At 35.6% G+C, this 69,084-nt stretch overlaps 2 protein-coding genes across 5 annotated transcripts; both read right to left on the reverse strand.

Annotated features, from left to right (window-relative positions):
* Positions 1-11,551: 11,551 nt before the first annotated feature.
* On the reverse strand, positions 11,552-42,507 carry LOC127801608 (acetyl-coenzyme A carboxylase carboxyl transferase subunit alpha, chloroplastic-like). 4 transcript variants are annotated; one of them, XM_052336878.1, is made up of 11 exons: positions 42,362-42,507; positions 41,494-41,941; positions 40,971-41,045; positions 20,001-20,108; positions 19,748-19,908; positions 19,327-19,441; positions 19,095-19,249; positions 18,717-18,768; positions 18,558-18,626; positions 13,305-13,382; positions 11,552-12,838 (listed from the first exon to the last, which is right to left on the reverse strand). In XM_052336878.1, exons 2-11 carry the CDS (start codon positions 41,872-41,874, stop codon positions 11,816-11,818), a joined length of 2,217 nt encoding a protein of 738 aa, XP_052192838.1. In that variant the 5' UTR covers positions 41,875-41,941; positions 42,362-42,507; the 3' UTR covers positions 11,552-11,815. The 4 variants fall into 4 exon arrangements, with proteins under 4 accessions (XP_052192838.1, XP_052192837.1, XP_052192835.1 ...); XM_052336877.1 differs by having other exon boundaries at positions 42,294-42,479; XM_052336875.1 differs by having other exon boundaries at positions 42,268-42,479.
* Positions 42,508-48,465: 5,958 nt separating this feature from the next.
* Positions 48,466-60,165, reverse strand: LOC127802028 (pre-mRNA cleavage factor Im 25 kDa subunit 2). The gene is made up of 7 exons (XM_052337657.1): positions 59,951-60,165; positions 59,224-59,269; positions 58,416-58,509; positions 58,250-58,323; positions 52,012-52,098; positions 51,803-51,913; positions 48,466-49,028 (listed from the first exon to the last, which is right to left on the reverse strand). Exons 1-7 carry the CDS (start codon positions 60,067-60,069, stop codon positions 48,957-48,959), a joined length of 603 nt encoding a protein of 200 aa, XP_052193617.1. The 5' UTR covers positions 60,070-60,165; the 3' UTR covers positions 48,466-48,956.
* Between the last annotated feature and the right edge of the window lie 8,919 nt (positions 60,166-69,084).

Below are 69,084 nucleotides of genomic sequence, written 5' to 3' on the forward strand. Positions count from 1 at the left end.
AGCGCATGCCCATTAAATTGAAGGCCCAACACATGTTTAAGACCCAACTTGAGCAGCCCATGAAAGACATCATTTGGAGAAGACCCAAACATTTTTAATCTTAATGAAGGCCCAAGCATTTTTTCCTAATGAAGACCAAAAACCCAATTGTAGAAATCTATTTTTATTTTTAAATATTTATTTTATGAGTACTTTATTATGTATGTATTTTTAGCTAAAATCCATTTAACTTTAAGTGTGTATTTTAGCTAAAATCCATTTTAACTTTAGGTGTGTGAGTGCCCATTAGATATAATTATGTCTAGTTGAATAAATGAAATTGTGTGATTTGTATTGTATCTTGTGGGCTATAAATAACTCACTTGATTGCACTTATAAGGTGTGATTATTATTCTTGAATCAAAATTTAGTTGTTTTCTTAGATTTTCTCTTTGAGAATTGCTCTTGTTCTCTATTGTTTTCTCTTGTGATCTTACTTTCTTTCTTTCTTCTTTTGAATTCTTATGTCATTTAGTGTTATTTTATTATCCATCGCCTAAATTGCCAGTTAATTTCTGCATTTTTAATTCCTATCATTTTATTATCCACCTGCTAAATGGCCGGTTAATTTCTACTATTTTAATTCCTGGCATTTAAATTTTGTTATTTAAATTATGTCATTTAAATTACGGTCAATTAACTTTTAAATGGAGATGAGTAACTAAATCCAATCTTGGGTTAAGGCAAGGACATTGTCCAACGCCAATGATTCTCAAAGAAAGCTGCGCTTTAAATGAGTGATATTAATTTAAATTTCAGTATAAGTGTGTATTAATTATTAAGAAATCACTAGGTTTGGATTGGAGCGTAAGCCTAACTTAGAGCTTTCATGCCACGCATGGGAATTACTAGAACTGGAAATGCTATCATACCCAAACTCGGATGATTAATTTAGTTATTTTGTGTATTAATTGCAATTGGATTTATACTAGTTGCTTACATTATAATCTCGCATATCATGTATGGGGATTGCTTAAACTAGAACTATCATCATCTCCAATTGCATTTAATAACAAACCCCCATATCTGAAATTAAATTAATGTTGCTAATCTTTTTTTGCTAAAAATTGAGAATCAACGAATTGGTGCTGAAATTATCTTAACTCAAATGCTATCCAATCTCATATTCTCACATTCAGTGTTTATTTCAATTTCTACTTTACTTTATTTCCTAGTATCCGTTATCTGAAAATTCATAAAAAATCTTGTTGTCAATTCATTTAAATGCGCGCGCGTGTGTGTGTGACATTCCTTTTCTTTTGCTATAAATAAATCTCTCAATAGACAACCTTGACCCATCCAGAAAATAAAAATTTAAATTTGGACTACAATTGTACTCGTACACTGACGAGTATAAACCTCTCACCAAAATAAAGAAAAAAAATATAAAAATTTTATTGTGTTTTAATTACAGGGTGAGAGTGCAGCCACTTCCACTCCAAGCTTCCTCAGGTGTGTGATTTTTTACAGCCAATGTAGGACTTCGATTTAGAATATATGTTGTCCAGTTTACTGCCTCTGGCCAGAAAGTCTTGGGAATCCTTTTTTCAGACAGCATGCATCAAACGATGTTCATCTTGTTTGATTTTTTTTCTTTCAGCTACTCCATTCTGTTGTGGAGTATAAGCTACAGTCAATTGCCTCTTGATGCCATGCTCTGTGCAAAACTCATTGAATTCGAATGATGTGAACTCTCCTGCTTGGTCTGTTCTCAAACATTTTATATACCTTTATACTTTTTTCTCAACATAACTCTTAAAATGTTTGAACATGCTTAATGCTTCAGATTTTTCTACTAAAAAATAAGTCCATGCCTTTCTAGTAAAGTCATAAATAAAGTGTAGAGATTAACACCTCGCAAAACAACCACAAGAACTGATCGTTAGGGCAACGAAAACAGCAAAATAGTAAATAAAATTACATGAACAGTAAGCTAAAAAATAAGAACAACAAACCCCCCTTTGACGCTCGGCAATGGAGAAGAAAAATGTGGATTTGCAAGGCTCAACTTTGATTGGTCCGACACCCACAAAAGGTACCCTAGAATCGGTTCCAAGAACCACATTCAATCGACACCCAAAACAGCCTCAATCACAAAACCCACAACCGAGAATTGCACACCTATACAAGGACGAAGAAACCCCACCAAGGAGAACCCTTTCCTCATTCTCGGCTCTCACTCTCTTCTTGCATTCTCCTTTGTTCGGCGCCCCCTATTTCCCCAATATATCGATACAAATAACCTCTCAAGAACTAGATAGAGATCTCTAAGGATGAGGATAACCATCGGGTTATCCGATAGTTTGAGATAAGGTAGGAGGAACAAACGTGCATGGAATCGGTTAAAGGAAGAAATCCAAGCCTCCGTTGGAATCGAGAGAACAAACGCCTTCAACAGAAATGAAGAAGCTAGGTCAACATAGGATATATATATGTGGGCTTTGTGATAAGGTATTGTGGGTTGTGGACAAATGGGCTTGGTCTTTGGGTTTGAGCAGCTGAGCCAAGCCCAGCTTTCCTCAAACCCAAAGTAAATGTGCTTGGGCCACCTATTTGTGGGATTGGACCTCTCAACAAAAAACTATCAATCCTGGATCGATGCCTATGATAGACAACTTACCCAACCAAATACATCATCGCCTTAGACTTGTTGGGTATTACACCTCAACATAAAACATATAATATACCTCTTCTTACTATTAGAGATGGGAGAAATTAGTTCACAAAGATTTGCATGAATAAGCTAGAGCTTCTTTGTGCCCCTCCAATTGTTTTTCCTTGGGATTGAATCCTTGTGTTGCTTCCCAATCATACAATTAGCACACACTATCGATGGATTCTTGAACTGAGGTATCCCATGCACCATCTTCTTGAACTGGAGTGTCCTCAATCCTTTGTAACTCAAATGCCCATAGCGACAGTGTCATAAATGTGCCAAATCTTGCATGGAAGTGTAGAAACAAGTTGGCTTTGGAGACAATAAATTTTCTAGCAACACAAACATCCGATTTGTTGTCATATTGATCTGTATTATGAGCCCTTTCTCTAAAAGATAAATTTTGAGCTTTCCACGTTGAATGAGAATCGCCAACCCTCTTTCTTGTAGTTGACTAATGCTCAGAGGATTGTTCGTTAGTTCAGGCACAAAAAATACTTCACAAACAACATGTGTAAAGCCACTTACTGTTAATCTCACATTACCTTTTCCTAACATGGCCATCCTTGTGTTATTTCCCAGCTTTACCTTCTGTCTGAAGTCCTCATTTAGATCACAGAATAGGCTATTGTCACCACACATGTGGTTGCTACATCCAGAATCTAGGAACCAAACATCTTTCCTTTGAGCACTGTTCATCTCCACATATGACATGAGCAATATCTCTTCTTATTCTTCTCCTAATTGGCTTCTTTATCCAAGCTTGGACACTCAGATTGAAAGTGTCCAAGCTTGTGACACTTATAGCATTCCACTGTTGCTTTGTTGTAGGACTGACGACCTCTCTCCCTTACTCTACCTCTGTATGCACCTCGATCTCATCCTCTTGCACTAAACCTGTCTTCAGAGGTTATCTTGAGTGCCTGTTCTTCTCTTGTATGTCACTTGGAATTTTTGCTCATGAACAACCAGAGAACTCTGTAATTCATCAATGGAGAGTTGATCAATGTCTTTGGATTCTTCGATCGAGCAAACAACATAATTAAATTTCTCACTCAATGATTTGAGAATCTTCTCCACCACTGTGACGTCTTGCATCTACTTTCCATGTGTTCTCATCTTGTTGGCCACTGACAACACTCTTAAAAAATAATTGAAGACTTATTATCTAGCCTTCATCTCTAGGATTTCAAATTCTCTACAGAAAGCTTGTAGATGTGACCTCTTAACCATAGCACTCCCTTCAAACTTCTTCTTCATAGACTCCTAAATTTGTTTGGAAGTATCCTTCACGAGAATGGTTTCCAATATAGTCCAATCTATGGCCTGAAATAGATAATTTTTGACTTTTAGGTCCTTCAGCTTCAATTCATCTAGCTCATTTCGCCGTGCTTCTGTCTATACCGCTCAACTCTTTGGCTCCATATAACCAGTCTCTACCAGCCCCTAATATTCCTTAGATCGTAGAAAATTCTCCATCAATATGTTTCAATGGTTATAGTGACCATCAAAGCAAGGGATGATTGGCTGCATAAAATTCCCTTCGATTGTCATTTTCTTTGTTGTTGAAAGAACCTCAAAGATTGCTGCATTGATTTTGTCAGGCCCAGTAGGCTCTGATACCAAAATGTTAAGAATCAAAACACAAAATGAAAGAGCACACAACAATTCTACGAATGACACACTCTTATTGAACAATCTAGGCTTATAAATAGCCTTTTACAATCTTAACAGAATGAAGAAAAACTAGCTCACATTTACAACTAATCAACGTGATAAGTGCAACTAGAAGAAGTCAAACACTAAATAAGTACCCAAAAGACTAAGGCTTATTCAAACTAAATGCAACAACTTATTTGAATCCTTAACGAAAACTTTTTCTTCAAGTTTTTCCTATTAAGTTTTGGATTTGCACTAGTAAAGTTGAACTCTATGAATCTAATATGTTTAGAAGTTTATTAGCAGAAATGTCTAGCAATCTTTCTGCTTATTTATTGAAAAGCATATAATTATCATATGTAAAATATATGAAATGGAGATTTCAGTCATTGCTTTGACCTGCGACACTTCTACATTGATATAAATTTTTGTTGCACCCATCAAGGAGAATATAAGGTCCCCCTGTTGATAGGAAAAAGTTAATAATGTTCTTTGTGTAAGTAAATTTTAAAAGTATTTAAATGTAAGGCATCAAATTTTTAAAAATTTAATAGAATATATAATATTTTTTTATTTATAATATTATTTACCTTGAAATTTTTTAATTGTTGTAAAAGTGACAATGATGATGAAAGAAACCTGTTTATCATTATAGAAACTGGAATCAAAAGTTTCTACTAGTTCCCCCCCCCCCCCCCCCCCACAATATCACTTTCATTGTAGTTATCTTGATGCCATAAAATTTACACAATATTAAATTAGTTATAGGCAAATATCTTTATAGAAAAATAAATATAGTATAGTAACGTGTTTGCAATATTCTAAAACTTGATTTTTTAAAAGTTTGGAAAATGAAAATCTTACTCATATGCAAGTACGTAGAGTTCAGTTTTTGCAATGTTTCTTGTTATGCCAACGTGGTCAATGTTACCAACTCTCACCTAATAGCCAATGATATCTATAATGTGTGCATGAAATTAAAATTAGTAGTTATTTTTAAATTATCAATAATTATAAAATATTTTTTAATTTTTGATTAATTTCTCATACCTGTTAGTGTTGTGTTACCATTCACCCTTGCATACATGCTTTATTAAGTCAGGAATTGAAATACATGTCTTGGGATTCAAATAGCTTCATTATGTAATTTTCTCACAGATGTTATAACCATAAAATAAATCATGTATTCATTAAAAAGTGGTTGATATTGTCACAACTTTGAAGTTTTATATTGTAAATATAGGGCTTTCAATCAGTAAATGCCTGTATTTGTTGATTTGATTTTTACGAATTGTTGCGCACATTCTATTATCCTACAATTCAAAAAAAAAACGTTAGTTTTTGTTTGTATACAATTTAGAATTCTTACAACAAATTCAAAATTATATGATTGATAATTGCTAACTTGTATTTTCATCGATGAAAATAATGTTCAAACTAAATAAATCATTATTATTTTTAGAATTGATTGATTCTCATATTCTTGATATTCTAATTCTTATTATCCAATCATCTCTTTATGATTTCATATCTTTAAGTAGTGTATACGACATATTCACTTGTACGAAATTTAGATTAATATAGTTGGCAATATATAATCATGAATATGGTAATTGTTTTATATAGATAGTATGTATATTAGTCATGTAAGGGTGTGTTGGATGGATATATAGAATTGAGAGTTAAAATTTATGAAGATAAAACTTGGAATGAAGTAATTTATCCAAATTTTGTTCTATAATAAATAAGTATAGATTTAGTTAATTATGTTTAACTCATGAGTATTTGAAACAAATAATAAAATAGAAAATTACTGGATGATGGAGTGTATGGCTTTAATAGTAATAAGTATTTATGAATACAAAATGTTATTTGGATGTGTAAAGTTCAAGTAGAATACAAAATTATTAGGCTTAATAATATTATTAGATTATATTAGATAGATTCAATGTATGTACCTTACTACATTCAAAGAATGTACATATAGTTAATTAATAAAATAATAATGATTAAATTAAAAATAATTTAAAATTTTAAAAATCATGAAATCACCACAAAATTAGAAAAATATAATACTCATCATAGAAGATTTACTTGGACAACTCTTCATTTTTTTCCTGTATGCAAATTGTAACTAATTAAGCGGATGGTATACTTAATATCAATATTTCAAATGGTTATATAGGTGCAACTTACTTTAATAGTAATAAATAAATATTTATGAATACGAATTGTTACTTGGATATGTAGGATCAAGTAAAATAAAAAATTATTAAGCTTAATAATATTATTAGATTTGTGACGTCTCGCTCTCGAGACTCGAAAGAAATTTGGATGAAGGTATAAATAAATCAATATACATATCCCTTTGCTTATATATATATATATATTATAACCATAAATAAGTCAAACCATACACTCAATACCCCTTACTAGATATGACTAAATCCACCAATAAATATCCCAAAATGGCGTTTATCACTCAACTTTATTACAACTACAAAATTTGAAGTTTTAAAAATGATTCGTGAATAAAAGACTCTTCGTGACTCTTTGATCGTATTCGAGGGTGATGCTTCCACTAACATTGTCTTTTCTTTATTAGGGTCCCAGCTATCTATATGGTTAGTTAGGGGGGTGAGTATTAAGACTTAACAGAGGCAATATATATAAAATAGCAAATCACAGTTCATAACAAGCATGAAAAATAAATATGGAATGATTTATGCATGTAAGCCTGTCCATCTCATCCAATCCTGGACTCTTGGTGGTCCCCACATGATTTCCCATGGACCCCACCACGAACTTTATTTTGTTCCCAAAATTTATAGTCTCGTGCCTAGACACTTCTTTGTCATCACATGCAAATTATGATCACAAAATTTGTATATAAAATATATATTGACCCTTATTGTTTGCTTTTGATGCATTGATAAATCTCTTTGAGTAGATTCCTAAACACCATTACCACGTGTTATAATTATTCTAATAAAAATTTAACATAATAGGTTAAAAGAATTATTTTAACTAAATATTATTAAATCATTTTTAAATATGATATTGGACCTCATATCTTAAATTATGATTACAACGATCTGACTTGCTCTACTACTAATTCTTAATCTTTCCTTTAAGTTTATGTCCTGCAAACACTTAACTTTCATGGAAGTGCTCTATTTATAGAGCTCTTCTTCCATTTTTATTTCAAAATTTCAATCAATTTTTACTCTCGTTCTTCTCTCTTTCACATTCTCTTGACGTGCTATCATTATATAACTTGTAGAACTATCAAATCAATTTAATCTTATGCTCACTTCACATTCTAATTGCGTGCTACATGCCTTCTAATTCCCAAGCTACTTGGCAGCCCAATTAGATTTTTTAATTCCCATGCATGCTCTTTCAATTTATAAATCACATCCCAATCAATTCCCTTTCACATCCTCATTTAATGTGTTCATGCTCTCAATTAATGCTTCTTTATCCACATGACTTCCATTTCTTGTGGCTAAAATTGCTTACATTTGGAAGCAATCAAAAAGCTAAGAATTTAAGCAATGTTCGAGTGTCATAGCAAGCAGTGCCTAAGGCCTCCATGTAGCGTCGACGCCCAAAACAACGTTGTTTTGGCACCCCCATTGGCTGAAAAAATTCTAACAAAATTCCACTCAACACGTACTCGCCATGCTCAAACTCGTGACCACAACTAGCCCCTCGCTTACGCGCACTAGTCAATATACCAACCTCCTCACTTATTAATGTGTAATCATTAAATTTATACTAATCTTAATTTTGAATTTTTGAAATTTCACAAAAACCTCATAATTTTTCAGAAACTCTTAATCATCTCCTTATTTCAAAATATAAAAATTTTAATTTCTTCCATTAAATTTCTCTAATCCAAAAATCACCAATAAATCATAAATAATTCATCTCAATTACAGAAATTATTTTTTCTAAAATACCAGGATATTACAAGATTAAATTATATAGATTCAATGTATGCACCTACCTACATTCAAATAATGTACATATAGTTAATTAATAAAATAAATAATTTTAAATTTTAAAAATCTATAAATCACCACAAAATTAGAAAAAAGAAATACTCATCAAATAAGATATTAGATTCAACAAATAAATAATAAAATGAGAAATTACTGAATGATAAGAGTGTGTGTCTTAAAGGAACTTATGTTTTGTTAAAGTTTATTTGCACCATTGTAAATGATAGAATAAATATTAGCATAAAATTTGATGTGTTAGACAAAAATTATATAACACGTATGCTTGAAAAAACTTAAATGAAATTCAAAGAAAAAAAAAGAAAAAGTAAAAAAAAAATTATAACCCTTACCTGTTTCAATATTTCAAATGATCATTGGTAACACCTAACTAATATTCATATATAAGGAACATCTAACTTTAGTTGCAATAAGTAAATATGAATATGAAGTGTTACTTAAATGTGTAAAATTTAAGGTACATCATCCCTATTTTGTTGTTAGGTTAATTGTATTAGACTAATAGATAATTAAATGTATGATGATAAGATACATACAATGATTTTTTAAATAAATGATAAAACTTAAATCTAATATATTTTATTAGTTATATAAGTACAACTTATTTTAATAATAATAAATATTTATGATAAAGTTCAAATGGAATAAAAAATTATTAAACTTAATAATATTATTAGATTATATTAGATAGATTCAATGTATTCACCTACCTACACTTAAAAAATATACATATAATTAATTAATAAAATAATAATAATTAAATTACAAATAATTTAAAATTTTAAAAATCTATAAATCATCACAAAATTACAAAATGAAATACTCATACAACTCTTCATTTTTTTCCTACATGCAAATTGTAACTAATTAAGCAGGTGGTATACCTTGTATTAATATTTTAAATGGTTATATAATTTTAATAGTGATAAATAAATGATTATGAATACTAAATATTACTTGGATGTGTAAAGTTCAAGTAAAATAAAAAATTATTAAGCTTAATAATATTATTAGATTAGATTAAATAGATTCAATATACGGACCTACCTACATTCAAAGAATGTACATATAATTAATTAATAAAATAAAATTTAAAATCTTATAAATTATCACAAAATTAAAAAAATAAAATACTCATCAAAGAAAATGTTAGATTTAGCCTTAATATATATAGACATATAGATATAGATTTGATATTGAGTCATGGTCATTCATACATTTATTTCATAATATTATTATACATTTTTTTATTTATTGTGGGTGGTTATGTTTTAATGTGTGATGTATTTAGGAGCTCTCAACCAAACGAATATTTAATAGAGTCGATAAAAAAAATTATGAATATTAGTCATTTTGATCAATTGAAGCAACTCAATAAATTTAGTAAATCTTTTTAAAGTTCTTAGTAGCCATAAATTGAATCTATCCAATTTTAACAATATATTTATTGGCTATTCATGGACCAATTAAGAGATTATTATTTAATCGTATATTTGTTTTATTCTTTAATTATTTATTCAATTAATAAAATAAAAGAAAATGATAGAATAATAACTCCAATTTTTTTTTTTAATTTGTTCTAAACGATTTCTTCACGTAATTATCTATGATTGTTTGTCTCTAACATTATCATTTGACAAAATATAGAAAGAAGTAGGTTAAATAGTTGAGTTATTTGTTAGTAGATTATTTGTGGTTTAAATTTATATTAAAAATTTTTTGCGATTTATCTTTTTTGCTTAGACACTTATTTATTAATTTTTAACATAAATAATTTTAAATTAAAATTAAACTTAACATAATTTTCTTTTACTAGCAGTTAAAAATAAAAAAAATAACCAACTACGATGGTGATAGAACCTATTGTTGAAACTAATGATCGAAACCTAAAGTTATTTTTTGATTATCATTTTGAAACCAAACTCAACAATGGCATACAACTAAAGATAGATTATGGAAATGAGAGATTGAGTGGGTAAATAAGATGGTGGCATTGGAGAACATAAAGAGGGGAGTGAGAGAGGAAAAAAAAAACTAAATATTAGAGGAAGAAAAAAAAGATATATAATGATCAATGATAATGATCATAACAAAGAGCGATAATGATCGCACAACTAAGAGTTTTTCAAATAGATAGTTTGAGTAAGGAAGACAAAAGGAAAAGTTCGCAAAAAAGATGGTCAAAATTGACAATCAATGATATGTTGTTATATAGTAAAAGATAAAATAAAAAACGAGATTTATGAAATTAAAAAGTCGCAATAAAAATAACTTGATCATGTAAAAATATCGATAAGAACACCTACATTGTGAATAAATGAAATAAAGAGAAAATTGAAGCAAAACAAAGAGGGGAAACAAGATATTGATATAAAATTATTAAATATAATAAAAAAATATAATAATCTTACAATGTACATGACTATTATTAAAAATGATTGTAAGACACACTTATAAAATTGCTTGATTTGGGCAATTATTAGGAAAGACTTCAAAAGTTCAAATCAATTGACAGAACTCAATGAAACGATCCATACTTCTATTGATAATGTGTATTGCATTAATGAAGTTGAATAAATAAATTCCCAATAAGCACTAGCCACTAGGGTTGCATCTAGTTTGGAATGCTGTAAGCCTTGTTTATAAAAAATATTTGTTTTTAAATTTTATTTAATTATATTTTGTTGTTTATCTAATTTTTGTTTTTATTAAGAAGGTTGAATAAAAAATGTTTTTTTTGGAAAGTGCCATAATATTTGTAAAGAAAAAGCTGCGAAATGCACTTTTCTATTTTGTTTTCAAAATAACGAGTACCAAACAAAATAACGCACTAAAACACAGAACTGAAAGCCAATGGTACCAAACCGGTTCTTGAATACACAAGTATCTCTGCTTCCATACACTGATGTGACTTAGAATAGTGCCGAAATCCCAGAGATGCAGCTCAAAGCACATACTGCAACACTGACAGAGGCCAAAACATATGAGTATTGTCGATGAGTTATCTAATGCACACCTGAAAAATAGTGGCGATAAATTTTCATTGACAGCCCCAAACACCACCCCCCCCCCCCCCCCCCCCCAAAAAAAAAAAAAAGAGAAAGAAATCAAGGTTTACTTGTTTCCACCCAAGACTCAAGCTTGTAACTCCATGTGGAGATCACAGAACAAGTTCCCAACAAAAGGCAGCAACTTCTTTAACTGTTATCCACAAGCAAGCTCCTTGGACCAGCAAGCTCCTATTATCCACAGGATATGTTTTTTGCCACATTTCTGAGAATGTAATTTCCTATTAACATCTAGATACTGAATACGCGCAAATTATATGCCAATAATTAGAACAAAGAAAATTCGCAAAATAAACACTCTGCAAAACAGTTATATCTGTTGTCTACTGTCTGTTTTGTTTCCATGTCTGCTTCTGGTGAATCAAAATTTAGTCTTGATATTTGTTGCTGTCACCACCAACCTTGTCTCCAGTTATTGCTTGGTTGGATTGTTCCAACTTCTTTTTCAAGCTCTCAACCTTTTCCTTCAAAGTTGTGATATCCATAGCAGCTGCTATTCCCTCCTTTATATCTTCTTCCAACTTCTTCACCTTCTCCGAGCTCGACCCTCTTGCTATCTCCTCCCTCAACATTTCAATCTTGCTACTCAGACCTGTTGCATCTACTGCTCTCTTAATCTCCTTGCCAATTTCTACATTCACCTCCACCATGGTTTCTTTCAGGACAGGAAATCCTGACTCATCCTCGATCACTCCCACAATTTCCAGGTTAGCTGACTTCAGAACATCTTCAAGCCCTTTCCTGACCTTTTCCACTTCCTCTGCTAAATTATCATCCAATGCTTCCCCTTTTGATAGACTCTCCCGGGCCTTCATCATAAGTTCCTTCTTGGCTTTTATGTCTTCCGGGACTCTTTGATTAATCTCTGCTTTTAGTTTCTCACCTTTTTCTTTCAGTTCAATGAGCCTGCTAACCATGTTCAGCTTATCTAGCTTTTGCTTTAATCCAAGATACGCTCTGGGCCTTGACAACTTTTGCTTGAACTCTAGCATTATTTGGTCTGCCTTCTCCTTTAAAGCCGGGTTAAAGGGTTGATTTGAAGAGCCATTAGGCAATCTAGATAGGTCCAACTTGAGTGCTTCAATCTTGTCTTGCAAGCCCATAGAAATGAATGCTTTGGTCAGCTCATGGTCTAAATCTTGCTTGAGCTTCTCGATTGTTTGGATGGTTATTGGACCAGGGGATCCCTTTGCTTCTAGAATCTCCTTCTTAAGATTTTCAAGATCTGTCTCAATATCATCTGCCTTTGTTGTGTTAATATCAGATGGCCTCATGGCGCGTTTCCGCTCAGGGTCCACTGGAACACCTTCTTGAAAACCTCCATCTCCAATTAACCTAAACTTAAGCATGCGGTGATGGAGCAGCTGTTCTTTATCCATCTTTGTCAGCTCCTGAATCATGAAGAGTAGCACTCTTAGGGGCAAGAGAAACAAAAAAATACACAAAGAGGAATGGAAAAGACCTCATCTAATGGTAACACAAGCTGGAAATAAATTTCTAGCATCTTGGACTGTTTCTGGAGGAAACTAGTTTTAGTGAAACAAGCTCACCATACCAAGGAGATATAAGCTAGAAACCAATGCATCTCCCTAATGTAAATAGTGTTGGGATCCTTAGAAGCTAGCAATAACACTTCAGTAACTAGCATGCCTGATAGACAGAACATTGTTAAGGTGCAACACAATAAAACCTCTGTACTTCTCAAGACTCTTGATTGGACTATATTTGCTTAATTATTTACTCATTCTGCAAGTGAAGTTTATGGAGATGTTGCTGTTTACTATAACAGCTTTTAGTAGATTGACCTTCAAAGAAGATTAGCAAGTTTACAGAGCAATGAAAATTTTAAGAATCTACCTCCATTGCCTGGGTGATGGCATGCTTAATTTGTTCTGATGTCCACACAGGATCAGCATGTGCACCACCAAGAGGTTCCTGTAAATAATAACAGCAGTAATTCAATAACAAAATGGAAATAAGGAATAGCAGATTGATTAAAAACGCAACCGTGCAGCAACCAAAATAAAAATAAAAAAACAGGTAAGAAGGCAAAAGAAAAAAAGAGAGAATTGGTTAAATTTTAACTGAGCCATGAGTAACCTTCTATTCATTTCCTCAAAGACTGGTGCATACATTGGTAGAATAGAAAAGAAAATCCAGCAGCAAATAGCTGAGTAATGTGACAGGGAAATAATAGTTATATAATTGATATAGCATCAATAAGAGGGTTCCAACTGATAAAATTTTGAAGTGTGAACACCAAAGTTTTACATGTGTTGGCTCTCTCCCTCAAGCCCAAGGTCACTGGAACTTGGATCATTCCCTTGAGCCCATGGTCTCTAAACCTTGGGCTTGTGCCCTTGACCTTCAGTTCCTGCCTAAGTACTCTTCAATGTCTTGGACGTCCCTCTTTGGTCAAATGACTGGCTCTTTTTAAAACTTAGAATCCTGAGGAGGAACTGGAAAGTGTTTTCTCCCTCAGGGCTACCTGGGCTCCTGTGGGATTGTAGCTGGAGTTGAAGGTCCACCGTGAGTGCCATTCCTCAACTTGAAGAGCCTTTGGTTTGCAACCAGTCTGATAAAGAAAGAGATCAAAGGCATCTCAATGATGATGTGACATACAGGCAGAACAAACAAAATGCCACTTGATATTCTAGGACCTTTTCTATCTGTTTCCTAGATCTTAAGGGATAGCCCAAAACCTCCCCACTTCACCAAGAAGGTTGTTATAACCTCACTTACCAACTATAAAGATGTGAGCAGACCAACATGGAGGCAAGTGAATATTCAACTTGCCATCACTCTTGCTTAATTTCTCTCTCAGCACCCTCCTTGGACTGCTTCGTCTCTTCTACCCATCACGTACTGTAGTTCCTCATCAGTGATAAGTAGTATCCCAGCAATTAACTGCCATCTTGGAGAGAATCACTCAAACAACGTCTAGTAGTTTTGTTAACTGAACTACTGTAAATTGCTTAACAGAACTCAGCATTCCAAATTGGCGTGAAGGCTTAGATCCAATATCTTCATGCACCTCTGTAAAGGTTCATAATTTTGGTTGAACCAAATTTTATCAATCTCTCTCTCTTTTCTTTTTTCAGTGAACCACAATGTATCAGTCAAATTGTACGGCATAGCAGTTTCCATTTCCCCTGCACAAATTACAGCAAGTGCTCTCCAGGGACGGGAAATATACTTGGAGATAAATGATGAAAGAAGAAGCTGGTGGAGAAGAGTTCGATTTTTCATGGATCAACATATTTGAACGAAGTCAACTAACACATTAAAGTAAGCTAACAAAAATGGGAAAGAAAATAAAACCAGTATTTAATGGCCTACCAACTGAAATTTAGGGATCAGACAATTAATATGACAACAGAAGACGTAAAAACCCAATCAGACTACAGTACTGGACAGATGATAAATAAGACGCAGTAAAAATCCAGGCACGCTTCTAGAAATACCACAATCATGTTTACTTTTTCTGGGCACACATATTATGTACTTCAAGATGGCATGCCATATTACCTCCATGTTACCTGGACCCTTACAATCTCACCATTCAGAGATCAAGCTTGCCATGACATGACTCCAGATGCTAAACTTGCTGACATCAAGGATAAAAATATTGTTTTGATGTGCTATTTCAATTAGCTCAAAAATGATACTATTCAGAAATCGTAGCAAAACGCAGGGGAAAGAATCAAAGATATTGGAATTATATAAAAATGTTTGGAACATACACTAAAGATTATGAAAACATTCATATAAACACACTATTTTTTTTTCTAAAATATACAAACTCAATAATTTAATAATTGAGCATGTTTGAAGTCTATGCACCATTTCATTCAAGGTCACAAGTAATTTATTTGGAATTAATTCAATATAAAATGGTAAGCATTATCAAACAAATCAATTTTATCAAGCACAAATATGTTCATAGGTTCCAATAAAATAAAATCTACAAAGTTATCTTTATCAAAATTAAAAAAACCAAGTTATCTTTGAGAAAAAATATATATAATCATGAATATACAATATCGAACGATGCAATCATTATGATATTAATAGTTCAAGTTGTATCTAAAATTAGGGGGATTCCTCCAAAACAAATGTTAAAACTTCTTTTTCCCCCCTTTATAAAAAGAACAAGAACAAGGTTCAAAATAAGTCACTAAATACTAGATACTCACAAATAAAAAGTTCTAAACAAGTAATTAGAAATAGGCTCATAGAAATGCTAGGTTCAAGTAATAGTGATAATAAAAATGTACCAATTATGAGGAGAAACATATATAGAATAAAAGCAAGACAGTCTGTTGTTAGATAACTCCACAAATTCATATCTGATTGAGATTGAGTCCCTTAGAAACCCAATCTGATTGTGATAGGGGATCAGGATAGGTTTAAGAAACTTAATCCCACAAGGGTTATGAGTTGTAAACTATAAATAGGCAACCCCTAGCTCAATTGTTGATAGATCGCACCAGTAATCTGTGAGATGACGTAACAGAGTTACTGTGGTTGTGTGTCTTGAGTATGTGAGGCCCTCAACCAGATAAGGAAAGTCCCCAAGGTGTGCAACTAGTTATTTGGATTAGAGAAGACTGTGAATGTGTTCCTCAATTTGATAACCAGAGTCCTTGAAATGTGAGCAACTAGTTATTTGAAGTCTGGGATGTGTCAGGAGCTTTTGTAGTTTTTTTGTGCAAAACCACACATAGTAGATTATCCCCTTGTGGTGGGATCATGGATGGAGGTTTGTTGAGGCTGAACCACATTAGATTTTCTATGTCATTATTTTATCACGATTTCTATGTGTGGTTAACGCAATCCAATCCCAACATGTCTCAAAGTATGTCCTTACTCTGACACTATCTTTCGTTTAACTTTAAATTGAACTAAATTTCATTTGTTCTTTCTTATTCTATTTTAGTAAAAAAAGGTATGTAGAAATAAATGTTGTTAGATATTCCTAACATGTACAAACAACTCATTGTTATGAAAATATTTCTAGAGTTTCAATAGTTTGGGCAAATATCTCGTTACTTTGAAAAGTCTAGAATTTTCTTTTCCACTACTCTCTCATGTTGATCACCTCCAAAACAGAAACTTTTCAGCTGTTTCAATGGAAGAGGAAAAAAAAAAACAATATTTTGCTCCTTGGTTGAGAATTGGAGATGCAATGAGAATCTCCAATGTCCCTTCTAGAATCCAACTTTTGATGTCTCTTCATGTTCCTTGTTGATTGTAAGGACCTCGCTTGCCACATCCTTTTCTTGGCCAATGGAACCATAGTGGCCAGGCAGCTCCTAAGGTACGATAGGGGTTGCAAGATGGGGGTAGTATAATAAGGGTATGTGGGGGGTAGGCTTAATCGGTATGCTGTTTGGGGTCATGATACATTTTGAATATTAACTAGAGTTGATATTAAATTTACACTAACTAAATTAATATATCTTATAATTTTTTAAATAAAAATAATGCTTTATTAATATTTCAAAATAATCCTATTGATGTTTATTCTCTTTGTCAATGTTGTGGTCATTGAGTTCTTCAATGTATTAATAATATTAATTCAATATAACTTTAGTAATTAAAAAATAGCAAAAGAAATGACAAAAACTGTAAAAGAAAAATTAAAAAGTTTGTAAAAGAAAGTCATTGGAAAACAACAAAAACAAAACATTAAGAGCATTGAAAAAGACCAAAATGCTTAAGAGCATTGGAAAACAACCATTCTCACTTGCAGAATACATTGTGTTGTACTTACCTAAAACAAAAAAGAATACATAGCCTCTAGCATAATTTGTTCATGGCAAGAAGCCAGACAAATGATTGTAAGAACAACAGAATAGTCACTGGAGGTGGGTCACCTGCCTCCATGGAAGCAGTTCGTTAGAGATCAAGTCTACGTTCCCACACGCGCGATCTATTTACTAGCGAGAGTCACACAAAATGTTGTCAGCACATGACATGTCCAACGAACTTCCTGTCACCACTAGCAGGCTTGCCTCTCTTTGATCTATGTGAGTGTGCTTCCATATTGACAAAAAATGACCTTCGATGACAAATCATGCTAAAAGCCCAAAACCTTTCCAAAACAAAGTTGAAAATCTGGTTTTGCCATTTTTGGTGATCCACTTCGCGACCAGAGTATTTTGGGTCACTTTCAACCCGGAATTGGAACATTCAACCCAATTTGTGGTTCAATACCATGACCCTGGCTTCTATGAATGGAACACTTTGTTCAAGGCTCCATTAGCCATCAAAGACTTTTCTCAAGGGTGCTCTCCGCCAAATACATTTTAGGAACTTTTTCAACTCCATCAATGGAACCATCCACGTAGGTGCTTCACTCCCATGCATGCACCACCAGTGAGAGGAGGCGAGGTCTCCCATTATTTTGCCTCTACTATGTTGAGTGCACTCAAGAAGCTAATTGTACTTCTCCAAATATAGGACAACTCCGAAATTTTGTAGGTCTCCCTCTACAAGGCACCTCTAGATATATGTAGATGGAACCCTAGAGCTACATGTTTCGTCAAGGCCACACTCCTGCACCAGATCTCACTCTTAGCTCGTCACAAGAGGGAAGTCCAATTGGATCATGGGCTAGCCTGCTATATGCCCAAGCCATGCCTAAAGACGAGTGCCAGTATCATTAATATTTCCATGATTGTTCATGTCATCCCACCGCTGGCTATCAGCACCCCCTTAGATATTGGCATTCTGGCATAACCATCAAGAGAACAGAAGAACACAGGCTCTCTCTAGTCTCCATGTGCTTTAACATCTATTTCACTTCCCAGTCAGCTTCCCGACACTAGCTCATCACTAACACCTTCAACATTACAATCCAATATAGAAGAGAGGCACTTGTTGATCAACACCTGTACTAGTTGAGAAAATTCAGTTTGTTTGAAAGAAATTCTACTTCGTTAAGTTTCAGCTTCGGTAGAGGGATCTCAAATCCTATGAAAAATTTTAGAATCAGACTATTTTTCATACGATTCAATTTTTTGCCCCTTCTTTACCGTTATGTTCTTTCATGTAAATCTAATGGAGAAAGGGAAATACAAACACAATAAGACCTGATGTACTTACAGGAATAATACCATCTGCAACTCTGAGCCTGTAATGCTCTTGAGCTGTTATCCTCAGTTTTTCAGCAGCCTATACAGATTTGCAGCCAGGCTTTGATCAACAAAGAGGATTAAATATTCATAAAAATTGAAACTATCACATTCAGGAATCGGGATATACCTTAGGAGCTGCTTGGGAGGATTTCCACAAAATTGCAGCACATGCTTCAGGACTAATTAGGGAAAAAAACCAGCAAAAATTCCATGATAATCATGGAATAAGGTAATGCACAATAAAAAGGGATGAGACTATGGCAGGGAAAGAAATTACATGTACAATAGTTGCTAATGAGGGAATGCATCAGAACTAAAGGCTCTGTATGGAGCAATCACTGCCTTTGCAAATAATGTGAAGATATCAATGCTCAAAATGCTAGTCTTTATTACAAAGGAAACCAAAAAAAAAGATGATTTCAATTTCCTTCTTATTTTTCAAAAGTTATATGTTCCTTGACTAATTCTAGAAAGGAAAAAAGAATGAGTAAGGACTGAACAATACCTTGCAACATAAAATGCAGAATTTTCCAGCATGAACAACTTGTTGGCACAAGCAATAGCGAGAGCACCACCTGAGCCACCTTCACCAGTTACAACAGTTACAATGGGAACTCTGAGGCCAAACATGGTCCTCAGGTTGTGAGCTATTGCTTCACCCTACACGTACAACATCTATATAATCAAGGCATACCTAAAACAGCACAACCTGGAAAGGATGACATTTCCCAACTTACCTGACCAAGTTCCTCAGATTTGAGATCAGCAAAAGCTCCCGGCGTGTCAACAAAGGTAACAATTGGCAAACCATGATGGTCAGCATATTTCATCATGCGCAATGCCTTTCTGTAGCTGTAGAGATGATGTTTCAGCAACATGGTTATTGTTTGAAATAAAATCGAGTACAAGGAAGGAAAATATGCCTAGAGCATGTCAAATTGACCTTAAAGTTGGAGGGGAGAGATAATAAAAGGAAAGTCCAAGGCAACTTAAAGTCTTGATATATTTATATGGGAATGGATGGTCAACTTATTATGGTAACTATTAGACTACTAAGAAAAAACTGGTTATGGAATGGATCGTGAGTCATTTTTAGCATATTCATTTTGAATAAAAGTCAAAAGTTACCATTTTCAGTCTAAGATCCTAGAAATATACCCATGAGGGGTTGGCATTGCAAAGTTGCGTGCAATATTTTCCTTTGTGTTCCTTCCCTTCTGATGTCCTATGAACATATAACTTTTTCCCTCCATGCTGCCAATGCCAGTCACAATGGCTGGATCATCATAGCCTGCACGATCTCCATGGAGTTCCACCCACTTCATGATTCACAGAAATAAGTAACAATCTACACAAGGTAGGAATTAAAATTTAAATATGACATATGATGAGTATGAGAATAAAGACATACCTTCTCAGTGATATTGAAGATATGATCAAGAACAGTAGGCCTATTAGGATGTCGAGCAATACTCAGCCGTTGAATAGGTGTTAAATGTGTGTACAAATCCTTGAGAGCCTGCAAGTATTTCAGAAAATCTAAAAGTTTGAAACTTCAAAGATATTACTGTCAAAAAGTGGCAAAAAGAGTTATTCGATCGTATTCCCCTAGAAGGGTTCAAATGAATACATACATACAAGATGTTCTACCACAATAGGCAGCTTCCAAATCTAGATTAGGCAGTTCCCTAATCTAGATTTGGAAATATATACAATTTAGGATACAACCAAAACATATAATCAAGACATAATCGTCGAGAAGATATAGCACATCAAGGATATCAAGTCCAAAAATATGAACAAGGTATCTCGGGTAGTTTCTAACACTCCCTTTCAAGATTATGAGTGAATGTCATGCATTCCAATCTTATTTAGTAATCTTTGACACATAGCTCCCGGTAGACCTTTTGTCAAAATATCTGTCAGTTGATCACTTGAAGATGCATATAGGATGCAAATCAGTCTACTGTCCAATTTCTCTTTAATAAAATGCATATCTACTTCAACATGCTTTGTTTGGTCGTGTTAAACTGGATTGTGTGCAATGCTTATAGTCAATTTATTGTCACATTAGAGTCTCATAGGTGTTGTCCAATTAATATTGAGGTCATCCAATAGTATCTTAAGCTACATTAAGTCACAGATCCCTAGGGCCATTGACCTAAACTCTGCTTCAGCACTTAACCGAGCCACAACATTTTGCTTCTTATTTCTCCAAGTCACAAGATTACCTCCTAGGAATGTGCAATATCCAGATGTAGACCTTCTATCCACCATGGACCCTGCATAATCAACATCTATATAAGCTTCAAGAGACATTGCTTCTCCTCTTTTGAACAGTATACCTTTTCCATTAATAGATCAAGTACGCATTTTTGTTGGGAGATAAAAAATTTCTCTTTAGAATGAGCCACTTCTATTCCTAAGAAATATTTCAATCTGCCCAGTTCTTTGATTTTAAACTCCTTGACTAGACATCCTCTCAATGTTTCCATGCCCTCTATATCATCACCGGTTACAATAATGTCGTCCACATATACCAGTAATGCTATCACTCCCCCTATAGCCAAGTGATGTACAAACAAGGTATGAGATCTGTAAAAAATTGAAAGGAATAATTTCATTCATATCTCCAACTTTACACGATTAGTCCTCTTATGGAGGAGGGAAAGATACAATATAGGAAACATCTATCATACAAGAAAGGAAAGATATATGTATAGCTTTTAGGGAAGTTTCCTAAGTCTGATTTAGTCAAGTATCCTAAAATAGATTTGGGAACTTCTAAATACAAACCTATTAACTAACACAACTTATGCCCATACTCCTTCCATAGATTTACAGGAATCAACACTCCCCCTCAAATTGGGAAATGTATGTCAAACATTCTTAGCTTGCATATTAGATTCTCAAACCTCTTAACTGCCAGCCCTTTAGTCAACATAGCAGCTACTTGTTCCTTAGATGAAACATATGGAATATGGATCGAACCTGCATCCAACTTCTCTTTAATGAAGCGTTGTCCTATTTCTATGTGTTTTGTCCTGTCATATTGGACAGGATTGTGAGCGATGTTGATGGCTGATTGGTTGTCACAAAACAACCTAATTGAACCTTGAACCTTGATCCCCAAGTCTTCTAGGATGATCCTTAGCCACAATAACTCAAATAGGCCAAGAGCCATTGCTTTAAATTCTGTCTCTGCACTTGATCTTGCCACCACACTTTCCACCACACTTTGTTTCTTGCTCCTCCATGACACAAGATTTCCACCCAAAACCACACAATACCCACTTGTTGACCTTCTATCAGTAATGGATCCAGCATAGTCAGCATTCGTAAATCCCTTGATGTCCAATTCACCTCCTGATTTGAATAGAATGCCCTTACTTGGAGTAGCTTTCAGATAGCTTAAAATTTTTCTCACTGCATGCATATTCTCCTTGGTAGGGCAATGCACAAATTGGTTGACTAGGTTGATAGCAAAGGCAATGTCAGGCTTAGTGTGGGAAAGATATATCAACCAGCCCACCAGCCGTTGGTATCTCCCCTTATCAATTGACTCACAACTACGATTAACCCAAAGTTTATAGTCAAGCTCCACCGAAATGTTAGACCCTTTGACAACTGATAATCCTGTTTCAGCCAATAAATCCAACACATATTTCTTTTGAGAGAGAAATATTCCATCTTTAGAATAGGAAACTTCAATTCCCAAAAAATATTTAAAGATACCAAGGTCTTGAATCTTAAACTTCCTGGCTAACTCTCCCTTAAGGTTCTTGTGTTCTTCTTTGTCATTTCCAGTGACAATTATGTCATTGACATACATCAATAAAGCAGTAACCTTACCTTCTTTTGAGTGCTTTATAAAGAGGGTGTGATCACCCCTGCTTTGGTTGTATCCCATAGCTACATGGCCTTGGAAAACCTGCCAAACTAGGCTCTTGGGGATTAAGCCCATAGAGAGCCTTCCTGAGTTTGCAAACTTTCCCTACATCTTCTTCTTGAAATCCAGGAGGTATTTCCATAAAAACTTCTTCCTCCAAGTCTCCATGTAGGAATGCATTTTCCACATCCAACTGCAGTAGGTTCCATCCAAAATAGGCTGCTAGAGATAGGAGAATTCTCACAATAGTCATCTTTGCCACCGGGGCAAATGTTTCAAGGTAATCTATATTGTATGATTGAGTGTAACCCTTGGCTACTAACTAGGCCTTATACCTTTCTAGAGTCCCATCTGCCTTGTATTTCACATTGAAAATCCATTTACAACCAATTGGTGTAACCCCCTTTGGTCTGGCCACTAAGTCCCATGTATGATTCTTCTTTAGTGCTCTCATCTCCTCCAGCATAGCCTGCCTCCAGTTCTGATCCTTTAAAGCCTCATCGACTGATTTAGGGATCACAATGGAGTCTAAAGATGCTAGGAAGCCCTTGTGGTTTTGGGAGATGCGATGGTAAGACAAGAAATTGGCTAAGGGGTGTTGGGTACAACTTCTAACTCCCTTTCGAACAACAATAGGAAGGTTTAAGTCATCATGCATAGAATCAATAGAATCAGTTTGAACTGAAGGTGAAGGTAGTATGAAGTCCTAGGGACTGATATTGGTGCATGCTGGGGTTGCCTACATTTGAATACATAAGGAGATCCCTTATAACTTATTGGAGATACCAGCTCTAGGGAGACTGATTGCTCTTGCTCAGGGGCAGCCTGATCATCACCTTGGTCATGGTTGCTTCGTGAAGGGTAGGCAGGAGGGTGAGGGGATGAGATAGACTCAAGTTGCATAGGAGACTGATTAGTACTCGAATAGATAAGAGGAGATTCTCTTAGGTTAGGAAAGAAGAGATCATTATCAGTACTTTAGTCACCATGAACCAGAATCTCCCCTTGGTGACTAACCTGAGGTGAACCAAAAAATGGTGTAGATTCCACAAAGGTTACATCTTTAGACACATAGAACTTCCTCATGGGGGGATGGTAGCATTTGTACCCCTTTTGAGTGGGTGAGCATCCTAGGAAAACACATCTAAGAGCTCAAGATCAAGCTTATCTTGGTTATGCTTAGGTATCTGAACAAAGGAAACACATCCAAACACCCGTAGAGGAAGAGGAGTATGCAAGAATAAATCTGGAAAATGAACAGATAGGCATTAGAATGGACTCTAGTGCTGTAATAACTTGGTTGGAACCCGGTTAATTAGATAAGTTGTTGTAAGAACAACTTCCCCCCAGAAAGTCTTAGGAACCCTATGGTGGTAGAGGAGAGATCTTGCCACATTTAAGAGATGTCTCATCTTTCTTTCAGCTATTCCATTTTGTTGTGGAGTATCTATACAGGAGGATTCATGGATAATCCCTTCTTGTTGAAAAAACTTATGCAAGTGATGATTAAAATAGTCTCTTGCATTATCAGTCCTCAATTTTTGGATCGAGAAACCAAATTGGGTTGAAATCATTTTGCAAAAATTGGGTAGAAGGGTACTAATGGCAGCTTTATCTTTTAACAAGTAAATCCAAGTCATTCAAGTGCAATAATTAATGAATGATATAAACCAACGTGCCCCAGAACAATTAGAAATTTTAGAAGGTCCCCACACATCAGAGTAAATCAAAGCAAATGGTTTAGAAGAGATTTTATTACTGATAGGGTAGGACACATGATGGTGTTTAGAGATAACACATACATCATATTGAAATTGACTTGGATCTAGGGTACCAAATAAAGTAGGGAACATATTTTTTAAAAGGGTAAAAGGAGGATGACCAAAGCGGTAGTGTTGCAGCCAGATACCCTTATGATTTGAGGTGACCTGAGATGAGCAAGCAACCTGCAGTTGATCTCTTTTAGGATAAGTCCCCTCCCTTATCAGGTAGTACAACCCATTGTCCTCTCTAACAACACCAATTATCTTCCCTATTGTCATGGCCTGAAACTCACACAAATGAGGGAAGAAAATAACACGACAATTCAAATCTTTAGTTAGTTGATGAATAGACACAAGGTTGGCTAACAAATGTGGTACATGAAGTACCTGTTTAATGGGAAAGTTAGGGCTAAGAGTGACCTTGCCTTGTCTGGTGATTGGAACTGATGTTCCATTGGCTATTGTGATTTGTTTAGAGGTTGCAAGTGGTTGATAAGAGTCAAAACACATGAGGATTAGGGGTCATATAGTCTGTTGCTCTTGAATCTAGGATCCAAATATCCCTTTCTTCAATTTTTGAGGTAGAAAAGGAAGCTGAGTGAAGACAACTACCTAGATTACCTTGAGCAAGTGAGCAGGTCCCATCCTGAAGTCTTTAGGAATGACTTGAGCTTGCTGATTTCATCTGAATTCAGTTGAGTAAGATCAAAACCTGAGAGGAGTTATGTCTCATCAGCCGGTTCTTCTTCTTCTTGCCCTCGGTTAATAGATAGGCCTAGTTTTTCGTTGCCAAGTTTTTGAAGCCTCCCATGCAGCTTAGAACAACTTCCTTCCCATGAAGCTTAAGGCAAGTATCTTAGGTGGTGTGCTTTGGCTTCTTACAATAAGTACACCATAGGCCTTCTCTATTGACGGTTCTTGACTAGACCTATGCTTTCCCAACCCTAAATTTTGTTCCTTTTCTTTTGTTTGTCACCATGGTTGAACTCTTTGAGTTAGTTTCACTCGGCATAGCAATCCTCCTATTCTCTTCACTTCTAACTATAGCAAAAACCTCATTGAGGGATGGGAGTCTTTCTCTTCCCAAGATTTGCACCCTTACTTGGTTGAATTCTGAGTTGAGGCTAGTTAGGAATTCAACAACCCTATCACTTTCAAGTATTTGGCTAAGAGTTGCAGCATCCATACTGCATACCATTTTAATATTTTGATCATGGTCTAACTTTAGCCACAACCCATTCATCCAGTTATAGTATTCTATAACACTCATGCCCCCCCTATTTAGTGCTACTAATCTTGGTTTTAACCTTAAAAATCACTTATGCATCTTGGATCTTAGAATAAGTTTGTCTCACAATCTCCCAAATCTCTTTACCTGAATCCAAAAATATGTAATTTCTACTTACTTCGGGTTGCATGGCATTCCGTAGCCATGACATAATCTGAGAGTCTTTTTTTTCTTTTTTTTTTCTATAAGTTCGTAATCTGAGAGTCTTCAATGTCCCATGCTGGGAAAGTAGGATCAGTGGATTTAGGAGGAGGAGCAATCAGATGGCTGATCTTCCCACGACCCTTGAGAAAAGTCCTTACCAACTAGGCCCATTGCAAGTAATTCCTATCGTCTAAATGATAGGATTGGTGGATTCCAGGCAACTCTCCAACTCCTGTTCCGGTTCCAGCTTCAGTTGGTTGATCCATTGAAGCTGATTCTCCAATTACCATGTATGGGGTGACTTCTGAAATCTCAAACATGATTTCTCTTGTCGACAGGTAAGAGACAAGTAGCAATAAAGGCTTGGCAGTTGGAAAGGATAGAGACGTGCAATGAAGGCACTCTTAGAGTTTATGGACTAAGGAAGGTATTGGAGGCTCTAATACCATGTAAAAAACTGAAAGGAATAATTTCATTCATATCTCTAACTTTACACAATTAGTCCTCTTATAGAGGAGGGAAACATACAATATAGGAAACATCTATCATACAAGAAAGGAAAGATATATGTACAGGTTTTAGGGAAATTTCCTAAGTCTGATTTAGGAAAGTATCCTAAAAGAGATTTGGGAACTTCTAATTTGGAAACTCCTAAATACAAACCTATTAACGAAACACAACTTATGCCCATACTCCTTCCATAGATTTATGGGAATCAACAAGATCCTTGACTTTGTTTGTATCCCATATCGAGCATAACCTTTGTAAAGCGGCCAAACCAAGCTATTGGTGACTGTTTCTTTCCATATAAAGCCTTTTTTAATCTGCACACCACATTTTCCTTAGTCTTTGGCCCAAATCCTGGTGGCAACTCCATGTAAATCTCTTCCTCCAGGTCACCATGCAAGAAAGCATTCTTGACATCAAACTGTTGCAATGACCAACCTAAATTAGTAGCTAAGGACAATAGCACCCTTACTGTATTTAGTTTTGCAATTGGAGCAAAAGTATCCAGATAGTTTACCCCATAAGTCTATGTATATCCTTTAGCCACCAATCTTACTTTGTACCTATCTAAGGATCCATTTGACCTGTATTTTATAGTGAATACCCACTTACATCCCACTAGATGTTTCCCTTTTGGTAAATTGACCAATTCCCAGGTTTGATTCTTCTCCAGGGCTGCCATCTCTACCTCCATGGCATTCTTCCAATTCTCATTACCTATTGCTTCAGAAAAGGTCTTGGGAATAGGAATTGTGTTCAGGCTAGTGAGAAAGGCTTTATGTCTAGGAGACAATTTTGAATAGATTATGAACAAATGTAATGGATGTTTTGTACAAGTCCTTGTTCCCTTTCTAAGGGCAATAGGAAGGTCAAGGTCACAAGTATGAGGTAGATCGTGATCTCTCGAATCAAGTTCATCATCAGGTATAATAGATGATGTTTCAAGTTTAGTAGGAGAAGTACCTGAAGAAATGTCAATAGCAGTAGAAATGTCAGTAGCAGGACGTGGATCAGATGTTGTAACCTGCATAGGTAGAGGAACCAATGCTTTTCTCCTTGAGTAGACCTATAGTGGACAGGAAGTATGTGGTAGAGTCTTTCCTTGTATCATACCTGATGAGTCCTCTGAGTTAGCAAAAAAGAGAGAGGAAGAAGGTAGGACAAGGAGGAACAAATCCTTATTCCTATCCTTTGGTACTACAATCTGCCCTTGAGGATAAGTTCAAGCAAAGTAGGGTTTATCCTCGACAAAGGTAACATTAGCTGAAATAAGAAACTTCCTGATAGGAGGATGATAGCACTTATAGCTTTTTTGAGAGGAGGAATACCCAATAAACACACACTTGAGGGCACGAGGATCTAGTTTGCCTATATTAGGAGTATGGATATGGACAAAAGTGAGACAACCGAACACTTTGGGTGTTAGACAGTTAGATGCATTAAATTCAGGAGATGCCTTTGTGAGAAGTTGAATTGGACTTTGGGAATCAATACTCCTAGAGGGTAACCGGTTAATGAGGAATGTGGTTGTTAAGGCTACTTCTCCCCAATATTGTTTTGGAACATTATTGTGGAAGAGAAGAGCCCTAATAACAGCCAAAAGATGGTCATTTTTTCTCTCAACCACTCCATTTTGCTTATGGGTATGAATACAAGAAGATTCATAGAGTATGCCCATCTGTTGAAAGAAAATAGATAAGGGCTGATTGAAGTAGTCTAAAGCATTGTCAGACCTAAACCTTTTTATCTCAACCCCAAATTGTGTTTTAATCATGTTGTAAAACATTGGAAAAACAGTTCCCACTTCAAATTTAGTCTTTAGTAGATACAACCAGACAACCTAAGTGTAATCATCAATAAAGGAAATAAACCAACACGCCCTTGAGATGTTAAGAACAATAGAAGGACCCCATACCTCATTGTGAATTAGTGTAAATGGAAGGCTACTTCTTTTATTAGAAAGGGAAAATGAGACTCTCTTGTGTTTTGTAAATTCACACACATTACAGTGGAATTCCCTAACATGTAGACCCTTTAATAAGAAAGGAAACAACAATTTAAGAACCATAAAAGAGGGATGACCAAGACGGAAGTGATAAGCCACAACTTATCTTTATTGGATCGAGCAAGGAATGATACAAGGGAAACTCTCCTCTTATGAGCCTGCTCACTTAGTTCTTCAAGGTAGTAAAGTCCAGCTCTTTCCCTAGCACGCCCAATCATCCTCATCGTGTCATGTTCCTGAAATTTACAAAAAGTTGGATAAAAAATGACACGACACTTAGCATCTAAGGTGAGTTTTTGAATGGAGACAAGGTTTATAAAGAGTTTAGGGACATGAAGAACATTCTTGAGGGTGAAATGTCTGTTTATACGGACATCCCCTTGGCTAGCCACAGTGGTTAATGATCTATCAGTCATAGTTATTTTTTTGGAATTAAAACATGATGTACAACAGATGAATCGAGGTGAGGAACATGTCATATGGTCTGTGGCTCTAGAGTCAAGAATCCAAGTAATAGGATGAGATATATCTAAAGCATGAAAGGTAAGAGAAGAAGGAGAGATACCTGTGAGGGCTCGAGAGTAGGTACTTGTCTCAGTTTTCTTTTCTAATGATCCCAACAAACTCCTCAGCTTTTCAATCTCTTCTCGGTTGAGTTCCATTGCATCTATCTAATCTGGAACTTTCCTTTCAGTTGGCTTCTTGCAATAGGTGCACCACAACGAGTCCTTGTTGATCATCTTGTACGAGTTTAGCACCTTCTTTTCCTTTCCAGATTCCTTACCCTGATTAAAATCCTTTAAGGTTACAAAGGTTGAGCTATCTATAGGAGAACCATCAGGCATTACTCCTCTTTGTCCTTCCTCTGCACGCACAATGGAGATTGCCTCATTTAGAGAGGGCAGGTCCTCCTTACCAAGGATTTGTACTCTCACTGCATCAAACTCCATGTTAGGGCCTGCAAGAAAGTCATAAGTTCTTTCTTTTTCAACAAACCTCTTTTGTATAGCTGCATCTTCATTGCATTTCATCTAAATGCATTGGTAGTGGTCTAACTCCTGCCATAGTGTCTGCAATAGATATGCATACTCAGTGATGGACCAGGAGCTTTGCTTAGTGACTGCTACTTTGGTCTTGATCTCATAGATATGAGCAACATCATGCACTTTGGAGTAGGTGAGCTTCACAGCGTCCCAAATCTCTTTGGCAGTCTTTAGAAACATGACTCTGTCAAATCTCTGGCATCATGGAGTTCTAAAGCCAGGACATGACTAAAGAGTCCTCTTCATCCTAGGCCGTGTACATAGAATCACTCTCCTTTGGCCCGGTTCCAAGTAGGTGACTTAGCTTCCCTTTACCCTTAAAAAATGTTCGAATCAACTGAGACCACTTCAAGTAATTTCTTCCATTCAACCTGTAGGCTGCTTGGATATTTTGTAGCTCTCTTCTTGAGATTACACCATTACTTCTAGCAAAAGGGACCTCTGTTGTGCCATTGGAATCAACTGAATCCGTCATGGTGTTGTGAGATTTTGATAGCTATATAAGAAGATTGAATATCGATAAAGGCCACGGCAATCAAGAATCACAAAGACCGGTGATCGACTTCCTATGGCTCTGGTACCATGTAAAAAAATGGCAAAAAAAGATATTCGATCTTATTCCCCTTGAAGGTTCGAATGAATATATATACAAGATGTTCTACCACAATAGGCAGCTTCCAAATCTAGATTAGGCAGTTCCCTAATCTAGATTTGGAAATATATACAATTTCGGATACAACCGAAACATATAATCAAGACATAATCTTCTAGAAGATGTAGCACATCAAGCATATCAATTCCAAAAATATGGACAAGGTATCTCAGGTAGTTTCTAACAGTTACAAGGAAATTTCTTTCAACTGGTCACTGCTACGTGTTGTCTTAGATGAAAGGAGGTTATTTTCCCATTATGAATCAAAAGTTGAAATATTAATGATCAAAGTTAACACATTTATACATATACTGTAGTTAGAAGTTCTTATCAAGCCATCAGCAAGAACAACTCATCATCATCAGGAGCAACTTATGTCCATTGAGACTTCACTGTACAGTCCTAATCCATCTTTGACAAGTTCATATCAAAATGATTGCTATGTTGATTGTAAATTACTAGGTTGATATCTCCAACATAAAACCAAAGACTTCAACTGACAACAAAACCTTTTAGAATGACAGTACAGGAGCAAACCATCAACTTAATTGTGATCAATGTACGGAGACAATGGTGCAAGGAGTATACTGAAATGAATTGAAATAACTTACCCACCCAAAGAAGAAAACTTTGAAAGATTATAATGTACATTAGATTGTCACCCTTAAGATTTTAAAAAAATACACAGAGTAGAGTACCTTCGTGTTTCAGAAATTAAAGTGACCACCGTTGCATTTGACTGGCATTAATAAATAAGTACAATTACCAATATACCCTTTAAATACGCATGGTACATGTGGATTTTAACTGCTCATCAGAGCAGGGATGATACAAGCACTGGACAGGTCAATGGTGGCTTTGGTTCTCCAGGAGAGAAAACAAAGCAAGGCAATGGCAGCAACTGTTTTTTCTAGGGTTGCCAGCAGTGAAGCAAGAGGCAGTGAGGGGCTTTGATGACAAACGGACATTGGATTCTTCAAGTGTGCAAGCTTTAATGGTGCAGAGATTGTTTTCCGGTTTTGATTCTTTGATGTCCCCACTTCTTCCTAAGAGAGAGATGTACAAATAGCTACAGATGGTATACCAACGGAATGTGTGGAAGTTCCCCCAATACTCAACAGTCAAAGATGATCCAAATCTCAACTATCGGTTCACCACTACCATCACCATTGGCACCTTTAATGTTGCTGATCACAACAAACTGCCAAAGAAGCTCAAAACAAAGCTGCTAAGGTCACTTTACATCACTTCTCCCTATCCCACAATCACTGTAGTTAGGGGTGTGCAGTGGTTCGGTTAGACCGAACTAACCAAACCGAACTGACCGGTTCGGTTCGGTTAGTTTAGAATCAGTTATTAGTTCAGTTAAGGCAGGTCAAATTTCGGTTTATAAAAAATCAGGTTCGGTTTTACTGGTTCGGTTTACTCAGTTAACCGAATTGACCGTTAATCAAAACGACGTCATTTTGTATATGATAAAAACGACGTTGTTTGACACAAAAAACCGAGTCTGCACAGAGAAGAATATCGCGTGGAGAACCAAGGGGGGCTATGCACGCATCCATTTGGACCATTCCAATCCATTGTACGAGAGAGAGAGAGGGGGAAACCGAAACCCTAGCATCGTCGTTGCTTCCAACCGTAACCGTCGATTCCTTTCGTTGCAACATCGTCTTTTCCATTTTCGTCAGACGTTGACAGAGGTGAGGTGAGTTCTTGTTCGTCAGTGGCTTTGTATCTTTGATTATTTGAGCGTTCGAGCCCTAATCCATCCTAACTAAAACTAAGAGAAAGAGAAGCCCTACCGTCTGTTCGATTCGTCGTCGTCGGTTAGGTCCTTGACTCATTTCGTTCTACTCCTAGCCCTAACCGAAACCCTAAACCTAAATCATAATCGATTAGACCCAGACCACACCTAGTCACCGACAATCAACTCACACGGCCACACCTATGACCAACACAAATGTTAGGTTAGTTTCGAATTTTCATTAGGTTAGGGTTTTGGATTTTTAAATTTTTTTGGACTTTTAGTTACTGGTTTGGGGGTTTTTTGTTTGTTGTTGTTGCCATTATTTTTCTCATTTCTTGTTGACTTCTTGTTGTTGCCATTCTTTGTTATGTTGGGATTCATTACCTGTTCTTTTTGAAACATCTCAGGTTGTATAAGGAAATGAGGCTGCTGAACAACCTAAACTTGCTGTTATTTTTGCAAAATTTCAGGCATGTATTTTTTATCCCAACATTATTTAGTTGTGTAATGTGGTAGAAGTGGATTCCATGTTGAATCAATTTCTTTATAATAAAGGGAAAAATTATAAACCAAACACATTTTCTTTTTCAAATAATTAGTAGAAGTGGACAGAATGGGATACCCTGTCCCATTTTGTCCCTTAATTTTTCTTTTAAATTACAGCCTCTTGTTGACTTCAGTATTCATTTTCATATAATTAGTAGAAGTGGACAGAATTAGGAGGATAATAGAATTTTAATTGCAGCTTCTTAATTTTTCTTTTAAATTACAAAATTGTAAGTTAATCACAAAAAGACATTTTAACTCACTGTTTTAATACATATTAATTACAATTATATTAATTTTAGATGGCTAGAGAAGAAGACACCAGTCACGCCACAAACATCCCTAGTAGTATAGATGATAGTTCAAGACTTACACCAATAGGACCAAGTCAAGGTAGTCAATCTCAAGCTGATAGAGGTGCAACATCACTAGGAAAGGCAAAGAGAAAAACAATAAGAGCTAGGTTAGATGTGTGTGATCATTTTACTAAGTTTACAAATGCAGAGGGTCAGATTAAAGGGAGATGCAACTATTGTTCTAGGGAGTTCCCCTGTGATCCCCAAAAAAATGGGATTACGGCTCTAAGGAATCATATGGAAACATGTAAAAAACACCCTTACACTTTGGAAACCCACCAAATGCAATTAAACTTGCAACCAACTTCAACGACAACGGGGGCTGGGAGAGAGGGGGAAAGTATGGGATTGATAAATTGGAAATTGAAAATTTGATCAAGTGCTTGCTAGAAAGGCTTTATCTCACATTGTGATGGTAGATGAGATGCCTTTCAAATTTGTTGAGCGTGAGGGGTTTAGGCACTTCATTAATGTGATTTGTCCAAAATTTCGGATTCCTTCACGTTGGACAATTTCTCGTGATTGTTTTGAATTATTCACTGAAGAGAGGTTGAAATTGATGAATGAGATAAAAAATTCATGTGAAAGAGTTTGCTTAACCACTGACACATGGACCTCCATTCAAAGGATTAATTATACGTGCTTGACGGCGCACTATATTGACAATAATTGGACATTGAAGAAAAAAAATTTAAATTTTTGTCCAATATATAGTCACAAGGGTGATGTCATTGCTATGGCAATTGAGAAGTGTCTAATGGGATGGAAACTTGATAGAGTTTTGACTTTGACAGTAGATAATGCTAGTTCAAATGATGTTGTTGTGGATAATTTCAGGAAAAAAATGGCAAAATGGGTTGCTAGCATTATGAGTGACAATTATTTACATATCAGGTGTGTGGCTCATATAATAAATCTAGTTGTGCAACATAGGTTGAAAGAGCTAGATGAATTAATAACAAAAGTTAGGGATGCAGTTAGATATATTAGACAATCTCCAGCAAGACTAAGAAAATTCAAAGAATGTGTGGAAGTGGAAAAAATAGAATCTAAGGGCCTATTGTCGTTGGATGTTGCAACTAAATGGAACTCTACATACTTGATGTTAGAGACTACTCAAAAATTTGAGAGGGCTTTTGAGAGATTTGATGAGGAAGAGCCATGTTTTATGCTTAATCTTGGTATAAGTAGTTGGAATAATGACCTGCAACAGGTTATTACTATTGATGGGAGACCCAAGCCAGAGGATTGGACGAGGGTCAAAATGTTTGTTAGAGTGTTGCAACAATTTTATGAGCTTACTTTGCAGGTTTCGGGTACTTCATACGTCACCTCCAACACTTTTTTCCATGAGATTAGTACTGTTCATTGTCTCTTACATGAGTGGCAGGAGAGTGACGATCTTGAGTTGAGTGAGATGGCTGGAAAAATGAAAGAAAAGTTTGATAAATATTGGGGGGATCCGAAAAAAATAAATCACCTGCTTTACATTGCTGTGATGCTTGATCCTAGGCACAAGTTAAAGTCCATGGAGTATGCACTTCAGGAGATGTATCCAGGTGAAAAAGGGGTTGTTGCAGTTTTGTCCTTAAAAAATGCCGTATATGCTTTGTATGAAGAATATAAGAAAAAATTGGTACCTCAAGGTGAAGTAGGAGAGCGGTCTCAAGTGTCTACTCCACCTGTTGTAGAGAATGTCGAGAAGGAAAAATCTAGCAGACCAAACTTACTTAGTTCTCATTTCAAAAAGTATAAGTATGCCAGTGGTAGTGAGTCTACAACTGTGCCTTCAGAATGGGATAAGTATTTAAGTGAAGTGTGTGAGGAGGAAACTGATGACTTTGACATTTTGAATTGGTGGAAAGTTAATTGTCATCGGTTTCCTATTCTATCTTCTATGACTCGGGATGTGTTGGCAATTCCAGTTTCTGCCATTGTGTCCGAGTTTGCCTTCAGCACAGGGGGTCGAGTACTTGATCCATTTAGGAGTTCTCTTTCTCTTAAAGTGGTTGAAAGTCTAATTTGTACGCAAGATTGGCTTTGGTCATCTACCACCCCAATGAGTGTTGAAGAATATTTGGATCATGTTGAACAACTTGAAGAAGGTAAACTCATTGTTACTCTTTTTTTTTTTTTAATTTTAGTTCAATACTGGTTCTTTTAAATTATTTAATTAATTTTGTGTATTGTTTTAGAATTGGCAAAGGTTATTGTTGATAGCCCCGCACCTATGGAAATTTAGATTTTGAAGACTCATGCATTTGTAAGTAAGAGAATTTGAACCTCTTAGTATTTCAATATCTATTGATTATTTGGTTTGCTTTGGTTGACTATATTTGAGGTTTTTTTTAATTGCCAGCACTCTATGCCATAACCTATTCTGAAAATTTGTTTTTATTTTCTATCACTCTATGAGTATTTGGAATGTTTGTTGTTATTTCTAATGTTTATAAATTGTTTTATTGATTTGCAGCCTTGAGAACACTCTAAATTATGGTCTTGAAAAAGTTTGGGCTACTGGATATATGAAAGGTTCGTGCAGGTGAGCTTCCCTCTCTTTTTCTTTTCCTACCCACATGTTTGGGGGGGGGTTCATTGTAATTGTGATATGTTGCAAATTTGAAATTTAGTGAAATTGTCTTACTGGTACATCTGTGAGCTTGTTTCATTCAGAATCTTCAATTTCCTGCCTTTGGATTTCCCGGTCTGTGATCATGTATTTATTTGTTTATCACTATTAGCAGGCATGGTGAATAGTTGCCCCCCAATCTTTGTAAGCTCTAATTGTATATTGTTCATACTGATGAGGTGAAAAGGAAATTCATTGGAGAACTATAACTCTAATCATGTTTTAGTTTAATGCATCTGGTGGTGCTTTTGGAGGGTGAGAGGTAGGAAGGTCTTACATGACTTGGACAGTTTGGTTTTGTGCATGAAAAGTAACATCATTAGTACTTCATTTTCTTGGTTGAGGTTGGACACCTCTTTTTGCTTGCCATCCATTGTGTAGTTTTTGGGTGACCTGTTTTTTGTTGCTTAAATCCTAGCAGGAATTTTTTGTTTCCTGCTCATCTTTTGTAAGGAGTGCATCCATTTCCAATGTTTTGTATTCAAGATTCACCCCCTTAAGGTTGTAATTATTTTATTAAAAAAAAAAATCTAACCATGTTCTATGACACGGGTTGTTGGACAAGTAAAAACAGGTTAGAAAATAAATGCAATTGAGATGGGAATGTTATGCTTGATTTATAACTTGGAAAAACAGGGTTTAGAGTAATCAAATCCATGGTATGAAAACACATGGTCTAATGCTTAATGCTGGGGACGAGAGAGGACAAATTAAAACACATGGTCTAATTGAAGTTATTGCATCGATAGAAGAAAATGGACAAAGAGATTCAATGTTACCAGCCCAAAGTAATTAGAAATAGACTTAATTGAGATCACATTCATCCTTTTTCTTTTTCTTTTTTTGGTTATTTTGTTGTAGGACTTGTTACTCTTTTTGGGATTGATTCTAGCTAAGAGTATATACAAATGCTTGCATCACATTGGCCTTCTTAATGAGTTATTGCTGCTTTAATATGATACACATACTTGTAGCTAGTATGGACAATAGTGGAAAAATCATATGGGCTAAGCATAATGGAATACAAATTGTTAACATTAAGAGTGTTGGAGCAGATTATGAGGTTTGATTCAGTTGCTTCTCATCTGTACCTGAATGTAATAAATTACAATAATTTCTGCTTAATGTGACATTGAAATTCATTGTTCCTTTTTCATCTCATGTTACTGATGGAGAGAGATTACCTGTGGCAGTGAAGGAATTGGGGACCTGTGAGGTTATGAACCCCAAAAGCTAGCTGCTAAGGGGAGGGTGCCTAAGAGGTTATAAACCCCACACCAAGAACCTGAACTTCCAATGTGGGACAAGTCCATACCTTGCAGTGGACCGTTGTCATGAATCTTGGAGATGAGCTAGGGTATGAAAGGAAGATCAAGAATAATAAGAGAAGAACTTGGGGAAGAGGTCCAGTTGGGAGGGGGAGAACAACGAGAAGATAAGGGAGAAGATCATCGAGAGAGAGAGAGAGAGAAATATTAGAGAAAAACAAAGTATTCAATTCATTTTCAGCCTACTCTCTTCCTACAACTGAGGCAATATATATATAGCCTCACTTAGCTACCAGACAAATCTCTCTAACCACCTAACCTACAAGACAAAAAGAGAAAAAAATCCTAACAAACTATTGCAACCCTATTACAATGATACCCTTCTATTGTTCTTTGGGTCATGACAATTCCCCCCTCATTGAGAGAGTTCTTGTCCTCAAGAACTTGCAGCAAGTAGCCATTGCTTTATCCAATTCCCGCCTTCTCTATCTAATTTATCTTTCCTTCTTTCTTTCTCCTTCTAGGCCTCTTCTTCTTCCTCGTTCTTAAATATCCAAGATCAATCCTAGTCGTAATTTGGCCTAGAACTTTAATAGGAGCAACCTGATAGAGTTCAAGTTTAATACACTCACCTTCTACAATAGTTGTCCAATCACAATTGGTCTCCGCCTTAAGAACACAATCAGCCATTCGTTCATCCCACCCTGCAGTAGACAGCAACCTGGATTTCCCAATAGGAGTAAAAACCAACATAGTAGCAAGAGTATTGTTTCCTTCAACAAAACCTTCAGCTTCTTCAACTATTCCTTTAACTTTCCTCCAACTAGTGTTGTCTTCGCCTTCTCATTGCCTATTTTAACCCAAGTCAGGGACAGCTCAACCTACTTCAGAACCAAAATCCCATCGAAAGAGTGCCTTTTCTCAACCTCTAGCTTCTTCCTTAATGCCGGTCCAAGTTCATCAGCCTTAGGATCAGTTTTTGTAGAGCCAATATAAGATTGTTCAGGTCCTAATTGTTCAATCAGACCTTCTTCAACTGCATGTGGACCTCCACAATCTTGACCCTACCTAGAATAGATGTTCCAGGCATTGTCATTCTCAGCTCCAGCCCATTTTATATTCACCTTATCTAATGGATCCATATTTTGTTCCAAATTTGATTGTTTCTCAGATTTCAATAAGTCCAAAATCTGAGAAAAGGCTCCAACACCATCATCCGCACCGATGGCTGGTCCTTTAATGGGATTTGTTTGATCCCATGTTGTTCCATCATCATCTCTATCTCTTTGTTTCTTCTTCAGTGCTTCCAACGTTAATTCATGAAGCCTGGCACTATCAGTAGCATGCTTGAGAGTCATGGGCTGAAACACCATCACCATTGGCCTCAACTCTTCGTTTCCATCAAATAGGGGTTATGATCAAGCATCAAGGTCATCAGCTCTTCAAACCTCAATTGGTACTCCATCACTAACCCTACCTGTTTGATTTTGTTGAACTCTTCCACCACATTAGACAAGCCTCGATCTCCAAACCTCTCCTTAGGTTGCCCTATTTTAAGGGACTTCTTTTGGAAGAACTTATATGATAATCATAAAAGAATTCCGCAAGAAAGCTGTAATGATACTTCTTAGTTGGTATCATTGCAAGCTCCTGCAATTGCTCATGTAACATATGGCCGAATTCCTTGCTCGTATCATGCACCACACTCCTTGTTTCCTTGTCCAATTGGCTATCCCCCTCTCCAACTTCTTTTCCCATGCCTGAGGCTTCTGGCCAAACTCCTCATGTTTCCTATTGTTCCTAGCTGAAAATACAGCCTTCTTTTGCTACCCTTGAGACTCCATTTGTCTCATGCATGAACTGCTTCCCATAGTCGACTTCTCACCAACAGAACACTGCAAAAACCAAGGAGTATAAGTAATGTACATTGAATCCCTCATCTCCCTTCAATATTTGCTTCACAGCAGCACCTAGGATAAACGATTGCCTCCTAAGACTCCACGGCCTTCAATTTCTAAGCAAGATGAGCCACCTGCCTTCCAATTCAACTCAAATTCAATGCTAATGTTGCTTATGTCAACAATCACCAAAGAAACTACTATAAACTCGCCTATGTCGGCCTCAATTCAACAGAATAATCAGACTCCAGATCCTCTTCACTTAATTTACCGGAATTCCACCAAAATCGTCAGAATTCACCACTAGAATCGCCTGTGATGCTACGACTTTGCTTAGCAACTTGAATCCGCCTCTGTCACCTTCGTAAATCAGCTGGCGTGGCTTCAACGGATCTGACAAGAGAGTTCACCTAGGTTGTTGGAAATCACGGCCAATAATGGTTGGCCTATTCCACCAGTTTCTATAAGCTGCCTCTAAAAATTAAATAGAAATTCGGATTGGCTAACCTGCTTCGCCTTCCCTATTCGAACAACCACGTCAGCAACAATCTCCAAAAAATTAGATCGGCAGCTCAACCTATTTGTCGTCAATCCAGATTTGCAATGGCCACAACCCACCCAATCACCGTCCACTAGCCACGACCACTATCCAATGGTCGGAGGACCACCTGCTTCGTGGTCGCTTCTTCAGTTCGCTTGGATGGCCGAAATCGACTCTGCTCACGATCGTTGCGGATTCAACAATCGCCTCCCCACCGATTCCTCCTTCTCACCCAATCACCACCAGTTTTCACAATTCGCTAAGAATCATTGCCGCTATTCCTTCTCGCCCCAGCCCAATTTGCGATCACTTCAATTCCAAAATCACCAGAACTCACTGCTAGTTCAATCGCTACACCTACTCCCGAGTCCAACCCACTGCATCGCAACACTCCCAAGTCCAAATCACGACACCCACTAAATCGCTAATACTTCGAATCCCACATGTGATTGCCTTGATTCGGCCATTGCTTCCAGAATTCAAGCGCTCAGCCTGATTCGTTCCTGGAAGTTAGCTTGGTCAATGGTTAGGACTACCAATTCCGTTGAATTCACCAAACCACTTTAATCGCCTCAAGCCCTACTGCCTAAATCGCGTAACTCCTTGAGAACTGGTTAGATGTTGCTTCACTCCTAGATCGCTGACAATCGCGGCCTATATCATCAAAATTGCTTCACCCTTCCCTTTCGAACCGACTCACCATATTTTATCATCGAGAGTCCTACGTTGGAAATTAACTGCGTCCAGAAGCAATAGCCCCAGCCCAATTGGAATTCGTCTAGCTAGCTTGCTGCCGAAATCCGCCTTACCACAATCGCCAAGGGAAATCGCTCACCTCACAATAGTCGCCTTCAAGCCTCCTCAATCTGGACCTTAATCATTGAATTTGATTTCACTGGCCTTCAACTCGAATCATACCCATAGCCAATGATTGACTGCTCTGATACCATTTTTCATGAACCTTGGAGATGAGCTCGGGTATGAAAGGAAGATCGAGAATAATAAGAGAAGAACTTGGGGAAGAGATCAGTTGGAAAGGGATAGAACAGCAAGAAGATAAGGGAGAAGATCACCGAGAGAGAGATTAGAAAGAAACAGAGTATTCAATTCATTTTCAGCCTGCTCTCTTCCTATAGCTGAGGCAATATATATATAGCCTTACTTAGCTACCAAACAAAACTCTCTAACCACCTAAGCTACAAGACAAAAAGGGAAAAGAAAAAAAAAGAAAAATATCCTAACAAACTATTGCAACCCTATTACAATGATGCCTTTCTATTGTTCCTTGGGTCATGACACGAGGGTGAAGGTCAATTGAATCCATTGGCAAGCATTTTTTCCTTCTTCACTAAACAATAGTTAACACTACTAGGACCAAATATCCTTCTGTTAAAGTTATACATGCACACACAAACAGACAAAAAGAGAGAGGGAGGGGGGGGGGGGATGAGGAGATGGAGAGAAAGATGGTGGTGGAGAAGCAGGTCTACCACTCTTTTGAGCCACTTGTAGAGGGGTCATCTCCAGAGCCAAAAAAAGGTGGAGTAGGTGGCAAAGGAAGAGAGGAGAGAGTGTGCAAGGTGGTTTAAGTCAATCAGGGCAAAGAGTGATGCAGAAGAACATGTGAGGAAAGAAGGTGGATCCAAGAGTGGGCTTTGGAGATGGACTCCCACCATAAGTGCATCATTGTTCTGGTGCGGACGAGAGTTGTTGGATTTTGGGTCAAACAAGGTAGTGGGTGACAATTGTGAGCTTATCAGTCTTCACCTCCACTTTGTGCATTGAGTTACTGGAGTATAGGCATGGGAGAGAGACAGAGAGAGAGATCATTTTGGGTAATCCATCAATTTTTTGCTTAAATAAGCAGTTTCTGTTTAGTCTCACTTACAGCTATTTAACGACAGAGGGAATGTGATACAATTTTTGGAAAATTGGGGTATTTAGTGTAATGTTGAAATGTGAGGGATATTCCTTGTTTCTATAACACACCTCAAGGGTGCATGGTGTATTGTACCCTAAAAGCAAAGCAGACTTGAAATCAGGATCTATCTCTATTTGATGTTCGCAAAGAAGTACAAAAATATAAAACCTTTTTCACTTACTTGTTGATACTTTTTTTCCAATGCACTGAGTTGGTCAGTGAAATCCAAACCAGTTTCATCAGCCATTCTACGAACCTGCAACAATAACATTGAACTAATTAGGACGAACTTGTGATACTGAAACTTAAAAACAAGGAATATCCCTCACATTTCAAAATTACACTTCATGTTTTGATCTTACAGAAAAAGAACAGCAGGAAAACAGCAACCAATTGGAGGAAGCAGAATAGCTGCCATGAATATACTTCTTTTCTGTTTCTTTCTGAACATGACAAGGTTTGATCTTACGATGTGCTATAAATATTTTATGGACATCTTTTCCTTTTTAATATTAATATCTATTCTACTTAGACTGGGGGAAGAAAAGGTAAGCAAATTGCAGTCCTAGTGCATGAAACTCATGCCATTGCAAAGTGTGAGATGCATGCAATCTTACCCTTACATGCAGAGATACTTCTGGCAAGCAAAAAAGTAAAAAACATAAGAGAGAATTTCCATTGGAATCATCATCAAATCAAGTTACCTCAAAGATCTTTTGCTCCAAATCAACCAGGGGCTTCTCAAAAGCAAGTGTCACGGGTTTGGGCTTCTCAGTCAGCGGCTTGAAGTGAGAGAGGTAAGTCAAGGGTGTGCTGGTGTTTGGATCAATATCATCTGGCCATGGGTAATCATGCTTCTTCCCCTTTCTAACCTTTGCAATAACAGAAAACTTGTGGCCCCTCCTAATCCTTGATCCAGCCAAATCCCTCCACCAAATGCTGTTTAAGTTTCTTAAAAGACTTATTGACAAATCATTTGGAAGGAATTCATCGCCAAGATGCGAATGCAAACCAAACTGAGAACTGAAGTCTTCCGCTCCTCTTTGCCTCCCGCAGTTTCCAGCTACAAGCGATAGGGTAGCCATCCTACCTCCAAACCAATATGTCGACAATTCGAAAAATTGCCTTATACAACCTCTAACTGTTCCATTCCTGCATTCCAACTCAAAGGCCATAACAACCCAAAAACAAAACGAAAAAAGCAGAAGCACAGTTTCAATAGAATTAGAAAAGCTTCGGTCGGATCAAATGCAGTTTTTAAGCATCCTCGAGGAATTGAATTACCATGCAAAGCCATACACACCATGGGAATTCACAAACGCATAGATAAAAACATTATATGCAAAAACATACACAATTGGATTTGTAAGTACACAAATTGAAATCCATGTAGCATTATTTCAAAAAGAAACGAGAAAAGCCCGGGAAAATCATTCTAGGCAGAAGAAAACCAACTCGGAAAAGCAATGCCCACTCACAAACAGATGAACCACACATACACCACCTGAACTTAGGATGACGATTTTAACACCAACAAAGAAGAGAAGCTCGAATTAAACAACTTGATCACACCAAAAGCAGTCCTGGAACTAGGGTTTCTGAAGCCTGGATTGTGCACCGAGCAGAGCAAGCGTAGCCAGTACCGTCTTTCGCTTGGTTGGTCGATCGGGCCAGGCGTGTGGCGTTGTCTCGAGCCATTTTGGTAATATACCACTCTCGGCGTTCTCACGTCACGCCGAGCTGTAGAAAATTCGTGGGAGATTATTAGGCTACGCGCGCGCGTCTCGTCGCTATGAAATGGAATACTTTTTAAATGACAATTCTTTTTTCTTTAATAATGACTTTAATGTCAAATAAAATGTAATATCTCAATCTATATTAACTCTTTGTCAAATACGACTTTTTGATTTGACAAATTGATAACAGGAAAAAATTAAGTTAAAAATTCTTAATATTCTAATATTTGTATTTATTGAGAGAACTTAAAAGAATTGTTAATTGAGCGATGATAATTAATAATTTTTTTATTTTTTTATATTTTAATATTTTTTAAAAAATTATTTAGTATTGCCAAAAACTAAATAATTGAACTTGTCTTGACTAGGGACGTATCTATGTTAGACTTTGAGTCATGACTTTTTTAGAATTTTTAAAAGGGTTAATTATACTAATAATTACTCAATTTTATATTTTGTTATTATTTAATTATTAAATTTTAAAATATTATCCATTAATCACTGATATTTTAAATCTATTATTAGTTAGTCACTAAACTTTAAAATATCACATGTTAGTCACTAATATTTTAAAACTATTTTTCATCCGTCACTCGTGAACTTAAAGTTCAGTGAGTGACGGGTGAAAAACGATTTTAAAATATTAATGACTAGCAGGTAATATTTTAAAGTTCAATGACTGAGCAGTAACAGTTTTGAAATATCAGTAACTAATATATAACATTTTAAAGTTCAATAATTAAGCAGTAACAGCTTTGAAATATCAGTCACTAACAAATAATATTTCAAAGTTCAGTGACAAAATAATAATAAAATACAAAGTTGAGTTATTATTAGTGTAATTAATAATTTTTTAAAACTCCTTTTAGTATAGCTTAAAAATAAATAAATAAAAAAATTATTATTATTAGCTCTCATGTTTTAAAAATCTTTATATATATAAAAGTATGATAGTCTTGAAAAAAAAAATTTCTCTCCAAAACTTGCATTAATAATTTACAATTAATACTTATTGCATTAATAATTCGTATTTTGTAATTTACATTAATAATTTAAATATTTCAATTGCTTTGAAATAATAAGTAGTAATAAAATTTTCTCCAAAAACTTGCATCAATGATTTGCATTTAGTACTTATTGCATTAATAATTTACATTTTGTAATTTGCATTAGTAATTTAAATTTTTTAATTGTTTTGAAATAATATGTACTAATTATTGTAAAATTAATAATAGATTTTAAATACATGAGTTTTTTAATGCTAATCATAGATTTTTCAATACATTATTATGTGAATATTAAATATTTAATTAATTCATCAATCAATCAAAAATAAATACTATTTATGAGTAATATGAATAAACATTTAAATTATTAATTAAGTCACAAAAAATTGTTCATTTATATAAAATTATATCTTTATATAATATAAATATTATATATTATCTATAATCTTTATATATATAAAAGTAGGATAGTCTTAAAAAAGAAATTTCTCCCAAAAACTTGCATTAATGATTTACAATTAATACTTATTGCATTAATAATTTGTATTTTGTAATTTACATTATAATTAAATTTTCAATTATTTTGAAATAATAAGTACTAATTACTATAAAATTAATAATTAATTTTAAATACATGAGTTTTTCAATACTAATCATGGGTTTTCCAATACATTATTATGTGAATATTAAATATTTAATTAATTCATCAATCAATCAAAAATAAATACTATTTATAAGGAATATGAATAGACACTTAAAATATTAATTAAGTTACAGAAAATTATCTATTAAATAAAATCTTATCTTTATATAATATAATAATATATAATATCTTTATATATATATAAGTAGGATAGTCTAGAAAAAAAAAATTCTCCCAAAACTTGCATTAATAATTTGCATTAGTACTTATTGCATTAATAATTTGTATTTAGTAATTTACATTAATAATTTAAAATTTTCAATTGTTTTGAAATAATAAGTACTAATTACCGTAAAATTAATAATTAATTTTAAATACATGTGGATTAATCAATCAAAAATAAATACTATTTATGAGGAATATGAATAGACACTTAAAATATTAATTAAGTTACAGAAAATTATCTATTAAATAAAATCTTATCTTTATATAATATAATAATATATAATATATTTATATATATAAAAGTAGGATAGTCTAGAAAAAAAAATTCTCCCAAAACTTGCATTAATAATTTGCATTAGTACTTATTGCATTAATAATTTGTATTTAGTAATTTGCATTAATAATTTAAAATTTTCAATTGTTTTGAAATAATAAGTACTAATTACCGTAAAATTAATAATTAATTTTAAATACATGTGGATTAATCAATCAAAAATAAATACTATTTATGAGGAATATGAATAGACACTTAAAGTATTAATTAAGTCACAAAAAATTATCTTATTTTTATATAATATAATAATATATGATATATTTATATATATAAAAGTATGATAGTCTCAAAAAATAAAATTCTCCCCAAAACTTACATTAATAATTTGCATTTAGTATTTATTGCATTTAGTAATTTGTATTAATAATTTAAAATTTTCAACTATTTTAAAATAATAAGTACTAATTATTGTAAAATTAATAATAAATTTTAAATACGTGAGTTTTTCAATATTAATCATGAGTTTTTCAATACATTATTATGTGAATATTAAATATTTAATTAATTCATCAATTAATAAAAATAAATACTATTTATGAAGAATATGAATGGACACTTAAAGTATTAATTAAATCATAACAAATTATCTTATTATTATATAACATAATAATATATCTTATATATAAAGTAAGATACTCATTGTTAATATCTTTATTCAATTTATTGAATATAGAAGATGAATATTTAGGAATTAAAAATAAAAAATATATATCTTAGACATATTAAACAACAGATAAATATGATTAATGATGATTTAAAAGTTAATTTTTCAAGTAGATAAATAATATATATTTCATATTTTAAATTATTATTTTATATATATATATATTTTGGATGTTATATCCGGTGCATCCCACGCGCCAAGAACTAGTTACTTTTAATATGAAGGAATGGACGAGAAATGGTTAAGGTGTGTAGAACACGTTCTGAAAAAGCGTGTGGCGTTTCAATGGAAATGGAATACAACATGGGGTGAACACGTGGCAGGACAAGTCTATCCACTATCTATATCTATATCCATATCCATGTCTATATATATATATATATAATTATTTTAATTAGAAAATGAACAAGGAGAAAGAAAGAGAATAATGTTTTGCAATTGCTTGAAGGAAATTGTACAAATTAGGCGTGTGGTTGGCAAGTTCAAACACGTAGGACGAGTTATTTATATAAATTAAGTTTATTTATACAAAAATTAATTTAAAACTTCAAGTTAATTTATTTTCAAAATAAAACTCTTTTGCCTCCCTTAGATTCAAAAAAATAAAAAAAAACACAAAAAATTTTAAAATTAAATTTATTAACGTATGAATCTAATTTTAAGTGTCAATGTTAAATATCATGTGTAATATTTTCATAATAACTGTGGTAACATATTTTTTAAAATAATTAATTAATTTAACTTAACATGAGACTCTTAAATGCGATATGAGTTACTAATTCTTTATATATCTATTTTCTTATGGGGTGTTTGTTAATCAAAATAAGAGGAAAAAATGGTTAGAAATGAGAAACATTCGAGATGTTTGGTCTTTTTAATATGTTTGTTAAACTGATTTGGCGATCATTAGAAAAGAAGTCACGTGACTTCTTATATTGATTTTTCAAGATATGTTTATCTCTCCCCCCTCAAGATAAGCATGCATTAGTCATTATAAATAAGAAAAAAAATGATATTTGTATCCTTTAGTGCACTTTTACAAAATTAATAAATAGCTTGATAAAAATCTTGTAATATTTTCCAACCTTATATTGACTATTCCATATTTTGGTCCGAAAAGTTTTCCAACTTTACCTTGATACTCTCTTATCTTACTCATTTTAACAAACGTTACCTTAGGAGTATATATAGAGAGAGTTTTGATCTTCTAAACAACGTTGTTTAGTTTATATTAAGTATTGTTAATGTGATAACTCAAATATAATGATTACGTGGGGCTCACACATTTAATTCTTTTAACACAACAACATGATAAAGTAGGTCCGTATCATTATATTTGACTTGCCATATCAGCATTGCTTAAGAGATTAAAATTATATATATATATTTTCTCTTCCACTTATATTGAGACATGATCTGTTGCTTGTGTCAGACAACAATTATGCTGTCAGACACTGATGTGGTAACAGATCATTCGGGATGTGAGCCCCAATTATGTCCCACCTAATAATTTATTGCCACGTTAGCATTAGGTATAATTATGACTCGACGCAGACAACATATTACTTTTGCACTTATATTTATATGCAAATATAAATATCTATATGTCTGAGCTAATTATTTTGGTCAATTATGTTATATCTTAATTATATAACGAGCTAATTATTTTGGTCAATTATGTTATATCTTAATTATATAACGACATTGTGATAATAATATTAAAAATTGATGAAAATAACTAAAAATGAATGTTTTAGGTTTTAGAAATTGAATCAAATAAAGTTTCATGATATAATAATGTTGTTATTCATATATTATAATGTATAGTTCTCTCTGACATATTACTAAATTACTAAAATTATTTTGACCTAATCATAATTGTTTTATGGCTTATGCAAAGTTACCACTGATTAAGTGATTAATCATTTAGTGCAGTGGGTAGCACTTTATCACTTTTAAGCTTTGTATTAAGAGTGATCAATGTTGACTTATAGCAGAGTTAGCATCCAACCTCATTGTTCATGGAATTGTCTTTTACTCTTTAAATCTTTTAATAATTCAAATTGATCAACTTATTTTTAGTAATTGCTTATTCGAAGGTTCAACGTTGATGCTACCATTTAGACTCTGTCTATCTCTTCAATTTGATCGTGCTTAAGTTTCTTTGAGCTCAAACACTTTTAAGTTTTATTTAATTACATATTTGGTATTTTAAAGAATTTAAATGTTGATTATATAACTTAAATATTATTTTATAATTATTTTTAAAAAATAGTTAAGACCAACTTTTTAATTGATAAAACTACTAAAAAAACATTGAAGTTGATTAAGAAAGTGACTATCACCCGCGATCGCTTGTTTGGATGTGCTAGGTTTTACCTCCTCTCCACGACTAGGGCCTCGATAAAAAGGCGCCTGCAAGAGACCGCATCCCAAGAAAATGACCATGACCATCACACAAATCTCTAACTTTTTTTTCTCCAAGTCCCATTTGCACATACCACCCCATTTGCTACTTTCTTCTCTTAATTTAATGAAATATCAAATTTATTATATAACTATTAATAATGTGCTATACTTTGTCATAAAGTACAATTAATTAAATTTTTTACCTAACCATTGCTTCTAATGAAATTTCCCTTTACCAAACACATACATACTTACCAGATAACTAATAACTTTTAAACATATTTTATGTAGCACTTTATCATATTAAAAACATTAGAACTTAAAGAAGAGATAAAAGCCCTATTAAGAAACGATAAACGAAATGGACTCAATCTTCTCTGTGGCTTGTGGGTTTGTTCCCTTGCTAGTCCCATTTGATTTCAATTGGAAAGCCATTTCTTTTTCTCAAAAACAGAGATCTACAAAAGTATAAATCTAACATAGCAGCAACTGCCCACAGGGTAGAGTCAGCATTCAAACAAAAATAATTTCAAATTTGTGGTTCTAAAAACAGTAACAAAGAAAACGAAATCAGAGTGCTTCAGGAGAATCATTTGCATCTTTCATACCAAAGCACAAATCAAATTCAAAAGAAGTAACAGTCATACAAATAACAGAGTTCATCATGCCCTTCTGCTACTGCTTCCTTCACAATCAGAAGACACGAGTACAAATCAAACAACAAAATTCAAATCCCTTCTGAATATTTTCTTCACACCTGACAAACAAACTTAGCATTGGCAAATAAACCAACTAGTAATTTCAACCAAAATACATACATACCGCATATTCATGGTCACTTGAAAATAAATTACAGCTTTGTTTACCAATTGGGCCTTTAATTCTCTAACCTTGAACTAAACTGTCAGTTGACCACATCAGGGAACCTAACCGACACCCATACACGCACGATTCAAATTCCAAACTGCAGAACTGACTAACAAGTATTGATTACCGTGACCTTGGTCCAGCAGGCAGAATACTACTACTCTTCTGAGACCAGATAATGGATGCCGGAACAAAATATGTAGCCTAAGTTGCATTAGCTTGGTTAATATGTCAATCTGCTGACCAGGAACTCCGTTAGCAAACACCTGCAAGCTTCATACTTCATGGGTAGATCATGTTGAAATGAAACCTGGAAAGCTGCTGTGGAATTGTTGATATAACCGGCCCATATCTCTGTAGCCAAGCAAGCAACCATGTTTCAGCCTTCACTAACATTCATCTAAAATCTATAGGAATGAGATTCATTTATCGCGCAAAATTTTAGAATGGAAAATAGGGCAAAATACACCAAAACCATCTCATAGGTCATGAAAGTCACAGACACCTTGGGATTCTTATAGTTAAATTAGAGCAACACCTATATACTTCAGTAATCACACACTGAGTCACCAATAACATTACCGACAATATTTAATATTATTAGATATCTTAGATCACTTATCCAAAAAAAAGGATAGATTATCAAGGATACTACTCATAGTATTAAGGCATGATGATAAGAAAATGAGAGGCAAGGCATGGCTGAACAATGAATCATTAGCCGCTAGGAGTGGCGCATGAGGACTCCAGCCAAGCTGTTGGAGTGAGCTGAGAGTGAAAACAGAGAGAGCTAGGCGCGTTAAGCATGACTTCATAACTGTTTGTTAGCATGCAGCCCATTTAGTTAGTTGGGTTCACCATGGAGAGAATTGTAATAAAAGGAGAGGTGGATGGATATAAGAGAAACTAAGAAATATCTCTGTAAACTTTGGTCTCTTCTCTTCCAATTTCCTTCTCTTCTCAAATTCTTAGGGGTGATCACTTTCCTGTAGTGAGCTATCACATGATGGTTAAAATGAAAAAGTGTTTTTGCTGTTTGATGTGATAGTAAGATTTATGTAATGGAAAGATTCCATCGAAGCAAAATGAAAATTTTTATAAAATGGCTATAAGACTAACTTTGTTGCATGGCACATAATGTTGGGCAGTCAAGCACCAACATGTGCAAAATATAAACATAATGAAGATGGGGATGTTACAATGGATGTACGGGTATTAAAAAAAATGAAATGAGGTTATTTGGGATAAGGTCAGAGACTGGGAATGGCTTTTATTGAAGATAAGATGCATTTGACACTAAAATAGTTTGATCATGTGAGACAGAGAAAAATAAAGCCTCATGTGAAAAGAGTTGATGCAATTGAACAAGTCTCAAGTAAAATAGGTAAAAGAAGATCAAGAAAAACTTGGTGTGAGACTCTTAGATATGATATGGGTTATAAGCGCTTTACAGAAAATATGACCATAGATAGAAATAATTGGCCTGACCCTACCTAGTGAAATTAAGGCTTCATTGTGGCACTGCTTTTGGCAGTTCAAGTATGTGCAGGTATTAGACTGGACAATGGATGCAACTGGAGCTGAAACTGAGAAAATGCAGCCATCATGCCAACTGCATTATGGTTCATCACAAACACTCATTGCCTCTAACAATTTAACAAAAAAAACCTAACCCTAGCTCCCTTGCCATGTATTTTCATGCTGACTGCATTATAGTTCATCACAAATAAACTCCCAAAGGCAATCAATAACAAGTGCTTGGCAACATTAATGGGGACAAGAAGCTCTATAGCCCAACCTCCTCTCCCCCTCCATTTTTTTATGCTCTTTGTTCATACACATGATATAATAAAAAACAAAAAGATTCTCTTTTGCTTTTATGTTAACTCATAGAGTCAAGCTGTTGACACTTGACACACCATAACCATTATGGTGTGTCAAGTGTCAACAGCTTGACTCTATGAGTTGGCTAGACATTTTCATGGGTTAGAAGAGATGATAACAATAACCAAGCAACATAAAATGCAGGTGGCTTATGCTTCCTTTACAAAGTAGGTCGGAAATGTGGGCATAGGGAATATTTGGTGAAAACAACACCTTACGGTAGAGTTTTCTGCATAACCTACCCTACTATTGTGGTTCTACGCTTTAATTTTAGGTTGGAGGCTCAGTGTGGTTCATTGCTGCTTACACACAAAGCTTCTCCTCTCTGAAAGTTAGGTAAGACCACTTACAATTGGTTGGGGGGCAAAGATGGGGCTGCACATGACAGTAGTTTGCATGAGAGCATAGATTGCTTCTTCTTCTTTTCTTTTCTTTTTTGTAAATAAATATAACCTTAATCCCCCTTCCTCTGATAAGCTATTTTTGCACTACAATAAATTTCAGTCCTCCACTATGCTCGTCCTGTCCCCTCAAGAGGGAGTACTAAACTTTCTCAACATGCTGGTTTATCTACTCCTTAAGGCCTCTCTTCATTGCTCCATTTGGAGAGCAAATCAATGGCTCCTTCACTCTTGACTACCGTGGCTCCAGTAAATTGAAACCTTTTGCTTCGACTATCACTCACTTTTATTATTTCCCATAGATAATTAAAAATATAATATAAAATAATAATTCCACTTATGCACCTTGAAGAGGATAATGGCACCATGAAATTTAGGGTATGGTGTTAGTTTTAACTGAATTACAAACTTAGGATCATGTTCACTTGGCAACTTAGTGAGCTAAGATTGGGATGCCAAATAAAATATGGAGTAAGAAAAGTGATGCTGAATATGTTAACCAGAATTATTGATGAGGTAACGTCTATTTCATAAATCTAACAAATGTCTCTGTAATTTTCAAAGCATGAGGACTCGGTGTAATTTGCCCCGTAAAATTTAATAAGGAAGCCAAAGCAATAACCACGTCTTTATTTTTACAGCATGCACGATTTGAAGTATGGAACAACCTAAAACATTCGAAAGTTGTCTTTCCATAGTAGGTTCACAAGCAAGTTCCTATAGATCACATTTCAAAGGCATATCTTACTTCAGCACAGTCTATATTTCCAATAAGGTAAATAATTCTAGCTCCACAGAAAAAATGGTAATAGAAGAAAAATTGAATGTTAAATGGTGAGATACCTGAACATTATCGTAGAGCTCAAAAAGGGGAACAGCCAGCAGTTTCAAATTTTTGGGTACTGCAAAGTACTCTCTCTCAGACAGGTGAACAAGGAAAAGCTTTTTACACTCCTGCATTGCGAAGTGTCTTATCAGTTCAGTATATTGAGAAGGGGGGCCGGGGCAGGGGATCAACATGCCACCAAGGACTTTAAAGAAATATTCACTACCTTAGGCTTTGTGATGTGTGGAGGACAATAGGGGTACATTATAGTTTCAAAGTTTGGCCTCCACCAGATGGCCACACACTCACCAATCTGCAACAAGATGAGACAATGAAAACACAAATGAATTCTGCACAATAATCTGTCCCCGCATGTTCCTTGTCAATATAAAGCAAGCAGGGAATATTTTTACTTGAAGAAGGGAAAAGGTTAAAATTTAGTAATCACTAAAGCAAGCATTGAACAGTCCTGGATACCTTTTTCTTAGGGATTAACATTTTAATTTTATCATCTTCCAATTAAGAGCAACAATCCTACCTGATCAGACCAACCTGCATTCAATGTTTGCTTTCTCTCCTCTCTCCCCTTTTTATCCTTTCCCTATCAATTTTTATTTGCCAATTTGCATTTTCACAGCTGGGGGATGCTTTAAACAATTCCAGATACCTAATTTCTCATGAATTAACTTTTTAATCTTATAAAGTCCCTGATTAAGAGAAGAGATAGCCAATCAGACCGATTGAGCATTTGTTATTTATTTTTTATGCACTGGAAGTAAACTAGGAGGTAATTTCTATCCCTACTCATTTAATAATAAGACACATCACACTAAAATGGGGATGGAAGATGATAACAGCCAACTAACAGCCATTAGTACCATATGCTTGATTACTAAAAGTAACAAAAGAAAAACCTGCTGTCAGCTCCCAGAGGATCTGACTAATTCTCCACCAATTCGGCGAGAAGGATCGAGTGAGAGGGAGAAGATTAGAGAGGTTTAGAGGGAGTTAGAAGAATAGAAAACAGAGGGAGAAAGAGGAGAGAGAGAGAGAGAGAGAGAGAAATTCAAAAGAATATCATGATTTCTCATATATTCCTTCCTCCAGTGTGGACAGCTCATATATGTAGCTGATGCACCCACCCATGTGCGGGTAACCGCCTCCATATTCTGGAATTTACAAGTAATTAAAGCTATTTCTCTAGGTACAAATTCCTACAGCTGTAACTAACGAGGTACAACTCCTCAATGCTGTAACTTCTTGAGTACAACTACTCATCACCTATAGCCTATTCCAAATAAAGTACCAACCTACAAAGCCAGTACATGACAATTACCCGCCCCTTCAAAATTTTTCTTGTCCTTAATAAATGCAAAGAAGGTTAGCAACTTGAGGGAATTACTTGAGTAGATCTAGGAGATATTCCCAGGTGTTATTGTCTGGATGAAGGTTGGACCATTGTATGAGGACTTGAGTGATAGGGGCCCCTTGTTTGTAGATGACTCTCCTGTCCACTATGGCTGCTGGTTCCATAATATTGCTATCTGTGTTTGGGAGAGTAAGCAAGGAAGAACTTACTGATTGTGTTCCCATTGGTTTCTTAAGGAGAGAGACATGAAATACCAGATGAATGTGGGAGTCTTTGGGTAGTTGCAGTCGATAGGCTACATTTCCAATCCTGGCAGTAATTGAAAATGGACCGTAGAATTTTGGATTCAACTTTGAACAAGGCCTCTACAGTAGTGCCTTTGCGTGGCCTGGTTTGAGCTTTAAGTACACTGCATCCCCAACCTAGAACTCTCTTTCACTTCTCTTCTTATCTGTGAATTGTTTCATACGATTTTTGGAAGTAGCCAACTCAGTTTTCAATAGTTTTAGGGCCTGCTGCCTCTGTTGCAGTAAGTGTCTAGGGCTACCATCGTAGATGAATTGCTTAGAGCCAGTAACAGGGGTGGCTTGTAACGATAAAGAGCCTCAAATGGAGACATCTTTATGGAGCTATAGTGGTTGGAGTTGAACCACCACTGAGCGCCAAGGCAAGCCATCTGTGCCAAGTCTTAGGTTGCAGGAAACAGGTGCAATGCAGGTAGGTCTCCAAGCATTGGTTTACTCTCTCCATTTGGCCATCAGATTCTAGATGGTAAGAGGTGGACACGTGTAGTTTGACCCCCAACTTCATCAATTCCTTTCATAACAAGCCTGCAAAAATTGTCTCAGTCAGACACTATTGCTTTAGGAGTACCATGGAACTTCACTACCTGGTCTAACAGCTTGGCTACTTCTTGAGTAGTGTATGGATGGGTTAGACCTAGGAAATGGGCATATTTTATGAATCTGTCTACCACAACCATTATGCAATCCCTCCCCCCCAACTTGGGAAGTCCTTCAATAAAATCCATGGAGATGCTTTCCTAGGGCTGACCTGGAAGATCCAAAGGCTGTAATAGACCCGGAGTGGCTACTGTTTCAGACTTGCACCTTTTACAAACATCATAGCTCAACACAAACCCCATCACATACTTCTTTAGTCCCAGCCAATGGAAAAGTTGTTTGACCTTATGGTAGGTATTCACTATACTCGAATGGCCTCCTCTGGGAGACTCATGTAATGCCTCCAGTATTCTCCTCTTTAGATTATCATCAACCCCTATTGCCAATCTCCCTTGATATCTAATTAAGGCATTTGTAAGGGAATACCCTGGCTTACCCAAGGGATTCACCACTAGCTGCTCCAGTAATTCCTTAGTGTTCTCATCAGCCTCATAGCTAGAGGTCACATCTTGATACTAGTCCAGAACCATAGATGTGATTGCAGAAAAGCTACCCTCCTCATGGCACCTTGATAGTGCATCGACAACCATATTCTCCCTTCCTTTTTTATATTGTATAACATAATCTAGACCCCTCAGCTTTATCATTCCCTTCCTTTGCAACTGAGTATGTAACTTTTGCCATAACAAAAATTTCACTCTCATGATATGTTCTGATCACAAATTTGCTTTCAAATAATGTCTCTATTTGTCTACTACAATCAGCACTGCTAATAGCTCATTCTCATAAATACTTAGACCAAGATGTTGCGGTGCTAGAGCTTGATTGAGAAATGCCAAGAGCCTGCCCTCCTGCACCAAAACAGCCCCAATCCCTTGAGCACTAGCATCCGTTTCCAAAATGAAGGGTTTACTGAAATCCGGTAACCCCAAAGTTGGCACTTCACTCATGGCCTTCTTGAGTTTATCAAATGCTTCTTCGGCCTTAAAATCCCATTTGAACCCTTTTTCAACAACTCAGTAAAGGGACGACTAATTATCCCATAGTCCTTTACAAACCTATGGTAGTAGCCTGTTAACCCCAAGAACCCCCAAGGCCCTTAACATTGGTGGGCCTAGGCCAAGCCACCATAGCTGCCACCTTACTTGGGTCAATGCTTACCCTTGCATTTGAGATGACTTGCCCTAAATACTCCACCTACCTCTGTGCAAAGGCACACTTTGACTCCTTAACACACAATTTGTTGAATCTAAGGACCTCAAAAGTTGTTTTTAGATGGTCTAGGTGCTTGGCAAAAGAGGTACTATAGATTAGGATGTCATCAAAAAATACAAGGATGAATTTGCGTAAATAAGATTCAAAATTTGGTTCATCAATGCTTGAAAGGTGGTTGGGGCATTGGTGAGTTCAAAGGGCATTACAGTGAACTCATAGTGCCCTTGGTGAGTTTTGAAAGCTGTCTTAGGTATGTCTTTAGGCCTCATTTGTATTTGGTGATAGCCTACCCGAAGGTCTAACTTGGTGAAAACGAAAGCATGTTTGTTTAAGTTCATCAACTAAATCTTCCACAATGGGTATGGGAAACTTGTCTTTGATGGTTATGGTATTTAGTTGACGATAGTCAACAAAAAACCGCCATTGGCCATCCTTCTTTTTGACAAGTAACACGGGAGAGGCAAAAGGGCTATGGTTGGGTTAGATGATGGCTCTTTGTAGCATGTCTTTGATTAATCCTTCAATTTTTGTTTTCTGTCTAGGTGGGTAACGGTAGGATCTCACATTAACTGGTTCCACATTAGGCTTAAGGTAGATGGATGATCATAGGGTCTTTTGGGTGGTAAGGATTTTGGTTCAACAAAGAGGTCCCTAAATTCAAATAACAACATGTTAAGTAAGTCAATTTCATGTACCTTCCATTGGTCTTGTGAGTGGCTACTCACTGTCACCTTTAGTTCCCTTTCTTGCTCTTGATTTTCCCTTGATTGCTCTATGGCATGAATGGAAAACAGTTGGGCCACTAGGGAGAGTTTGTTTTTGAACAACTTTAGCAACTTCCTTCCCGAAATCATTTTGCAAACCCTTGACTCAGGGCTACATGTGAGGGTCTTTCTACGTCCATCTTTCTGAAAAGTTACCTCCATTTTATTGAAATCAAAACCGATAGGGCTTACCCCCTTCATCCAGTCCACCCCAAGCACAATATCACACCCTCCCAATTTCAATAATCTCAAATTAGCCACAAATTCTTCCCCATTCATCTCCCAACAAAATCCCATGCAAGCTGACTAACTAAGGACCTTGTTACCCTTTGCAACAGTTACTGAGAAGGGATGAGTGTTAGTGACCTCACAATTGAGCTTTCTAGCCATGACCTCATCCAAAAAACTATGGGCACTACCACTGTTAATAAGCACCATCAATTGACAATTTGTACCCTTCCTTCCACCTTGATAATCTTATTGTTTGCTAACCCCCTGAGGGCATGTAGGGAAATCTCTCCCTTATCCTCTCCTTCGACCTCCAAGGGTTCTCCTCCTTCCGCCTCTTCATCCTCTTCTCCTTCCAACAAGAGTAATTGCCTCTTACATCTATGTGCCAGGAAATACTTATCCCCACAATGGTAGCACAATCCAGCTTGTCGTCTCTACTCCACCAACTTTCCTCCTTGTGCTAGCACAGGGTTAACTGCTGGTAAGGCTAGTATCCCCTTGTTACCTTGCCCTGCCTCCTTACCCACTGCTCTGTTCCCTACTTGCCAAACATTAGAGCTTACCCCTCTCATTTATACCCTCTGCTTCTTCATCAAGGCCTCTATTGTTAGTTCTTGCAACCAGGCATTTTCAGCTGCTTGTTTGATCGTTCGGGGTTACATCATCTTCATCATTGGCCTCACTTCATCACTTAGGCCACTAATTAAACTTGATACGAAATATTCTTCAGTTAAGTGGGGGTTATGAATCATCATCAGTGACCTTAGCTCTTCAAACTTGAGTAGGTAGATTTGTACTATTCCTTCTTGTTTGAGTTTATTGAATTCTTTGATCACATCCATCATTCTCCTATCCCCAAATCTTTCACACAAATCATCTGCAAACTTACTCCATGGACAACCCTCCTTCACCCTGATCCACCATTGGAACCAAGCATCTCCCATGTCATTGAGGTAAGCAGAAGCTAATGTAATCTTCTATTGTTCGGGCACATGGTACATGGTGAACATTTGTTTACAACGTCTCACCCACAACCTTGGGTTCTTCTCCCCATCGAATAGTGGTATCTCTAACTTCGGTGCCAGAAAACTTGGCTGATTGCGATTAGCCTGAGTTCCTGGCCTCCTTTCTAAACTGTTCTCCCCCCATAATCTCCGGTTCTATCTCAAATTCCAATGATCCTATTGGTCAGTGTCCTATTCCCATTCCCATTCTGGGAAGGATTGGTTTTGACCGCTCCCTAGGAGGAAATTCAACAGAAAGCCTTATCGGTTGTTGACCAGAGAACATCCTCATAAATTGTTGCATTTGTTCCACCATCTGATTGCACATCTATTCTTGTAACAGATTGCTCTATTCCCGATTCTCCTCTTGCCATCTTTACATTACTCTATTGATCCTAGTCTCCACCACTGTTTCGATCGAGGATTCCAAAGTTCCCATCTGCATTTGCATATCAACCATCGTCGTCGTGACTTGCTACAGCTGAGACTCCATCTGCTTCATCCTTGTCCCATCGGCCATGGCGACGAACTTCACATAAATGAACACCACCCAAGAGCGTTGCTCTAATACTAGATTGTTAGCTCCTAGAGGATCTAACTAATTCTCCACCAATCTGGTGAGGAGGATCGAGTGAGAGGGAGAAGATTAGAGAGGTTTAGAGGGAGTTAGAAGAATAGAAAACATAGGGAGAAAGAGAAGAGAGAGAGAGAAATTCAAAATAATATCATGATTTTTCATATATTCCTTCATTAGGCGTGGACAACTCATATATATAGCTGATCCACCCATCCATGTGCGGGTAACCACCTCCATGTTCTGAAATTTACAAGTAATTAAGCTATTTCTCTAGGTACAAATTCCTATAACTGTAACTAACTAGGTACAACTCCTCAATGCTGTAACTTCCTGAGTACAACTACTCATCACCTATAGCCTATTCCAAATAAAGTACCACTCTACATGGCTGGTACATGACACCTGCCAGTTCGGTTGCAATGAAGGAGAATTAGCACCCAGTTTGCTTGACAATTTCCTTTTCAAACCTTCAATTTCTGCAAAGAGAAAAACACAACATCACAACATGTGTGAAAGAGAGAGAGTGCATGCACACATGAGAAAGATATGATTGAGCATACTATCTTACCATTTTCTCCAGGCTTCAGACGCCCACCAGGGAGCTTGCAAAAGGTGTTTCCAATTTGTAGAAGTAGAATGTGAGGATGGTTATGCTCTTGCACCTACACAAACCATGAATTAGGAATAACAACAACAGTCACAAGCCTTAATGCCACTAGGTAGGGAGGAACTCAAAATAAAATAAAAAAGAAAAATTGCATTCAGCACTGTCAATATATATTCAATTACTGCTATATAATAGCTACAGGCAATACACATTTAATATGTTGCAATACTTGGTTAGAGAATTGATGGTTGGAGGGGGAAAGGCAAGTTAACAAGTAACCACCCAGTCGCGCCCTAGCAACGGGGGTGGATACTAATAGCCACCAAGAGAGAGAGAGAGAGAGAGAGTTTTTCCAAAGTGTTAAACATTATGTACTATTACATGTGTTATCTAGATCTCTATATTTAGGAGTACGCTCTATTGTCTCTAGTACCATATGATTTATCCTGATATATATATATATATATTTAGGAGTACGCTCTATTGTCTGTAGTACCATATGATTTATCTAGATATATATATATATATATATATTTAGGAGTACACTCTATTGTCTCTAGTACCATATGATCACTAATCAACTAAAAATAAAGTCCATTGCATATCAACATGATGCCCTTTTGACCAGAAGTTATTGTATATTGAAAGGCATCATGAACTAGCTTGACCCTAAAATTAACATAAAGGTTTGACAGATATATATTTGATTCTCACGTATATGTAAAACAGGAGGTTCCATTAACGTTAAGGTTTGCAAACAGTAACTTACTAGTAGGATTGCTTCAACGCTTGTCCTCATGCCTTCTTTCATATAACTGTACGTTGACCAGCAATTTTGTTAGTTTGCTCGCTGTAATGCTATAACAATATAGACAACTCAAGCCACCGAAACCATTTTGCAGTGGCAACCGATGGAGCATCTATTTGCTTTGCAAGTACCCCACAAATTAGTAATCAGTTGGTTCAATATCCAGTTGAACAGATTTCAAATCAATTTTCCTACCATAATTCCATAATTTTGTACGCGTAAATGAACCAATTCAAAGTGCGCAAATCACATTTTCCATTCAAATGGACTAGTGAACACATTGGAGTGATATCAGTTTGTGGTAGCGTGCAAAATGTGGTATTTCCACCTCATCGGACGGGAATTAGGTTTCCAAGTATGTTACAGTTTCCTCCAACGGTAAATAATACCGCGGTTTGTTCCTTTCTGGCAGGAGATCACCTGTCGAATTCTCATATGCAAAAACCCTAAACCTAGTCCAATATTAGGAAGAAGACCTGCTGTGCTTCCTTTCAGATCCAGACAAAAATAAATAAACAAATGATTTCGTTTCTGCTGGCGTTTAGTTCCTACGAAATGGAGGAACCCCTAAGCCCAAAAACATTAGAGCTTCTCACCATACGGATTCCTTCATTTTCATATATTTTATCAGCAACCAAACAGAGAGGTTGAAGGTACTGTATCTAGAAAGGGAAAATCGAAAGCATACTTGACTTTCATACGAGCGAGGCGATCGGCGACAGAAGTGTCCTTCTCCATCTTCGGCTCCTTCGTACCGAAGGTGTAGCTCGAGAGGGGGTAAGTGTTCACCACCGGCGATGTCACCATTTGCTCCTTCCTCTTGTCTCTCTCTCTGGATTCAAAGCTACGACCGAACAACAGTTCGGAAAGAGTCGTCTTCCCAGGGGAGAGGGCCTCCTCGGAGAGCCCAGTAAACTACCATTTATACCCTCCACGTAGTAAAAGTTTTTTTTTTATTTTAAATTATAATAAACTAACAGGGTGTTTTCAAGTTCGACAGTTTATAGATTATCTATTTAAAAATATTCTTTAAAATGAATAAAATAATAAAATATTAAGATAAAGTTAAAATACTTTAAATCAAAATATGAAATAATTAAGATAAGTGTGAGAAATATTTTAATATTTATATCAAATTATTTGTTAATTTTTTAAAAATTTATAAAAAATTATATATTTTTTTCATATGTTTGTTAAATGCATATGATAAGTACCAAAATATCTCTATAACCAAATTCATTCAAAACTGTATGCTAATATTAATAACAAATTTATGATTAATGTGAATTGTTAAAAAAAAAATTAAAACTAAAATTAGTGTTTTATTTTCTAAATAGATGTTCAAAAATGGATTCCAAAAATACTCAACAAATAGAAATAATTACTAGTGGAATTACAATAATTTCATATAGATAATTAAAAATTGTCAAAACATATTTTCATAATAGTTAATAAAATAAAAATAAGTAAAATAATTTTAAAAATAAATTTGCATTAGATAATAAAATATATAAAGAGAAAGAAATTTAAATTTTAAAAATTGGTGAAAGGAATATTTTTATTTAAATTTTACAAATTACCAAAACATATAACAATTTTAAAATGTATTAAATGACATTAATTATCTTACAAGAGACATATGAGTAATTTAGGTTTATCTATAAAATATCAAATAAATTTATCTAGGGGAAGGCCAAATAAAATTATCTGTAAAAAGTAAGATAAGAAGTCACGTGAGAGTTTTTTCGGGGAATATTATATAAGTTTAATAAATACATTGGAAAGAACAAATATCTTAAATGCTTTTCATATCTGACATTTTTCATCTCATATCTTGTTTAACAAATACTACTTTAACTTATAAGCTATCAAGCTTATTTTTTTAAGTGTTTGGTATGTTTCAAGAGCTTAAACGCTATCAAGCTTAGTGTAATACCCTTGATGAGTTCAAGATAAATTTGATAATTAGGAAAATAATAGTATATTAAAATTTTCATAATTGCCCTTTAATCAAGTGGAAGGCATATAAAAAAATAGGATGTCTTAAGAAGGGCAAATTGATAATTTGGAGTTCCTCCCCATTAAGGTAATTATTTTGTGGAGAAAATACTTATATATTGTGGAATTAAATTTTTGAAGAGTTTAATTCTTGTTTAAATCCATTGAGAAAATGTATGGATAATTAAGAATTAAAAATAGAGGTCAAGTAGAAGTAGATTGGTTACACTTGACAAGATCTCATGAAATGACTCCAATTAAATTATGAAAATAAGAAATTAGCCTAATTGAGTGTAAATAAGACACTTGGCAAGATCTTGCGAAGCAAGATGTGGAATTTAAAGGAAATTCAAAAAGGAAAAAGAAAAGTATCTTTCAAGCATTTAATGAGGCCATCATTATGTGAATTAAGTAAATGCAAAAAGAAATAGAAATTAGTCAAGAATTTATGGTGGGAAAATGAGAAGGATTAAATAAATAAATTTCAAATAGAAATTAGTCATTCAAGTGATGGTTAAAAATAGTCTTATTTAAATAAATGGGAAATAAATGATAAGTCCAAAAGGGATCTAAGGGGTGAGATTTAATCATGGAGAAAAATCAAGATCGAGGGCTAGGATCAAGCAAGATGAGAATAATCCAAAGGCTAGGATTGATTATTGCAAGGATTGAAATCAAGGGCCAAAATTTAGTAAAATAAATAAGATCCAATGGCCATGAATTAATTATTGGAATTGGCATGGATTGCCAAATAATAAGAAATTTGTTTAATTAAAAGAATGGAAGGTAGGGATTATTCTTGGCATTAAAAAACAACGGCTAAGATTTATTTCTTCCTTAAGACAAGGATTGTGTTTTATTGGATTGCGATGATTAAATCTCCCAATTCCCATCAATGGTGGAGATTAAAGAAATCAAAATGCCATGGATTGAAATCTCCAATGGCTAGGATGGGTTCTTTGAAAGAAAATTGAAGGGTTTGGATTAAGTCTTGATTTTAAGTATATTAAAGAATAGAGAAATGAGAGTAATATAAATAAGAGGAAGGTGTAGGAGGCCAAATTCCTTTGGCCGTAAATGGGTTAAAGAAGAAGAAGATGTGGAGAAAGAAGAAGAAATGCTCAAGTAAGAGGTAAGCTCTAGTCTTCTTTCCCCCCTCATTTAACAATCTTTATTTTTCTTATAATCTAAGGTTATTTTTTTTCTTCTAAGGTGGTCTGAATCAAAGAAAGTCTTAGGTTAGGGCTTGAAGTTCAAATAAGAAAAGAGGTAAGGGATGACCCCAAGTGGTGGTGGTCTTGCTTGCATTTATAAGTATTTCTGTATGAGTTGCATGTAGTAGTCAACATTTGCATGATATGTGTTATAGTGTATCTATAGACATATGGAGGACTAGTGTTATGGGAAGGGTTGGTTGATGCCTTAACCTATGGAGATTATGAGGGCATGAAAGACTACCCATTTTGCATTGTATTTTTGCATTACATACTCTCTCATGCTTCATTTACTTATGCATTGCACCCTTACTGAGCAATGGCTCATAAGGTCATTTTGACTTCTTTGTAGGTAGGGAAACTTAAAAAAAAAAAGAGTATCTTGGACGGTTAAAGGATATTGAGCAAAAAAAGTTATGTGAAGGTGTATGTATTTTGCTTGTGTAGTGTAAGTTGATGTATTTCTTTTGGTTGATGTGTATGTATTCTTAATGTGGGAGAATGGAGGAAAACTTTGATGCCTTTGGAGGTATTTGGGGTATATTGAAATTCTAGAAATTATGGTTTTTAAAAAAAGGGGCTAGGATGCTGTTACTTCTGATAGGTGCACGGTTCTGCGTGCATGGCCGGCCCAGCATGCGTGACTGGTGTGTTGTTGCCTCTTTGCTATTGTTTTTCATTTTTTTTATTTTATTTCTATAATTTCTGAAATAAAAGAATATCTTTATAAATAAATAAATGCGGATTTGGGCTCCAAAAATATTTATTAAATTAATGTAATTTTTGAGGCATTTTTGAAAAAAATTTCTTTTCAGAAAATAAAATAAATAAGAATTTTCCTTAAATTTGGGGAAATGGATGAAAAAGGGTTGCGATTTGAGTTTTAAAAAAATTACTTATTAAATGTTGGAAATTTGGTGGATTTTGAAAAATAAATGGAGGTTTGACTAAGGAAAAATTTATTAAATTTTGCAAAGGAAGATTAACTCAAATATTTTCTAAGGGAATATGGGAATGAGAAAATGGGTTTAAAATCGGGTTAAATATATTTTCCTAATAATTAAGGCATTGTGCCATAGTGAAGTAAAACGAGTTGTCGTTCGCTTGTTTGTCGAGTCCTGGGAAAGGTCATCATTGGCTCATGAATAAGAGTTAGAGAAGGGTGACGCTTCACCAAGATTTCGAGTTTAATTCTGCAAGGTCTTTTTGATATTTTTTCCCCCGAATCCTTGAGTGAATCCAGGAAAGGAGGGGTGAAGCCTAGTTCCCACCTATGATGTTTTTTATTGAAGCATAGCCCGTCTCTTCATTATTGCCTTAGTGAGTGAATTTTTTGTTGATTATTCACTAGTAACACCCGTGGTAGGAATAAGGCATTAGACTTAAGGCCTGTTTGGCTGAACGTTTTGAATTGCAGCTTTTAAGCTGCTTAACTTTTAAGTAGTGTAAAGCTTTTAAATTGGGTAACATTTAACATGATAATGTATTTGGATAAACGTGCTTTTAAACTATCAGTTAATAATTATGTATTTGGTTTGGTAGCGGCCTGAGATCAGTTGATGGAGATGATGAAGATAGGGTATGGTTGTAAATAACTTGAATTTATGAGAGTAAAATTATCATTTAATTGGTCAACACAAATAAATTGAGGGTGGACAGCTTTTAGAAAAAGTTGGTATGAGAGCTTTTAAGTTCTTTAAACAACCCAAACACATCACAAAATAAGCTTGACAGCTTATAAACTAAATGAATAGCTTATAAGCGGTCAAATCACTTAGCTAAATAGACCTTTCAAATCTCTTCCAGTAGCATTTTTCAAAAGCTGTTCCCCCTAGTTTTTCCAAATAAGCTCATACGAGCTTATTTCATTGACCAACGAAATGTCCAATTTACCTTCAAACAAAATACATCATTTTAACCATACCCTCATCTTTATCATTTGCCTTCACTGTCGTCGTTACCAGACCCATCTTCGGTTGTCACCTCCAACCAAACCCATATTCGTCGCCATCACCGTTGTTCGTCGTCCTCCATCTACATGCATCGTGGTTGTCCCCTAGACCCATCATCTGTCGCCCCAACTCGTCGCCTGCATCTTCTCCTCCTATCGCCCTTACCCCTGTCGCCTCCTTCGTTCACTAATATATAACACATATATTTAATATATATACATATATATATATTTAACATTTTTATTAAAAAATAATATTTTTCATGAATTTTATTTACATCATTTAACAATATGTCTATTTTCATTTTTTTTGTCAAGTTTTGATAGATTATCAACTATTTGAAACCAAACACATAACTATTAACTAATAGCTTAAAAACACATTTATTCAAACACATTATCAACTTAAACATTATCTAACTTTTATGTTTTATACAACTTAAAAGCTATGAAAATAAATAATAAGCCAAACACCTCCTAATTAAAATGAGACGAGAGAGAAAGGTTATCGTATATGGCATATTTACTATCAAAAAATGTGTATAGATGTTTGTATATTATAAATTACAATTGTACAAATGGTTGGATTATATACATGCATCAGTGTATTATTCTAGAAAAGCTTTAAATACATATAGTAAAGATCTTACAATAATTCATAAATTGATGATAGAAGATTCTTGATCCAACAATCACTCAAATTATGTGAATAAAGATCATTCACTTATTTATTTCCTTTAACACTCCCTCTCAAGTTGGAGTGTGAATGTCAATGACACCCAACTTGATAAGGTGCGTGTGGAAAGCTAGTGCACATAGAGGATTTGTAAACAAGTTTGCTATCTGATTTTCAATTTGCACATATGCAGTCTTGACTTTTCCTTTCTTGATTCTTTTGTGAACCGTATGACAGTCTAACTCAATGTACTTCGTTCGCTCGTGGTATACTAGATTTTTCGCGATGTGTAGGGCAGCTTGATTGTCACAAAATAGTTTTGCTGGCTCAGGGTGTTGTACACATAAATCTTTTAATAGGTATCTCAACCAACTAAGTTCACAAGTAGCTGCAGCCATAGAACGATATTCAGCTTCTGCGGATGATCTTGGCACCATAGCTTGCTTTTTACTTTTCCATGACAAGAGTGACTTGCCAAGAAAAAAATAATATCCTGTCACTAATCAACGTGTAGTTGGGAACCTTTCCCAGTCAGCATCACAATATCCGATCAAATAAAGTAGATTGTGTGAGGAAAATTGTAAACCCTGTCCTGGGACTGCCTTGAGGTATTGGAGAAGTCGGTGTGTTGTCTTAAGATGATGTAGTTTGGGTTCCTGCATGAATTGATTGAGTGTGTTCACTGCATATGTAATTTTCGACCTAGTGATTGTAAGATATATCAATTTCTCAATCAATTGTTGGTGCCAAGTGGGATCCTTGAGAGCATTACTCCCCTTTTCAGTCAACACCAAATCAGGCTCCATAGATACCTTTGCAGGTTTCAGTCCAAGTAATCCAGCCTCCTCCAAGATGTCCAATGTATACTTTCGTTGACAAATTGTAAGTCCAACCTTGGAACGTGCAACTTCTATGCCAAGGAAGTATTTGAGTGGTCCAAGATCTTTAATCTTGAAACAATTATTGAGGAACTTCTTGAGATCATCGATTGCCTTCTCATTATTTCCTGTTATGACCATGTCATCAACATAAAGTAATACCATAGTAATAGAATCCTCACTAACCTGTGTAAACAAAGAATAATCAGCATGGGATTGTTGAAAACCAATTCCTTGAATGGCAGAAGAGAACCATTGAAACCAACTGTGAGAGGCTTGTTTAAGTCCATAGAGAGATTTGTGGAGTCGATACACCATGTTCTTCTCCTGTCGACAATAACCGGGAAGAGGCAACATATACACTTCTTCAAGAAGTTCTCCATGAAGGAAAGCATTTTGTACATCCATTTGATGCAATGACCAATCCCGGATTGCAACAACAACTAAGAGACAATGGACAATGGTCAATTTTGCAACTGGTACAAAAGTATCTCTATAATCAATGCCTTCGCATTGAGTGAACCCCTTGGTGATAAGTCGAGCTTTGTAACACTCGATGGTGTCGTCAGCGTGATATTTAATCTTGAAAACCCATTTGCACCCAATGGGACGATGATTATAAGGTAGAGGAACCATGAACCATGTGTGGTTTGCTTCAAGAGCCTCAATCTAAGAATTCATTGCCTCAACCCATTGAGGATCATGGCTAACCTACTCATAATTCGTTGGTTCGACCAAACGAGAAATGTTGTGCACAAATGGGCGATAAATAAGGGACAACTTGAAGTATGAGACAAACCTTTTCAATGGATATCGAGTATCGAATGTGGAGAAAGAGGCAGCAACAGGGCCAAACAGGACAACACGGTTGGTCTTGTAAGCTCAGAGGTAGGGTGGTGGTTGGGTGGTATGGGTAAAGCGTCAAGGGGCTTGCGCATTTGGAAGGACTGCCAACGGCGTCAGTGAAGCAGTTACATGTGGTGAGGGTAGCTGAGTTTGAAAAGTCTGAGATAAGGACTGGGTTTGAGTATTTATAAGTTGTGATGGTGGTGTCAAGGGAGGTAAGGATGGTTGTGTATGTATCTCTGATGAAGGTGGCAGCGATGAAGGTAGGTTAGATATCGGTGGCGAATAAGAGAGAGGTGAGGTTGGTGTCGAAGGGAAGAGAGAAGAACTAAGGTCTGTGTCAATAGTGAGAGTGGGCAGGATAGTCTAGTCTTCCTGATCCTCAGGTGGTAATGTAGTGAAGGGAAAAGTATTTTCATGAAAAATAACATCCCGGGAAGAGAAGAATTTCTTGCTTTCAAGGTCATAGAGGCAATAACCTTTTTGACCAAAAGGATACCCAAGAAAAAAGACATCGACGAGCATGGGAGTTAAATTTGTGAGCAGGAGTAAGATTAGTGGCATAATACAAGCAACCGAAAACCCAAAGATGGGAATAAGTTGGTGGTCAACAGTGCAAGAGTTCATAAGGAGATTTATTAGAAAGTAAAGGTGTGGGGAGACGATTTATGAGGTAATATGCAGTTTGAATACTCTCGCCTTAGAATTTTAATGGTAAATTAGCTTGGAATTGAATAACACAACCAATGTTCAAGAGATGGTGATGTTTACACTCTACTACCTCATTTTGTTGAGGAGTATAGGCACAAGTATGTTGGAAAATGGTGCCATGCTCATCAAAGAAAGCACGCATAAATGTGAATTCACCCCCATTATCGGCACATAGAATTTTAATTTCACGATTAAATTGTGTTTTGACCCAAGAAAAGAATGATTTTAAGAGTGGTTGAGTGTTGGATTTGGAACTCATAACATAAACCTAGGTAAAATGTGTGAAATCATTAACAATGGTCAAGAAGTAACGAGCCCTAGAATGTGTGTGAGTTTTGTGTGGTCCCCAAATATCACAATGAATTAAATCAAAAGGTGCAACTATTTTTATGGAACTAGAAGTAAAAGATAAATGAGTTTGCTTTGCTAAGGGACAAATATCATAAACATGCTTAGGATTAAACATTATTTCTGGAATAACTTGAAATAGAAATTGAATAGGTGCGGAGGATGGAAACCCAAGATGTTGATGCCAAAGATCTAAGATGTCGGTGATATGGTTTGCCAGGTGAGGATTTTGAGTTAGTGTGAGGTAATAAAGTCCATTAAAATGCTTGCCCGCACCAATCGTCATCTTTGTATCCACGTCCGGCACAACACAAAAATTCGGATAAAATATCACTGTACACCTCAAGGCACGTGTTAATTTACTCACAGATATCAGATTTACATGAAACTTAGGCACAAGTAGGACTTCATCAAGAGACAAATATGTGGATAGTTTAATAGATCCAATACTTTCAATTGTAGCTTGCCCTCCATTAGGTAAACCAACAAAGTCATGAAATGCCTTAATGTTACCGTGAGTGGGTGAGAAATGAGAGATGTGATTTTTTGCTCCACTATCCACAATCCAACATAATGTTGAATGAGAATCAAGTTGTATATCATTGCAATTGGGTGTGAATATACCTGTCACATTTGAGAATGGATGATCAATACTGTTCTTGTCACAAAGCATGGCCATGATTTGCTTATATTCCTTAGTTGTAAAGGTTGAACTTTCATTGGTAGGTCTCTTTTTTAATTCAACATTGTGTGTAGTAGGCTTCTTGTTCTTGGGCTTCACATTCTTTCTATGCCATTTATCACCCATTGGAAACCCAATGAGGTAGTAGCACTGTTATACCAAATGACCCTTCTGCTCACAATAAGTGTACTTGAGTTGCTTGCGATAGGTAGAAGAGGTAGGTGTTGTTGAGGATTGTGCAGCTTGCATCGCGTGAGAAATAGGTGGATTTTCTCGATGGGTAGCGGTCTCCATTTGTCTCTCATGTTGGAGAATTAAACCATGAGCCTTCCTTGTGTCTGGAAGATGATTCATCATCAAGATTGAACCATGAACAGTAGAATATGAGTCATTTAACCCCATTAGAAATTGCATCACCCTCTCTTTTTCTTCATGTTCGGCCAGTTTCTTCAAATCATCATAAGAACATGTGATGGTTCCTAGGTGAGAGGCTAATTCATCCCAAAGAGCCTTGAGTT

Source organism: Diospyros lotus, chromosome 5 (assembly GCF_014633365.1).
Source record: "Diospyros lotus cultivar Yz01 chromosome 5, ASM1463336v1, whole genome shotgun sequence".
Lineage (NCBI taxonomy): Eukaryota > Viridiplantae > Streptophyta > Magnoliopsida > Ericales > Ebenaceae > Diospyros > Diospyros lotus.

Excerpts from the sequence above, each read along its gene's own strand:
- LOC127801608 (XM_052336874.1), bottom strand. The coding sequence starts at position 41,964 with ATGGCCTTTGAGTTGGAATGCAGGAATGGAACAGTTAGAGGTTGTATA. Across the intron at positions 19,250-19,326 it reads AATCTGAGGAACTTGGTCAG|GGTGAAGCAATAGCTCACAA; the intron begins GTAAGTTGGGAA and ends TTGTACGTGTAG. Across the intron at positions 18,627-18,716 it reads CCTCCCAAGCAGCTCCTAAG|GCTGCTGAAAAACTGAGGAT; the intron begins GTATATCCCGAT and ends AAATCTGTATAG.
- LOC127802028 (XM_052337657.1), bottom strand. The coding sequence starts at position 60,069 with ATGGTGACATCGCCGGTGGTGAACACTTACCCCCTCTCGAGCTACACC. Across the intron at positions 58,510-59,223 it reads GCGTTGAAGCAATCCTACTA|GTGCAAGAGCATAACCATCC; the intron begins GTAAGTTACTGT and ends TGGTTTGTGTAG. Across the intron at positions 52,099-58,249 it reads CATTGCAACCGAACTGGCAG|ATTGGTGAGTGTGTGGCCAT; the intron begins GTGTCATGTACC and ends ATCTTGTTGCAG.